Source organism: Anabas testudineus, chromosome 18 (assembly GCF_900324465.2).
Source record: "Anabas testudineus chromosome 18, fAnaTes1.2, whole genome shotgun sequence".
In the NCBI taxonomy this organism is placed as follows: domain Eukaryota; kingdom Metazoa; phylum Chordata; class Actinopteri; order Anabantiformes; family Anabantidae; genus Anabas; species Anabas testudineus.
The window spans coordinates 13,750,321-13,822,409 of record NC_046627.1 but is presented as its reverse complement, the minus strand read 5'-3'; the positions used below and the strand labels follow the sequence as shown (position 1 = coordinate 13,822,409).

The 72,089-nt window shown below is 39.0% G+C and overlaps 3 long non-coding RNA genes across 3 annotated transcripts; 2 read left to right on the top strand and 1 right to left on the bottom strand.

Moving 5' to 3' along the window:
* The first annotated feature begins 24,478 nt into the window (after positions 1–24,478).
* LOC113157062 lies at positions 24,479–25,551 on the top strand. The gene is made up of 2 exons (XR_003298428.1): positions 24,479–25,200; positions 25,390–25,551. It is a non-coding gene; the product is annotated as an uncharacterized LOC113157062 (long non-coding RNA).
* A 6,415-nt stretch (positions 25,552–31,966) lies between these two features.
* LOC117153045 lies at positions 31,967–50,604 on the top strand. Its single transcript, XR_004463463.1, has 3 exons — positions 31,967–31,993; positions 49,467–49,842; positions 49,936–50,604. It is a non-coding gene; the product is annotated as an uncharacterized LOC117153045 (long non-coding RNA).
* LOC113157059 lies at positions 42,581–45,344 on the bottom strand. The gene is made up of 3 exons (XR_003298425.1): positions 45,075–45,344; positions 42,970–43,286; positions 42,581–42,724 (listed from the first exon to the last, which is right to left on the bottom strand). It is a non-coding gene; the product is annotated as an uncharacterized LOC113157059 (long non-coding RNA).
* Positions 50,605–72,089: the final 21,485 nt, after the last annotated feature.

Sequence of the window (72,089 nt, the reverse complement as noted above, 5' to 3'; positions counted from 1 at the left end):
ACTGTTCTACCATGGTGTTGATAGGAAGAGAAACGGGGTAGGAGTGATCTTGAAGGGGGAGTTTGTGAACAATGTTCTAGAGGTGAAAAGAGTCTCAGACAGGGTGATGAGCATAAAGCTAGAAATTGAAGGGGTGATGGTGAATGTAGTCAGTGGGTATGCGCCACAAGTTGGCTGTGAGTTAGAAGAGAAGGAGAGATTCTGGAGTGAGTTTGATGAGGTCATAGAGAGTATCCCCAGAGGAGAGAGAGTTGTTGTTGGAGCAGACTTCAATGGGCATGTTGGTGAGGGCAACAGAGGTGATGAGGAGGTGATGGGCAGGTTTGGTGTGAAGGAAAGGAATCTGGAAGGACAGATGGTGGTGGACTTTGCTAAGAGGATGGAAATGGCTGTAGTCAACACTTACTTCCAGAAGCGAGAGGAACATAGAGTGACATACAGAAGTGGAGGTAGGAGTACGCAGGTGGACTACATCCTATGTAGACGAGGTCATTTGAGAGAGGTTAGTGACTGCAAAGTGGTGGTAGGAGAGAGTGTAGCCAGACAGCACCGCAACACTACCCAGACTACTTCTCCGTCTTCTACCCTTCAATACTTCTCTGAATTTCAAATAACACGTTTCTCCTGACGAAAACTGTGACACTTCACAAAGTTACAGTTTCTTTACTGTTACCATTACAGCAGCTGTCACTGGTGAGGAAGTAGTGCAGCAGACAAAACTCCGCATGGCGGTTCACACGTCTCCAGTATGTCCCCCCCCTTTCCTCTCTTTTTGATTGGTCAAATAAACAGCACGAGGACGAGTTCATTCATTTGATTGGTCATCTAGTGTGTATATATATATATGAGTGTGTGAGCGCGTTTCTTCCTCTCTCTGAGTTCGTCACTGAAGAATCTCGATAGCTTATAAAAGTTAAAAAATTAGGAATTCATTAAACATCAGTTGAGGATAAATAAACGTTTCTTCGAGGCAGAATAAAACAAATGAAACATGGACCTCTGAATCATCACAAGGTTTGTTATTTAAAAGTTATCAGGGGAATCAGGTTTTTCAGCTGTACTAGAATAAAGTGTAATTGCACATGCACACAGTAGATGGCAGTAGAGAGTATTAGTTCTATGTTGTTATTGCACCGGGTTTGGAGCGGGAGGTTTGAAGTTTAGTGAACAAACCCTCAAGAGACACATGAAAAAATATTTAACAGGGATGAAATGAAAGACGACAGAGACGGAGATAAAGAGACAAACGATAGTCACCTGAAAACTAAGACGAGATAATATGAAGAAGGTTATGAAGAGAGAAGCAGAGTAGTGTAGAGAAGCAGGATCCACTGTTAGGACAGAAGATGTGAGGACTCTTCTTCCTTTTGTACCTAACTTCTCTTTGTGAGACTGGATTCTCTGCTGTTGCTGCTCTGAAGACCAAGAACTGATCCCAGATAAACACTGAACAGGAGCTGAGAGTTGATGGATCCTGTTTTAAACCCTCTTTAAAAAGCTGTGAACTGCAAAACGTGCTGATTGTAGCTTTAATCCTGACTTCCTTATGTTGATAAAAGAAAATAATCAGCACAGATTGTTTTATTGTTTTTGTTTTGTAGGTTAAAGTGTAATATATTGTGCTCCTGAGTTAATGTTGCTGATCACTTTGAATTTATTATTATTTATTGATAATAAATTAATTTAATATTTAAGTATCAAATGGTTCATGGGGAGGGGGGGGGGGGGTGTAGAAGCTAGGCTAAGGTCAGAGGTGAACATGTGTGAGCAGCAGTATGGTTTAATGTATAGAAATAGTACAACAGATGTAGTATTTACTTTAAAAGATGCTGATGAAGTATAGAGATGGACAAAGAGAGCTGCACTGTGTCTTCATAGATCTAGAGAAAGAGTAGGACAGGGTGTGGACAAGGACAGAGAAGTATGTTATACTAGTGCAGGACATGTATGAGAGCTGTAAGACAGTGGTGAGATGAGCTGTAGGAGGAGTTCAAGGTGGAGGTGGGTCTGTATCAAGGATCAGCTCTGAGCCTATTCCTCAGTCTGGTGATGGACAGACTGACAGATGAGGTCAGACAGGAAACTCCATGGACGATGATGTTCACAGATGACATGTGATCTGTGGTGAGAGCAGGTGGAGGAAAATCTAGAGAGGTGGAGGTGTGATCTGGAAAGACGAGGCATGAAGGTTAGCAGCAGTAAAACAGAAAACGTGTGTGAATGAGAGAGAACCAAGTGGAACAGTGAGGTTACAGAGAGCAGAGGTCAAGAAGGAGAAAGACTTTAAGTAGTTAGAGTCAAAGATTCAGAGCAACAGAGAGTGAGGAAGAGACGTGAAGAGGGGTGTGTTATAAAAGAAGATCAGAGAGAATGAAGGGAAAGATGTTCAAGATGGAGACGAGTGACGAGGAAGAATAGGAATGAGTCCATCAGAGGGACGGACAATGTGAGATATAAAGATAAAGTCAGAGGACAGATTGAGGTGGTTTGGACTTGTTCACGAGTGAGGGAAATAGGGAGCGTGAGATTGACAGACGGATTGGTGCATCGGCAGCAGTAATGCGGTCGGTGTACCGGTCCGTCGTGGTGAAAAAGGAGCTGAGCCGAAAGGCAAAGCTCTCGATTTACCGATCAGTCTACGTTCCTACCCTCACTTATGGTCATGAGCTTTGGGTCATGACCGAAAGGACAAGGTCCCAGATACAAGCGGCCGAAATAAGTTTCCTCCGTAGGGTGGCTGGGCGCACCCTTAGAGATAGGGTGAGGAGCTCAGTCACCCGGGAGGAGCTCGGAGTAGAGCCGCTGCTCCTCTGCATCGAGAGGGGCCAGTTGAGGTGGCTTGGGCATCTGTTTCGGATGCCCCCGGGACGCCTCGTAGGGGACGTTTTCCGGTCCTGTCCCACCGGGAGGAGGCCCCGGGGAAGACCCAGGACACGTTGGAGGGACCATGGCTCTCGGCTGGCCTGGGAACGCCTCGGTGTCCCCCCGGAAGAGCTGGAGGAGGTGTCTAGGGAGAGGGAAGTCTGGGCATCTCTGCTTAAGCTGCTCCCCCCGCGATGGATGGATGTTACAAATAATTCTAAGTAATTAAAGTTAATTAATAAGTTAACAAATAACTTTACTACTTTTCAGTAGTAAACTACTACTACTACTAAACTTTACTACTTTTCAGTAGTAAAGTAAGTGAATGTCAGACTCATACTGAGCTGTAGAAAAATCTAAACACTGTCATTATCTGAAATAGTGTTTAAACAGATTTGACAGCGGTTGATTCACTAAAGTTTTTCTCTGGTTCTTCTGTAATTTCTCCTTCACCTCTGTCTCCTCTCACAGGGAGAAGATGATCTTCAGGATCCTGCTGCTCATCAACCTGATCTCATGTGTCTCTGGTTAGTTCATATCTTCACTTTATTCTCCAGCAACTCAACAATTATTAAACCTTCACTATCAGACCTGACAGAACTGATGAATTAAAGAAGAGAATTGAATTGAATTGAATCCTCAACAAGCTCTGTTTGAAAACTGTTATTTCCAATATATTACTGGACTTAGAAACAACATCACACGGGACAACAATGTGGAAAAGATAAGAGTCAGTAAAATAAAACAATATAATATATAACACAAAAAACTAGATGGTGTTTTCTGATAAGACATTAAGTTATAATGTATCATTAACATCATTTTACAAATTCAAAACTGATTAATTAAAAATAAAATGTATTGTCAGTTTTGCTCTGTTATATTAGAGAAACCAAAATGATGAGCTTTAAAGCTCATCATTTAGTAAATTAACTAAAAGTCCCTCTGAGCTTCAACGGATATAAAACACAGTGAGGTTCAGGAAGGCTGATGCTCCTGACTGATGGATGGCTGCTACAAACCTTGATGCAATATTTAAATAACCTACTGTTTAGTGTAAAGATGGAGATTTTATGAACATATAATCAGATTAGAAAATTAGCTGTGTTGTTACACACCACACAAACAATGAAATGTTTAAATTATCTAAAACACATCTTTATATAATAATTATATAATACTAATAACTACTGTACATTTTGTTTTTAGGATGACAATAATACTGTATATTTAACAGTCTTTAGTAAAGACACTCATTAAAAATATAAAGTGAAATTAACTGATCTGACCTGTATTTATAAAATCACTAAGATAAATACAGGTTTAATGGATTCTGCATTGTCTCGATGCTCCTTCAACTTTACATCAACCAAACATTTCCGAGGCTGAATGTGATTTCAGAGATGAGTTAAGGAGGTGCCGTTTGCTTTAAGATGCTTCGTGCTGCTCCACCCACATCCAGTGTCCGCAACAGAAATTACAGCATCAGCGACGATGCAAAAAAGAGAACTGTAAAATCAACATCTACATTAAATATTAAATACGACGGAATTTTACAACTAATGACTGAAAAGGAAAAGAGGTTTCTTCAAGAACAGGAATTAGGAACCATCTGCACCATCCTAAGGTTTGTGATTTGACAGTTATCAGCTATATGGGGCATTTCTGAAGATACTGAGACTCTGTTCATAGGTAACGTGATGAGGGAGGACGAGTACTGATTGTATTGTAACTCCATCAGATAATTAGAATAAAAAGATAAATAACATAAATAAATAACATAACGGTATGAGACACCATAGTGTTACACTTCCTCCCTCTGCCCCTGTCTGTTTGTTATGTTTTTGTTTTTGTTCTGCTGGTCATGCTCCTGTCACCCATATATGGACTTCCTCTTCCTCCACTCTCACTCACTGGACTAATTACAGACTCAGTTCACCTGTGCATCCCTCCATTTTATAAGCACACCTCAGTGCTCAGTTGCTTGCTGGTTTGTTGTCATGCTCATGTCTTTCATGCCTTTCATGCTGCATGCTACATGCTACTCCTCCACAAATCTGGTCAGTTTGTTTGTTTGTTTGTCCGTGAGGCACCCCTCTGTTTTTGTTTGTTAGTTTGAACAGTTTGGTCTGCGTTTATGCAGTGTTTTTTGTTGGTACTTTGTCCTGTTAGTTTTGTACGTTTGTTTCCGTCCATCCTGCCTTCTGCAGTGATTTTGGTTTGTGACTTTGTACGTCTACTTTGTCAGTTAGTTTTTGTCCACGTTAGTGCGTAGGTTTTAAGTTCTTACTTTGTATGTCAGGTCTAGGGTTTTGTTTGTTTTGGAGTCCCTTTTGGTTGATACTTTGTTCATGTTTGTTAGTTCCCTGTATCCCCTGACCTTTTCGTTTGTACCTGTTTGGTCCTCGTCAGTCCCTGTTTGTAACACATAGAGGACGGTATAAAGACTAGATGAAGCACTTCCTGCTGAAAATGTACCGTGAATTATGAGTTCATTACTGAACAAAAGTTGAATCATAATTTTTAAAAAGCTGAATTTGATTTTCTGGTATATAGCAGGGCGCGTTCAAGTGTAAGTGTTGAACACTGGTTGGTATGGTAACGCTGCCTTGGTTACGTGACCTGAGACGCTTACTCCGTTGCCATGGACACTGTTGGGAGGCCCTCTGTTAAGATGAAGTTGTTTCACTGAGGTGAAAACTGAAATAGAGCCGCTACAAACATGCTTTGTCCAGCAAAACCACAACAGGTGTTCACTAAAAAAGATCAACACCTGAGAGCTGTGACGTCACCCACTCTAGCTGCTCCAACATGTCGTCATTTACTCCCATTCTACAGTCGAAAATCAGCCAAAATTTGTTTTAGTTATTGTGGAAAAACGGTAAAAGATATATATATATATATATATATATATATATATATATATAGATATATAGATATATAGATATATATATAGATATATATATATATATATATATAATATATATAATATATATATATATATATATATATATATATATATATATATATATATATATATATATATATATATATATATATATATATATATATATATATATATATATATATATATATATATATATATATATATATATATAATTATATATATATATATATTATATATATATATATATATATATATAAAGAGGACGAAGAGTCTCTCACATAAAGATCATTATAAAAGGTTTCTAAAAAAATGTTTAAAAAAAAAGCTTAAAAGAGCTTTAAAAGCTGAACATTGTGATAGCTAAATGATTTCTGTAGCTGAAAGTATGCTGCAGTAGTTAAGCTCTGGAAAATGTACGAAATAATAATATATTGTTAGGATTTATATTTGCGCCCTTAGTCATCACATTACGGCAACAGCAGAATAATTTTGTTGATTTATAGTAATGAAATACTTAAACTGATCCCCTTGGTGAAATTGAGGTTGGACAGCTGCCAGACAGTACATGTCGGCAAAACTGCAGAGTTTCAGTGTCTTGTCCAAAGATGCCTCAGCAAGTAGCGTAGAGGAACAGGAAACTGAACCAAACCACCTGAGTAAATTTAAACTCATGTTTAAGACTCTTCACCTCTGTCTCCTCTCACAGGGAGAAGATGATCTTCAGGATCCTGCTGCTCATCAACCTGATCTCATGTGTCTCTGGTTAGTTCACATCTTCACTTTATTCTCCAGCAACTCAACAATTACTAATAGTTCAATAATTCAAGTTGTCACTTTGTGTCTGTGTCTCCTCAACAGGAACATTTGTAGTGAATGTGACACAGACCTCCTATCAGGCAGAGGAGAACCACAACATCACACTGGAGTGGACGTTCACTGTCAGACCTCACACATCCTCTAACTCAGTGAACATCTTCTGTGACATGTTTACTGACCACAGTCACTTAGTCCTGTTTCATCTCCATGAAGGTGTTGAGGTCTCAGAGTCTCAGGATCAACAGTTTTCAGGAAGAGTCCAGTTTGACAAAGACGTCCTCAGAGAAGGACGAATCAGACTCCAACTGTCCAGACTCAGGACTAATGACTCAGGACTGTACCTGTGTGAAGTGAAAACAGATCAAGGTTGGAGCTCTGACAGATGTCGACTCAGCGTCACTGGTGAGTTGTGTGAGTGAGTTTCACTTCAGATAAATCACCAACATTTAATGTTCTGTGTTTTTTCCAGCAGCTGCTGTTCAACCTGAACCTCAGAGACTGACTGTGAGTTCACAACCAGAGAGTCGAGGAAGGATCGGCCTCTACGCTGCTCTGGGACCAACAACAGCAGCTCTACTGGTCAAACTCTGTGTAGCTTTGAGTCGTAGTTGGAGTAAATCTACTGATCAGACAGGAAACATATGTTCAATTGTGTAACACAAGTTTTCCAGAGATCAGACTTCTCTGTGTCTCTGAATCCTTTGACTCTGATGGTCCATGAAGGTCCATCAGGACCAACAGGACTCTGTGTGGAGGACCCCCTTTCTATGAGACTGTTCCAGACCTGATTCACACCAAGAGACAGAAGCTTGGTTCAGTCCTGGTCTATTAGAAGTCATTAAAGTCTGATGAGGCCTCAGTCCAGTCTTTTGTTTGGATGATCATCTACAGACCAGCAGAACAGTAACTAAAGAAAAAGAGAAATTAAGTTGGTACAGTTTAAACATAAGCTGCTCTGTTTTAATGATGACAACTCAAAACCAAAGACAACCAAACTGAGCTTCAGGTAAAATAAAGGGTGAGTGAAAACATTACCAAACTAATTCATGGTGTGGACGAGGCTGCGGCCATCACACACATTTTTATCTCATCAATTATTAGTGTTGATGAAATGTAAACTTAAAGGTTTTTATCTAGTGTCAGACAAAGAAAACTCAACTTGAGCCTCTCAGAGACTTTTAGGTTGTCTCCTCAAGTCTCTACATCCTCTAATGTTACTGTGATGTGGACATATTGTAAATAAATCTAATTAATAAGAGAGAAGTTGTTGAGACTGTTTGTGTGTCAGTGTCTTAATATCAGAGACCCAGAAATCAGTGAAGGCTCAGTAACAAACAGAGAACGTCTGACAGCAGCTTCTCTCTTCAACTTGGCTTCAGAAATAGAAATGAGTGGAATCTACACAATGTACATTCACATTTATCTTACTATACTTGTAAATACACGCATTAGCATAATATATTGACTTGACAGTTAACTTCACCAACCAGTCCTGTTTATTCCAATCTTCAGATGTGGACAGAGTCTCAGTGTTAAACCAAAAGCAAGAATTTACACTTTATTTATGCTTAAATTAATTTCGCCTCCTCTCATTGTGAAGTTCCTTTTTTACATTTGACATTTTATCACCTTGATCGCCTTAAAGTGTCTGTGGTTAAAGCAGGTGATAAAGTCAATAATGTTTCTCACAGTGAGACAGAAAAGTTCAAACTTTAACTTTAATAACCTTTAAGAACTAATGACAAATTTCCGAATGTAAATATTTGATAAGCTGTGTTCATCTCTACTGTGACTATTGAACATGTTTATTTTCTATGACACCTTTAGATTCTTCACAGAAAGCTGATCAGTCATTAACTTTGAGGAGGTGATGTGCCTGCACTGCACAGTGTTACAGACTTTGACACTTGAAGAATGAAAACTGTAACCACTTCCTCCTTCTGACTTTTCAGGAGGACAAAGCTGTGTGACTTACTGTTCATGGAAACACAGCAGAGTTTTTATTCTTGATGCTCTGTGATTCCTCCACACACGTGGTCTCAGCTAAGGTTACTCCAGTTCATTCACCTGATATGACTCTGTACAGGTTTACAGCCTACTGTACACTGCTTACAGTTCACATCAGCATCTATGACAACAAACCTGTAAGAAGAGTAGAAATTATTATTATTATTATTATTATTATTATTATTATTATTATTATTATATATCAGTTGTATTTACAAGATTTAACTGTGGAAATCTAATTTCTTTAATAAACTGTTTGTCCACATTATGGAGATAAAAGATCAGACAGTCGAGGAAACAACCTGATAGTTGGACTAAAGGGAAGCAGCTGTGTTCAACTCTCTCTGTATCAGACTGATGCTCTTCATTGTGCTGCTTTCAAAATGTTTGTCTTATCTTTGAAAAACTTTTAATTCTACTTTGTATTTGATGTAGTTTAATGTGTAACTGGGTAAATGTACTGATAAAAACTTTGATCACCTGGTGCAGGTTTGTTATTGGAACTAAAATACTGCAGATTGATGTTAACTTCCACCTTCACTGTATTTAGTTTAGTGTTTGATTCTAGTTTGAAGGTTTAATTTTAGGTTTCAGTTTGATTTTAGAGGATGTTTTTACTCTCTCTCACCAGTTGGTGGCGCCCTCCACACACTCAGCTGAGGTCTGTGTACTGTAGTTCTCTGCTGACTGTGAAACCATGTGGTTTTTCTGTGGACTGTATTTTACCACTCTGGATGTGGTTTCTACCTGGACCTCCTCCTCCACCCTGAGCTGCACTGATACTGAATTGTGCTTTAGACACAGTCACAGCTGTGGATCCAACCAGTGACAGTTTAATTCAGTCTAATAATACAGGTCAGCTTGTTTCTAAGCAGCAGAGAGTCTCATTCTGAACTTTAGGTCGACAATAGATTAGTGTTGTTATGAGATATTTAGTCTCCATAAAGTCCCTAAAATCTGGGATGTAAAGATGTTGAAGTGGTTTCAGAAAGTCAGAAAAAATATTTCTGCTGTCGACTTCACAAACGAGAAAGAGAAAACTGTTTCCCTCTTTTAAATGATCAGTCTCACCGTGTTCCACGATTTCCCATCTTGTCCATGTGTAAAATAATTCCTCTAGTTAACTCTGGTGGTATCCTTTCAGATCAACCTTCTGTCTGTCCTCTAGGTGGACAGACAGAAGGTTGGGGTGGATTCCACACTGTTCCTTTAGTTAATGATAATAAAATAATACTATTTTATCCTGCTTTTAATTATTAGGAACATTTCTATGATCACCAGAGTAGTTCTGGTTACCTGGCATGGAGGCTGAAAACTGTCCAGCGCAACTCGGCTGCAGAGATCAAGACATCAAGGTCCACTTTTCAAGACAGCCCAAAAACGCCTCACAGCATACGTTCAATTGTGAAGCAGTTGTCAGGTGGTGAATGGAAAGACGCTATGTCTTGGACAAAATGAAGGCAACATTTCAGCACAGGCAAAAGATGGTTCAAGACCCAGCTACAGTCTCTACCATCCTAGACAATTTTCCAAGATTCCTGGATACACCAGGTTTGGTAAGAAACAACATGACTTACTGGCAGCTTATGGTTGCTTTATATACTTTACAATGTGTTTTTGTGTGTGTATGTACATGTATGTATGTTTTGGTTTTGAAAATGGGATGCCTTTGTTCTTTAGAATTCTCAACATAATTGTTAGAGAAGACAATGCTTATCTTCTAACTTGTAACATCTCAACAATGTATTTTGATGATCATTTCAGTGCCTTTAATATTGAGGACCAAATGGACACCTTTAGACTGATTTGTGTTGATGACCTGGTGTACTACAGACCTTATGATAGGCAATTTTCACAATGGCAATGATGACAAAATATACATTGTCCCATGCTGTAATTTTATTTAACTCCCATTACTAGTTCAGTTGTTGTGTACCTAGCTGTTTACTAGTAAGGTGTACCTAATGAAGTGGCCGATGAGTGTAGGTTAGTCTGCTGGGAGACTGATACACTGAGCTCCTCTCCTCTCTCCTTTCTCCTGTATCAATGCAAATTCTACCATTGCATGTCATTAACTTTGTGTCTTCTCTCTCCTGTAGTTGTGTTTCCTCCTCTCTGTCTCCCTCTCTCTGTACTTTTCTGCAGGTATCCTCGGCCTGGAGCTGTACATCTCCAGAATCCAGTTGACCTGCCCAATGTTCTTGCTGCTTGTTGTTGTATTTATTGCCTGTTGTTCTTTTCTCTCTTTTCTTTCCACTCACCCCTACCAGTCGAGGCAGATGGCCGCCCACTATGAGCCTGGTTCTGCTGGAGGTTTCTTCAGTTAAAAGAAGTTTTTCCTCTCCACTGTTGCTTAAAGCTTGCTCAAATGGGATTGTTGGGTTTTCTATTAAATTTTTTGTATAATTATACCTGCCTATAAGTGCCTTGAGATAACTTCTGTTGTGAATTGACGCTATACAAATAAAACTGAATTGAATATTAGGATCAACAACAGTAACTACTGCACCACAGTCTCTGAAGGACAGAAGACCACAGTTACCATCAGTAAAGCTTATTAGATTTTGACCAACTCGGAGTGAAGAATCAGCAGCTACGAAAAGATTTGATATATGAAGGAGAATGGGGGGGTGGGGTTTGCACCATTGGTCTGTGTTCAATCTCCAAAAAAGCACATTACAAATTTTTAATACGCCTCTTTCTGCATCACCACAACCTCTGTATCCTTCCACGTTTTTCGGTTATGGGAGTTATTTCCTCATTTATCAGAAGCTCGTGGTGGTTGCTTTGCCCTGGATCTGAACTTCCTCTGGTTCCTCCCGTGGTTTAACTGTTTTTCTCTTAATATTCCCTTTTTTTTAGCGTTATTTGGTCCTCTTCTTTTTTCAATCTATACTTCTTCTCTAGGCTCTATCATCCATTCTCATGGCTTTTCTTATCACTGCTATGCAGATGACACACAGCTCTTCCTGTCTTTTCCGCCGGATGACTCAACTGTCTCATCTCGCATCTCTGCCTGTCTCTCTGATATGTCTGCCTGGATGAGAAAAAGACACCTTCAACTCAACATACCCAAAACTGAACTTCTAGTCTTCCCTGTCAGACCTTCAACTCAACACAACATCAGCATTAACATTGGATCTGCAGTGATTGCCCCTACTAAGTCAGCCAGAAACCTGGGGGTCATCATTGACGACCAGCTGACCTTCACAGATCACATCGCCACAGTCGCTAGGTCGTGTAGATATGCCCTCCACAATATCAGAAAGATCAGACCCTATCTGACGGAGTACACAACCCAACTCATTGTACAGGTGTTGATCTTATCTCGCCTGGATTACTGCAATGCACTACTGATGGGTTTACCGGCATCCACGACCAAACCCCTCCAGATGATCCAAAATGCGGCAGCATGCCTCATTTTTAATCAACCTAAAAGGTCTCATGTCACACCGCTCTTCAGATCTTTGCACTGGCTTCCTGTGGCTGCAAGGATCAGGTTCAAAGCTCTGTCTCTTGCCTACAGAGTGGTTAACTCCACAGCTCCATCTTATCTCAATTCAATCGTTCAGGTCTACATCCCCTCCCGTCCACTGCGCTCAACCAGGGAACGTCGTCTGGTGGTACCAGCACCACACAGTCGACACCAAGGAAAACTGTTCAGCTCAGTGATCCCACGATGGTGGAATGAGCTGCCTATCTCTGCACGCTCAGCCACCTCACTTTAATATTTAAAAAACTGCTGAAAACAGAACTCTTCCGCATCTTCCTTTGCACAAAAAAATTCTACCCTTTCTTCTTCTTCTTATCTCTTGAAACAGAAACACTTTTTCGATAGCACTCTGCTTTGATGTTGTTTCTTCTAGACTTAGATTTTGTTTGCTTGCCTTGTTCCTCACTTGTAAGTCGCTTTGGATAAAAGCGTCTGCTAAATGACTAAATGTAAATGTAAATGTTATTTGATGCTATTATCCAAATCGACTTACAAGTGAGGTAAAAAGGCTTCCAGTTAATCCAGCATGCTGCAGCCAGAGCTCTGACAAAAATTATAAAGAGAGATCATATTTCTCCTACGTTAGCTTCTCTCCATTGGCTCCCTGTAAAATCCAGATTTCTCCTCACTTATAAATCCCTTAATAATCAGGCTCCATCTTATCTTAAAGACCTCATAGTTCCATATCTTCCAAGCAGAACTCTATGTTCTCAGGCTGCAGGTTTACTTGTGGTTCCTAGAGTTTCCAAATGTAGAATGGGAGGCAGAGCCTTTAGCTATCAAGCCCCTCTCCTGTGGAACCAACTCCCAGTTCAGGTTCAGGAGGCAGACACCCTCTCCACATTTAAGACTAGACTTAAAACTTTCCTTTTTTATAAAGCTTATAGTTAGAGATGGATCAGGTGACTCTGAACCATCTCCTAGTTATGCTGATATAGTTTAGTCTGCTGGGGGACCTCTACTGATACACTGAGCTCCTCTCCTCTCTCCTTTCTCCTGTATCAATGCAAATGCCACCATTGCATGTCATTAACTTTGTGTCTTCTCTCTCTTTTAGTTGTGTTTCCTCCTCTCTGTCTCCCTCTCTCTGTACTTTTCTGCAGGTATCCTCAGCCTGGAGCTGTACATCTCCAGAATCCAGTTCATCTGCCCAATGTTCTTACTGCTTGTTGTTGTTTTTGTTGCTTGCTGTTCTTTTCTCTCTTCTCTTTCCACTCACCCCAACTGGTCGAGGCAGATGGCCGCCCACTATGAGCCTGGTTCTGCTGGAGGTTTCTTCCTCTAAAGGGAGTTTTTCCTCTCCACTGTTGCCTAAAGCTTGCTCAAATGGGATTGTTGGGTTTTCTATGTCATTTTTTGTATAATTATACTCTGTAAGGTCTTAAACCTTACACTGTAAAGTGCCTTGAGATAACTATTGTTGTGAATTGGCGCTATACAAATACAACTGAATTGAATTGAATTGAATTGAAAAATCAAATATCTAAGATAAGAAGACAAACTTTAAAGTAAAGTGTTCTAGAAAGAGCCGGTTCAGTTTTATGGGGTATACTTTCATCTACAGAAATCATTCAGCTATCACAATGTTCTTCATTTTGTGTTTTAATATATTTTACTGTTTTTCCACAATAATAGTTTTTGTGACCTGATGTTTTTTGGCTGATTTTGGACTTTACAATGTGAGTGAATGATGAAATGTTGGAGCAGCTAGAGTGGGTGACGTCACAGATTGTTTTAACCAAAATCTTTATGAATAAACTGTCAGTTCGTCATATTTTACACAGTTTGTCAAACTCTGTCTGTGAAGATTCTCAGTTGTCCAGGTGAAGTTACTGTATCTGAAAGTTGAGTCATAGCAACTGGACGTTAGGTTGAACCGTTTCGTTACTCATCCAAGTAGCTTCAGTCTGAAGACAGTTGGTTAGAGACCACAAATTTATGCTCCAGGTTTGGTTTCACTCCACCCTTTGACCTGAATAGGCTCATTAGGTGAAACAAAGGGTGGGGAGGATGTAATTGTCGAACCTCCACCAACCCCTCTTAACAGCTAAATGGATACCATGATAAAAATAAGACAGGTTGTGTCTAAGTCCTCCACCTCTGTTGAGAGAGGGGGTGTTGATTTGCACATACAAAGCTTCCCTCACCCCTCTCACAAACCACTAGTCCTTTTTGTCCAATATTTGAACGTCAGTGTTCTCGAACGTATTTTGTTTTCCTTAACATGAAGGTACACAGCTGATTCATGTCCTGAGGTGTTACTCCTCCTGTGTAGCAGCTGTTTGGTTTCTCCAATGTACAGTTCAGAGCGTTCTTCACTGCACTGGACCTCATACACTATATTGTTCGTTTTGAGTTTTGTACCTCGGTCTTTGGGGTGGACGAGTTTCTGTGGGTTGTGGGGTTTGAAATAGACAGGTATGTTGTGTTTTCTGAAAATGCTTTTCAGCTTCTCTGAAACCCCAGCCATGTAAGGTATGACCAGGTCATTGCGTTGGACCTGGGACTCCGACTGTTTGTAATATAATTTGCAAATTGCGATTCCGATTTACAATTTAATATTCAGATTTGTTTTACTTTCTCTCCAAATTCCGAATTCACAAGATAGGACTTAAATGGAACTAGTTGCATGGAGTTACAACAGAAGTAGCTCAAAGGAATGGTCTCTATTGTGCAGCAGAGCAGAGGTGAGGCAGTTCAAATGCACTGTATCATCCACCAAGAAGCACTCTGTGCCAAGACAGAACAGCTTAGCAATGTGATGAACACTGTTTTGAAAATGGTAAACATACCACAAAGAAAACTTTTTTAACCGACCTTGATTCTGAATATGGTGAGCTGGATAAGGCGTGCCTCTGTGCTTCTTGACGGACCTCCAGGTCTGTCACCATCCAGGAGCAACCAGAGGCAGCTGTTTTGAGAATGAACTGCCAACGTTTTTTTGTTGCAAACAAAACAGAGTTTTCCATTAATGAAAAGCAGTGTTGTAGGCCGATTGAATTTGTTTACTTACATAAACCAGGTGAGGCTATACGTACTTCACCTCGAGTGAGTGGCTCTGCTGTTTGTGTATTTTACCTCATGAGGCCCTTGGTAAAAAAAAGTTTGGACAACCCTGCATTAGAACATCTTCATCTACTCTGTTGATTCAGGATTAATTAGTGGAATCACAGCTAATGATTTTATCAGTCTTACTGAATCTTTCAACCTGGTTCAACACGTCAATGGTCCCACCCATAACCAGGGGCATACCCTTGACTTGATATTCACTTTAGGTTTGACTCAAAATTCCATTGAGTTAAAGGACTCCATCTCTGATCATAAATGCGCCTTATGTGATACTTACATATTATTACATATTATTCATTAACACAGTGTCTCTTTTCATTGCTATGCTGATGACACTCAGCTGTACTGTCCCTTTAAGATCTCTGACCATGGGGGGACTGAGTTTCTTACATCAGTGTATAAATGAGATAAAAAGCTGGATGGCTCAAAATTTCCTGCATATATATATATATATATATATATATATATATAACCAAACACATTCTGCCCTGCACAGATTCTCTCTTAGATAATCCTAAGCCCACTGCAAAAAGTCTTGGTGTTTGGTTTCATAGTAAACTTAACTTTGAGCATCATGTCACAAAGCTTGTCCAGGCATGTTTTTTATCATCTTAGAAATATCTCCAAAATACGTTCAATTCTTTCATTTCATGACACTGAAGTAATCCTACATGCATTTATTTCCTCACGCCTTGACTATTACAACAGTCTGTTCATCTGTCTCAGCCAGAAATCTATTAATCACCAGATTGTTCAGAACTCAGCTGCTCTTAACTAAAAAAAGAAAATACGATCACATCACTCCTGTCTTAGCTTCCTTGCATTGGCTGCCAGTATGTTTTAGGATAGATTTTAAGATTTTATTAGTAACTTGTAAAACTCTGCAAGGTCTTTCCCTGGCAGATGGCCGTTTAACTTGAGGTTGGTTCTGCTGGAGGTTTCTTCCTCTAGGGGGAGTTTTTCCTCTCCAATGTTGCCTAGTGCTTTCTCAAGTTGATCTTGTTGGGCTACATGTATTTTTGTCTCTCTTGTGAAGCACTTTGTAACATATGTTTAGAAAGGTTCTCCATAAATAAATGTATTATTATTATTTATTAAAATCAGCGCCCTCTGCTGGAAAACACAAAAAACTGTTGATGGTGTACTTGTACTGAGAAGAATACTTCATGTTTCCTTTTCTTAGTGTTTGACTTTATGGACAAACTCCACACAAAGACAACACCTCAGGTCAGAATGGGAATAAACAGCTAATAACTAGTTCCTGACTCCTCCCAGAGAAAGACACATTATTCTAACCAGACACCAGCTGTTCTTCATTTAAACTGTCAGCTCGTCACATTTTACACAGTTTGTCAAACTCTGTCTGTAAACCGTCCACTTATTCATCAATTTAACTTCTTATCATGTTTCTCTGATGGAGTTTAAAAACATGACTTGTCCTCACTCATAATTTTAAATAGGAACAGTTTCAGTTTCCTGCTCTGAACTGAATCAAGTATTTGATCAATTTCAAATCACAAACCTTGTGATGGTTCAGAGGTCCCTGGTTCATCTGGTCTGAGCTTCTATAAGTTATTTTCCAATGACCAACTCAGAGTGAAGCATCAGCAGCTACAAAAGATTAATAGGTATATGTGGAAGGAGTTAGTTTAACACTCTCCACTCTTCTCTGCAGTCGGTCAATAACTGAGTCGTATGAATAAAAATTTTGGAGTTTTGCTGAGGCTGAGATGAATCACATGAAATCAAGAGTCTCAACGTGAGACTTTTATGGCAGTTGGTGAATATGTTGATTTTATATACGCTAATGTTAAGTCCCACACTTCTTGTTCTGTGTTTGTAGAGGCCATTGTGTTTAGTGGTATATGTGGTATAGTTTTATAAGTTGTCACTGTCTCTTTCTGAATCACTGTAACAACCTCTGTCTCCTCCCAAACCGTTTACTGTTATGGTTTAGTAATTTTGAAATTCATCAGAAGTGTTTTTGTTTTACTTTATCTGAACTTCATCTGGTTCCTCCTGTGGTTTCCTCTTTTTCTGTTCATGTTCACTTTTTACATTTACATGTAGTTATTTAATGAATGTTTCTACGAAAAAAAACGAATCAACACAGTGGAGTATAAATCAACTGAGACCTCAACACCTTCATGGAGATGAAACAGGACTAAGTGACTGTGGTCAGTAAACATGTCACAGAAGATGTTCACTGAGTTAGAGGATGTGTGAGGTCTGATAGTGAACGTCCACTCCAGTGTGATGTTGTGGTTCTCCTCTGCCTGATAGGAGGTCTGTGTCACATTCACTACAAATGTTTCTGTTGAGGAGACACAGACACAAAGTGACAACTTGAATTATTGAACTATTAAGCTGCTGTTGTTAATAAATATTTTGTTTGTTATACTGTTTTTTTCTGTTTGTTGGTTCCTCACAATGACAGATGGAACTACAACTCATACCGATGTTTTCTATGAGTAAGAAGTGTACATACAACATCTTAAAGTGAGTCGTTCCTCTGTTTTCTGATGTGATGAATGAGCAGTAGACCTTACTGAAAATACACAGTTATTATTTTAACACAGTCAAACATGGTAAATGTTGGGTAAACTTCCCACTGGAAGCTTCAAACTTACTGTTTTGACTTCTGGCTCTTACAGCAGACTGAGCTGTCAGAAATCTGCCAGAGCACAAGAAAAGTTGTTCACAGCTAAAGTGACTTCCTGTTAAAAAAGCGACTTCTTGTTCTTTAACATACAAACTGAACAGTATTGTTAAGTTGTGAGGGACAAAAACAGTAAAGTTTCCAGTTCAACACAGACTTTGAGCTCTGTTACTTTAATATTATGTTATAATGATGTTTCTCAGGTGACCTGCAGGCAGCATGTGTCACTGTGAACAAAAGCTGATAATAATGTTGTTGTTCTGTAAAGAATAGGAATTAATGTTTGTTCACATGTTATTATTAAGTTGACTGAGAATATTTACTGTTGACAAAAGTTATATGATGCAGATGTTACGGGTCCCAGGAATGGTACCACAGCAAAAATGGTTGAGACACAATCTGGAAAACACAGGTAAGTTGTAGCAGCAATGAAGACACGGAGCACTCAGTTCATCCTCCAGACTGCATCTGAGGGCGGAGGAGTCCCCCAAAAACAAGCGAGGTGCAACTGCTCCGGTTTACAAAGGTTCCTACCTAAAGTGCTGCTCATGCTTATTGTTCTAATAGACAATAAATATGAAAACCCTGTGTGACATAATCATCACTACTCTTTTTAAAGTGAACAAATCATTTAGCTTAAATAAATTAAATTATCACAAAAGTGGACACACAATTTTGGGTGTATCACACAGGTAAAACCTTTGAATTCTCCACTAACACTGACTAAATATGATGTCAGGATGCTGTGCTGTCTGCAGGACGTCTGTCAGCTCAGATACAAGTTGCTGGTTTCATTTTACTTCTTTTACATCTGTTGAATAGAAGTCAGACAGTTAGTAAGACAAGTGATTATCTGAAGGATCTTTATTTATCTTGCAAAAGAGAAGTTTACTGAACAGAGATTAGTGCAGCTCTAAAGCATTCACTCAGTTACAGATCTTTTACAGCTTTCACAGCACTTCATCTGTCACATCATCATCACCCGTCTTGTTGCTGAGAAAAAATAGTGCTGTGCTATTATTAGTTACGGTGTTTTACCTTCATAAAAGGTGTTAAAGTGACACACAAAGATATAAATAACATTCTAAATAAACGCCAACACTGTACTAGCTCTTTGATTGTGTTGTCTCAAACTCATCACTTCTTTTCTTCCACAACATCACAAGAACATATTTCACCAAGATATAACTGTAAAAATACAAAGGTTCTTTTAAATTTTCCCCTCATTTGATTAGATTTTATTCACAAGGTGATGGAAATGTTTGCTTCTCTTTAAAGACTAAGGTAGTTGAACAAGACATCTGGGTGAGATCAACAAGAAATGAAACCTTCTGTGGGTGGAAACGATGGGGCTCTCAAAGCCACATTCTCTGTAGCATTAACAAGTGCTATTAGGTCAGAAACAGCAGTGTGTGCAGCACAGTAACAAACTGCATCATAAGATGGTAAAAGAACAGCTTCTAGAAGAGAAACAACAAGTGTGTGATTCTTAAAATAAAAAACAGGAGCCAGTGTGAATATTTGCAGATTTCCCAGCAGTTCACTTTCAGGACTCTGTTTGTGCAACTTCTTTTTTCACTTCTCATTTCCTTTTCTCATTTCTCGCTTACTGAACCAGTGAGGAGAAGTCAGCTATAGACAGTTTCTGCTTCTTGTAACTGACTAATTCTCACTGTGCACCTAAACAAGAGGTGAGTGAATCTGAAGTAATCAGAGTGTAAATAGGACACAGTGTGGAGAGTTGTTCAAATGACCCAGATCACTGTCAGAGAAGAATAAATAGATTCTTACATAACTGGAGGATTCATAGACAGGGTCTGGAAAAATAACACGACCTGATCAGTTTAAGTGAAGGATAGCTGCTGTCTGGTTATAATAATTTGTCTCTGTGGTGTTTTAGGTAGAACACATAAGTGTTTTCCAGCTGTGTATTCAGATTCTGACATTCAGTGGTGTGTATGTGTGATTTGTACATAAAGACGAACGTTCAAGAAAAGAAATAGGAGGTATAACTCCACAGTACAAGGACGTGTTAAACTACAAATGTTTGTCAGAACTACACTTTTCTGAGCCAAAACACATTTTACATGAGTGAGTCTGACAAACAAGTCAAACACACATAAGTCCCAGTGTGACGTCTCTTTTTATTTGTAGTGAGACATTTTAGAAAGAGGTTTTACAGAAGTGTCCTATCCTGTATCTAGGATATCTAGAATTTAGATGCTGTTGCTCAGTCTGACTTCTGACAACAGGAACTGACTAAAATTGAAAAACGGTCTGAAACCAGGTTCTTGATTTTCTCTGTTAAACCTTAACCACAAAGTCTATGTCACACAAAACCACACGTCCTTTAAGAACCAAAGCCTCTAAATGTATAAACTGGAGGAGAGGAAAGGTAAGCCTGCTGTCCACATTTCATTTTGTTTGTGGTTAGTTTTTACATGTTTTGTGTTTTAGGAAACACACAGACTGTTCACAATTCATGACCAGTTCTCTTTTTCAGTAAGTTGGTAAATAACAGCAGCAATGAACTGAGTGAATAGACTATCAGACAGAGGTGTAAACCTAGAAGTGTCTAAAGTCACTTAGAGAGATCAATTTATCTTATCTTCTTTGTATGTGTATGGTATGTATGTATATAGACTCAAATGTACAAATATACAAGCATCATACATCTCTGTAACATATTGGTCTATTTTTGTGCTGATGTCTATTAGGATCATAAAGTTATTGCAATTAACATTTTTCAGATCATTTGTTTAGAGCCATTAAAACCTAATATTACAAGTGTCACGTAGAGTTGAATTAATATCTTCTGGGTTGTAGACGTGACAAACAGCCTCATGATACCTGAATTTCTATTGAATGAAAACATTTGTCCTGAATATTCAATTCAAATATCAACACTGTGCTTTTCCTTAAAAATGCAAGTTTAGTTCAGTTTATTTAACAAATCAAGAGTACAAAAAGTAAAAATTCAGTTATTTAATGGTTTACGTCTTGTCGGGCTTGAAAATTCGAGTAAAACCTGCGATTTAACAAAATAGGAGAGTTAGAGGATAATTTAAAAAGAAACCTTTAGGATGTTTCAGCCTGTTGGTTTGTGGCCACTTGGTGTTAAATAAATAAAACATTAATATATTACATCAGCTGTTGTCAGGTGAATTATTATTTTATAATATAAATGATTTTATTATATAAAATCTGATTAGGTCTACACAAAGTCACAAACATTTATCAGAGCCAAGTAAACTGTATCACTGAATCTCTGCTTTTTAAATGTGGTCACATAGTTTTGAATTGAACAGATGGTTTTGTAATGTCTAATGAAGACATTATCCAGTTATGAATATGGTGTGGATTGTGGATAAAGGCGCCCCCTGGTGGGCTGCGTTATTTAATTACATCTTGAAGGACCTGGTTCAAAGGACGCATGAGGACAGAGACAGAGAAACGATTCAGATAGTCCTGTATATTAGTCTGATAGACTGACCACACTGTAGAGTTTTGTTCTTCTACCTGTAACTTTGATCTGATGTTTGTGACTCTTCACCTCTGTCTCCTCTCACAGGGAGAAGATGATCTTCAGGATCCTGCGGCTCATCAACCTGATCTCATGTGTCTCTGGTTAGTTCACATCTTCACTTTATTCTCCAGCAACTCAACAATTATTAATAGTTCAATAATTCAAGTTGTCACTTTGTGTCTGTGTCTCCTCAACAGGAACATTTGTAGTGAATGTGACACAGACCTCCTATCAGGCAGAGGAGAACCACAACATCACACTGGAGTGGACGTTCACTATCAGACCTCACACATCCTCTAACTCAGTGAACATCTTCTGTGACATGTTCACTGACCACAGTCACTTAGTCCTGTTTCATCTCCATGAAGGTGTTGAGGTCTCAGAGTCTCAGGATCAACAGTTTTCAGGAAGAGTCCAGTTTGACAAAGACGTCCTCAGAGAAGGACGAATCAGACTCCAACTGTCCAGACTCAGGACTAATGACTCAGGACTGTACCTGTGTGAAGTGAAAACAGATCAAGGTTGGAGCTCTGACAGATGTCGACTCAGCGTCACTGGTGAGTTGATTCAATAAAACTTTATTAACAAATCAGCAGCTTGTTAAAAACCTAAGAGGAAACAGTTTATTTAAAGTTTGGACTTTTCCTTCTTGTAGAATCTGAACTATGTTCCACTTTATTCTTTGGTTATAATTTAGTTTCTTCTTTAGAGAAATGTTAATTTCTCCTCATGACTGACACAGATGTGTTTGTCTCTTTACAGCAGTGAGAGATTGGTCTGAACCTCAGAGAGAAACTGAACTAAACAACACAGTAAATCCAGGATGGATCGGTCTTTACTGTGGACTGGGACTGACAGCAGCAGCTTTACTGACTGTTTCTTACTTTTTATTCATTGACTATTTAAAAAGGAAACAGATTTCTGCTCAGACTCATGATCTGAGGAAACAGTTCGATCAACAATGTAAAACAATCAATTTAAAACCACTTTTATCTGATAGAAACACAGTTTTATCTGTTGGCAGGTGATCAATCTGTGTTTCAGGACTCATCAATGATGCAGCAGGTAACCATAGCAACAAGACCCCAATCAGTTTCTGTTGTTCGTTAAGTGACGACTGAGTCGACGTTTGACAGGAAAATGTGTTCTTCACCTTTACTGTGTCCATTATTTAAAATGTTGTTGGTAAACTGTTAATTTATTTAAAAAAAGTTTTTTTTATCTAAGTGTTGCGTTGTTTCTATTTTTACTATGTAGGAACTTTCTTCAGGATAAACATGGTGGTGTCTCTTATTAAATGTCTCTAATAATGTTTCTGTACTTTTCCAAATGAGACAAATTCTTCATGGAAATTAGTAAATTGTCTAAATAGATCATCAGCACTGTAAATGAAATAAATGTCAAACTTTGTGATACAGTTGTATGAAAACAGTTGAACTCATATCTGTTCCTGACTTTTAAAACCATTCAGTGTTGTTAAAAACAGCTGATTAAAGATGTTCGCTCTAATAGATCCTCTGTTGGTGAAGAATAAATTCACTCTAAGTTAAATAGAATCAAAGATCTGTCAGTTCCTGCATTGTTACATATGTCTGTATGTAAAGAGCTCACATCTAACAACCAGTTCTCATCTTCACTGTCTGAACACAAAAACTTCTTCAGCTGTATCATTAACATGAGAAAACAAAGTAAAAGTGAACAAATGTCTCTGTTAAACAGACATTTCCTGATACAACATGTCTCAGTTCATGTTCTGAACTTTGAGTTAAATACCTGCAGTTTAACTAAAACTGATCCCAACAGAGACGAACTTCCTGTTTTCTCCAGTGTGTCAGTGACTGAGACTGTTTCACAGAAGTGTTTTTTATTAAACTCTACAAACCTTTGTAAGACAAAACCAAACACAGTGTCACTAAAATCTGGGATGTAAACATGTTGAAGTGGTCTCACAAAGTCCAGAACAAACCCACAAACCGGACTCAGCTGCACCGGTTCTGTCAGGAGGACTGAACCAAAACTCCTGCAGAGTGTGAAGCTTGTGGAGGCTGCAACAAGTGTTCAAGTTCCACAGGTTAAAGTCCAACATGTCAACTTTGAACCACTGAGAATGTGATGAAATAAAAAAAGATGAAATTAAAAATTCTCTCTACTATAATTCTTCACATCATTAAAATAAAGTTGGAGGAACTGAACCAACAGAGGAAACAAATATTCAAAGGAAATGTTCAGAATCAGGAGAAACAGAGTGGATGGATTTACTCAAGGTGGATGTTAAACTTTGAGCTACTCTGATATTAACACACTTACACACAAATCAGTCTCAACAACTTCTCTCTTATTAATAAAGATTTATTTACAATATGTCTACATCACAGTAACATTAGAGGATGTAGAGACTTGAGGAGACAAACTAAACTGTCTTGAACAGTCTGATAGTAAGGGGGTCCTCCACACAGAGTCCTGTTGGTCCTGATGGATCTGATCAGATGTCGGTCTCCTCTCTCTCTCTCTCTCTCTCTCTCTCTCTCTCGTCCTGTTTGTTTCTCTCAGTTCATGAAGACAGTGAGAGATGAAGAGTTCAGAGGTCAGACTGTGTGTGCAGAGAAAAGCAGCTTCATGGACCATCAGGGTCAAAGGATTCAGGGACAGAGAGACGTCTGATCTCTGAGGGTCACTGTCTTCTCTGTAGATTTAGTGAAGACTGAGATCAGAGCAGAGTTGAAACAGACAAACAGCAGAGATGCTGCTGCTGTCAGCCCCAAAGCAGCATGAAGGCCGATTCTCCCCCGATTCTCTGGTTGTGGACTCGTTGTTCTCTGAGGTTTGACCTGATCAACAGCTGCTGTAAAGGACATTGGACAAAATAATGAGTGTTTGTCTTCTGTCTTTAGAATTCATGAAATGTGTTCAACAAGTCCTCACCTGGAAAACTTTAGACTTCAAATCTGGTTGGTTTGAGTTTGAATCATGAGATTCCTCATGTTCATGTTTGAAACATGTGTAACAACATATGTTCTAGTTAGAAATGGAAATCTTAGAAACTCTAGTTCTCAGTAGATCAGTCTGTAGAACATCATCCTGAAGAACCAACAGTTTCACTGATTCAACTTGCCAGTGACGCTGAGTCGACATCTGTCAGAGCTGAAACCATCATTAGTTCCAACTTCACACAGGTACAGTCCTGAGCCGTGTACATTGTCCCCCATCATATCATGGTGTGTGCAGTTTCAGTTTCCTGCTCAGAACTAAATCAAGTAGCTGAAAATTTTTTCGCAAGCCTTGTGGTGGTTCACGGCTCCCTGGTTCATTTGTTGCCATTCTGCCTCAAAATATTTTTCTACTATGTGTTTGAGGTGTGACAAGATTTTCCGTCAGGAAAAGTCAGGAAGGCAGCTACAGCTACATGTAGACTACAGGAGCTGTGAACATGTGTCAGTTTGTGTACATTTCCTGGCAGGATGAAGTATTACTGTGTACAACATGACAGGAGTTCAGGTCTTTATAAGATTTTTAGGATTACTACACACAGTGCTATTTGTGTTTTCTGTCTGGCCCCCACCTCCTGACAGAAATACATTCCTTGTCATGCCTTTCAGTTCATAAGTAATAAATGAGGCAGCTAAAAAGTATTGTGTTATTGTTCTGGAAATTTGTCAGAGTGAGAGTGGTGTATGTTAGTGGAGCTTTGTTAATATAATTAGTTGCAGAGTGAGCGCTCTTCCCACTCTCTGTTCAATAATATATCTTTGACGTAATTTCGCCGTCGGTGCACTAAGCTAGTTTTAAACGGTAAAGCGAAGTAGTTCATGTCCATGCTGAATGTGCTTTATACGTTTGTGCCTCGGAAAACCTTTGTCTTTGTAAGTATGCATATGTTTATTGTCATTAGAAGTATGTTAGTTGTTACCTGCTGTTGTATGTGGTAGGTTGCGTGTGCATGTTATTGTAATTGGCTTAATTTACGTCAAGCTAGCGTGCGCGAGTGTAACATATGAAATGAGTAATGATGTGTTTTATTTGTTGATTTGGTTTCTTTCTGTTTCTTTCAGTTACAAATATAAAGTAAAGATAGGATGACGTGTATTTGAGAGCAATGTACCCCAATGTACACAACTCCAGTAAAGACTAGAAAAGAAATCTTTGTTTGGAGTCTCCTACTTTTTGTTAGCTGGCTGTCTAGAAACACCAAGTCACGTGTTGTGAGGACAACACATTCCTGGAAGAAATAAAAACAAGAAGAAGAAGTTCTCACCAACACTCTGTAAGAATCTGTTCCTTTTACTGTCATGTATTTAGAAACTTTGTTTCCTGGTATTCAGGTCACAGAAAAACTCTATAGATGGAGCTTGTAGTTCTCAGTTTGTCTGCTCTTACACTTCATTGTTCCATTTATTAAAAAGTGAGACTTTTAAACATTAATTTTAAACAAATCCCTGCCTGTTGGTTTTTCTCCAGTTTAAATGAAAGTGACCCCTTTTTAATGAATGGAACAATAAACTGTATAATGTGGTGACTGGTGATCTGTAGAGAAGTCAGTAGGTGGATATTGTATCTTTTAGACAGAGCTGCTCTTTATACTAAACTAACTGTTTTATACTTGATATATGAACATGAGGGAGGAAGATGCCTAGTTTCTTCAGTTTTAGGTGGTGAGAAGGATTTTTTTAAATAATAAACCTAATATAATAAATTTATTGGTGCTGATCACAAACTCTTTATTGAGAAAAAAATCTGAATGTTTGTTGGTGCTTTAAGTTTTTTATCACTTTAATTTAAAATATTTGTATTTTCATGCTGATATTGAATTCTGATCAACTCACCAGTGACGTTGAGTCGACATCTGTCAGAGCTCCAACCTTGATCTGTTTTCACTTCACACAGGTACAGTCCTGAGTCATTAGTCCTGAGTCTGGACAGTTGGAGTCTGATTCGTCCTTCTCTGAGGACGTCTTTGTCAAACTGGACTCTTCCTGAAAACTGTTGATCCTGAGACTCTGAGACCTCAACACTTTCATGGAGACGAAACAGGACTAAGTGACTGTGGTCAGTAAACATGTCACAGAAGATGTTCACTGAGTTAGAGGATGTGTGAGGTCTGATAGTGAACGTCCACTCCAGTGTGATGTTGTGGTTCTCCTCTGCCTGATAGGAGGTCTGTGTCACATTCACTACAAATGTTCCTGTTGAGGAGACACAGACACAAAGTGACAACTTGAATTATTGAACTATTAATAATTGTTGAGTTGCTGGAGAATAAAGTGAAGATGTGAACTAACCAGAGACACATGAGATCAGGTTGATGAGCAGCAGGATCCTGAAGATCATCTTCTCCCTGTCAGAGGAGACAGAGGTGAAGAAGAAATTACAGAAGAACCAGAGAAAAACTTTAGTGAATCAACAGCTGTCAAATCTGTTTAAACACTATTTCAGATAATGACAGTGTTTAGATTTTTCTACAGCTCAGTATGAGTCTGACATTCACTTACTTTACTACTGAAAACTGTTATTTGTTAACTTATTAATTTACTTTAATCTACTGTATCCTGTAGAAGAGTGAAGTCCAAGCTCTCACACCCCTCTTCACGTCTCTTCCTCACTCTCTGTTGCTCTGAATCTTTGACTCTAACTACTTAAAGTCTTTCACCTTCTTTACCTCTGCTCTCTGTAACCTCACTGTTCCACTTGGTTCTCTCTCATTCACATGTTTTCTGTTTTACTGCTGCTAACCTTCATTCCTCGTCTTTCCAGATCACACCTCCACCTCTCTAGATTTTCCTCCACCTGCTCTCACCACAGATCACATGTCATCTGTGAACATCATAGTCCATGGAGTTTCCTGTCTGACCTCATCTGTCAGTCTGTCCATCACCAGACTGAGGAAGAGGCTCAGAGCTGATCCTTGATACAGACCCACCTCCACCTTGAACTCCTCCTACAGCTCATCTCACCACTGTCTTACAGCTCTCATACATGTCCTGCACTAGTATAACATACTTCTCTGTCCTTGTCCACACCCTGTCCTACTCTTTCTCTAGATCTATGAAGACACAGTGCAGCTCTCTTTGTCCATCTCTATACTTCATCAGCATCTTTTAAAGTAAATACTACATCTGTTGTACTCTTTCTATACATTAAACCACACTGCTGCTCACAAATGTTCACCTCTGACCTTAGCCTAGCTTCTACCACTCCAGTGCTTCTCAATTATTTTTTTATGTGTCTGCAGCAAATAACCTACAAAATAAAAAATAACCTACAAAACAAAAACAATAAAACAATCTGTGCTGATTATTTTCTTTTATCAACATAAGGAAGTCAGGATTAAAGCTACAATCAGCACGTTTTGCAGTTCACAGCTTTTTAAAGAGGGTTTAAAACAGGATCCATCAACTCTCAGCTCCTGTTCAGTGTTTATCTGGGATCAGTTCTTGGTCTTCAGAGCAGCAACAGCAGAGAATCCAGTCTCACAAAGAGAAGTTAGGTACAAAAGGAAGAAGAGTCCTCACATCTTCTGTCCTAACAGTGGATCCTGCTTCTCTACACTACTCTGCTTCTCTCTTCATAACCTTCTTCATATTTCCTCGTCTTAGTTTTCAGGTGACTTTCCTTTGTCTCTTTATCTCCGTCTCTGTCGTCTTTCTTTTCATACCTGTTAAATAGTTTTCATGGAGTCTCTTGAGGGTTTGTTTACTTAAAACCTCCCGTTCCATTAAGTGCAATAACAACATAGAACTAACACTCTCTTCCATCTACTGTGCTGGATGTGCAATTATACTTTATTCTACTACGGCAAAAAAACATGTTTCCCCAGCATCTCACTGCGCTCCACTATTTGAGAAGCACTCTACTAATCTATGGTTCATCAGTTTTATTCCTCTCTTGTTCTTATAAACTGACACCAGTTCACTTCTCCTTCATTCCTCAATCATCCTCTCACTCTCTAGATCTTGTTAAACAAACTTAAATCTCTACCACCACCTCTTTTAGACACTTCCACCAATAATTTTCTTAATAAACAGTTTCAGTATCTTGCTGAGAAATGACTAAAGTATCTGATAATTTTCAAATAACAAACCTTGTGATGATTCAGAGGTCCATGTTTCATTTGTTTTATTCCGCCTCGAAGAAACGTTTATTTATCCTCAACTGATGTTTGATGAATTCATCATTTTGAGCTTTTATAAGTTATCGAGATTCTTCAATGAAAAACTCAGAGTGAAGCAGAAACAGCGTCGAAATCCTTATATACAGACTATAGATGACCAGTCAAATCGCTCAACTCGTCTGCGTGCTGGTTATGTCCGGTAACTGTTTCTCATTCCTACTAAGTTCTCGTTACATTTCTGCACAAAAAAAACAAAAAGAAAGATCCCGCACAAGGTTGATGTTTAAATCCAGACCAGACACAGAATGCGGCCAAACACAGAGCGCGAGAGTTTATAAAGGGCTGATGAGCGAGGTCCCTGTGACCTCACTCCCGGACCCAAACGGAACGCCCCCCTTTATAGGAAACTGAAACTGTGGGGACTTTATTTTACATAAGCTTATTCTGTTCAAAACATATTGACTTTCAAATACATCATGTGCCTGTAAGTGTTTATAGCCAATATATAACACTAGAAAGAAAAACAGACAACAACGATAACATTTCATTTATCTTGTCACTACCGGACCCGTAGTCACAGTTCTAATATATACCGACAGTCCAGCTGTGCACATGATGCGCTGCAACCATTTCTCCCTGGGGCGGCTGTTTGAGAAGGGCTCCACACACACCAAGCAGAAACATTCTTCTTCCTCTGAGGATGACTCCATCTTCTGCTCGTTCCTTTTCTTGCTTGTCTTTGTTGATGTCTTACTCTTTTTCAACGTTATTGTGGACTGCATACATGTATGCAAGTTTGTTTTTTGCCCATTTTTCTATTTAAAAACGACAAAAAGGACCTGGTAGGTCACACCATGCATGTCTATTTAAATGTTTGACCAACCCCCAAAACAATGTGACAGATATATGAAAAGAAGCCCCAACTGGACTTTTTTGCTAACATCAAAGCTAGAAGCTACATTTTATAGCGTAGCATGGAAAAAAACTATGTAAAATATAGCTAACACTGGTTAACTGGTAATAATTGTTTTTTTATTAACTCATTATAAACTAGATGACATTTTTCACATTGCTTAAAAGATGAAAAATGAAGAACAGCTGGTGTCTGGGAGGAGTCAGGAACTAGTTATTAGCTGTTTATTCCCATTCTGACCTGAGCTGTTGTCTTTGTGTGGAGTCAAGGATGAGAGGGAGAAGATGATCTTCAGGATCCTGCTGCTCATCAACCTGATCTCATGTGTCTCTGGTTAGTTCACATCTTCACTTTATTCTCCAGCAACTCAACAATTATTAATAGTTCAATAATTCAAGTTGTCACTTTGTGTCTGTGTCTCCTCAACAGGAACATTTGTAGTGAATGTGACACAGACCTCCTATCAGGCAGAGGAGAACCACAACATCACACTGGAGTGGACGTTCACTATCAGACCTCACACATCCTCTAACTCAGAATGAACATGTGTTTTTTCAAATTTCTTAATTTTGGCAACTTAAATACTGAAGTACCGAGTCACAGATGCTTAGTTTCAACTTATGTTTACACAGTTTTGTCAAATAGATCAAAGAAAGTCTTTAGAGACTTTTAGTTTGTCTCTTCATCTTCTAATGTTACTGTGATGTGAACATATTGTAAATAAATCTTTATTAATAAGAGAGAAGCTGTTGAGACGTTTTATGTGTGTGTTAAGCAGGAGAAGAACTTGGTCTGTGTCTCAGTCACTAACACATGTATTCTGTCCTGTTACTAAATCTTCTGATGAGAGCTGCAGTGGATTGAAACTGTTTGTTTTGCATTTTGATCAACTTACATCATGTGATCAGGACATTAATATGATCCCAGTAAATATTTAATTATTTTTTAGCGTTAAGAACAGCAAAGTATGATCATTCATCCTAACTTGTTCCTTATAGGAAATGTAACCGATGATGTCATTGGTCAGTCAGCTCTGGCATCCTATCAGTTGGTGAACTTTGATCCGGTCCAAACCTGAGACGAGTTGCAGCTGGAATTCTAAACAAGTCCCAAACACTGAATCTGTGCCAGTGTCTGTTTATTTTAATCCTGAGACATTTCACCTCTGTTTAACTGTGTCTCTTATAAATAAACGATGTTGATGAATGTAGTTCTGTGTTCGACCTCTCTGATCCAGGTGTTAACAGAGTTGACTTCTCTTGTTGTTCTGTTTTATTCTTTTATAATCACAGGAGTACACCAACACTTTTCAGCAGACAAGTTGACCTGTTACATCAACATCATGTCAGTAGTTTAATACTGACAGCAGCTGTTTGCTGAGTTAGATGTGTTTGTGTTTCTTGTTATAAATCTCACTCTCTGTCTGTAGCTCAACATTTAAATAAAGGTAAAATATTAATATTAACAACAGCTGCAGTTTATTAAAGTGGTAAAATGAGAAAAGACAAACTTCAACTATAAGTGAACTGACAGAAAACAACACAACTTGCTGTGCATCTCATTTCTTTTCTCAATAACAACAGTGTGAAGATGGACACAGTTATTGAACGTTACATTACATTTAATACAATATGCTGAATAAATCATGTATAAAGAGTGAAAACTGTGGCCGAGCTGACTGTTGATTAATAAAGATTTTGGTTAAAAAATTCCGCCTCTCCACTCTGACGTCAAAAATCAGCCAAAAACATCAGGTCACAAAAACTGTTATTGTAGAAAAACAGTAAAAGATATTAAAATACGTAATGAAGGATTCATAGATTAAAGTCTTTAGACTTGTTTAAAGTTTGAATGGTGTCTGTAGGTTAAAGTATGATGAACTAGTTACAGCTGAAAGACGGAAAGTGGACGAACGTACAAAAGGTTTCTGAAAAAACATAATAATAAAAAGAATAAATATTATACTTTTTTAGTAGATACTGTTTATTAGTAGAAACTGGGGCCACATTGTTACTGAAATACATTCCTGTAAACAAGATTTGTTAAATGAGAAACTATATTTATGATCTTTAAGTAACTTTGATCTGATGTTTGTGACTCTTCACCTCTGTCTCCTCTCACAGGGAGAAGATGATCTTCAGGATCCTGCTGCTCATCAACCTGATCTCATGTGTCTCTGGTTAGTTCACATCTTCACTTTATTCTCCAGCAACTCAACAATTATTAATAGTTCAATAATTCAAGTTGTCACTTTGTGTCTGTGTCTCCTCAACAGGAACATTTGTAGTGAATGTGACACAGACCTCCTATCAGGCAGAGGAGAACCACAACATCACACTGGAGTGGACGTTCACTATCAGACCTCACACATCCTCTAACTCAGTGAACATCTTCTGTGACATGTTTACTGACCACAGTCACTTAGTCCTGTTTCATCTCCATGAAGGTGTTGAGGTCTCAGAGTCTCAGGATCAGCAGTTTTCAGGAAGAGTCCAGTTTGACAAAGACGTCCTCAGAGAAGGACGAATCAGACTCCAACTATCCAGACTCAGGACTAATGACTCAGGACTGTACCTGTGTGAAGTGAAAACAGATCAAGGTTGGAGCTCTGACAGATGTCGACTCAACGTCACTGGTGAGTTGATTTTTATTGAACTCAACAGCAGCAGCTCAAAAATACTGAGATTTTAAATTCACTGTGATAAAAAGACAAAATAAGCAAAGAACCAATAAACATTGGGATGTTTGGTGTTCCGGTGTGGTATTGGCTCAATAGGTAGAGCAGTTGACTACCAATCACAGGATTGGTGGTTTGATTCCCGGCTTCTTCTGTCACATGCCAAAGTGTCTTTGGGCAAGATACTGAACGCCAAGTTGCCCTAGTGAGTCAGGTCAGCTGCATAGCAGCTCTGCCATCGGCTTGTGAGTGAATGGGTGAATGAGATGCAGTGTAAAGTGCTTTGAGTACCAGCTAGGTAGAAAAGTGCTATATAAGTGCAGAACATTTACATTCAGATTTTCTGTCACAAATCTAAAATCTTTTTTTAATGTAATTCAAAAACATTCTTCTCACCTTCTTTTCCAGAGTAAATCCAAGAAGCTTCCTGAATTGTCCATGTTTTTCTGTTCTTTACAGATCAGCACAAATCTATTTTTTTATTAGGTTTATATTTAAAAAAAATATTTAAACCTAATCATTGTCAAGTCTCAGTGACAGTGATTTCTCTGACAGATGATGATATGATGTGTTCTTTACAGCAGCTGCTAATCAGCACAAACCTCAGAGACCAACTGTGAGTCCACCAGCAGAGGGTCCAGAAAGGATCTAACTCTACACTGGACTGGGACTAGGACTGGGACTAGGACTGTTACTGACAGCAGCTCTACTGACTGTTGTTAATCAAAAGTTTCTGAGGAAGAAAGAAAAGAAAGAAAACTTTCATATGGTAGAAACAAAGAGTTTACCAGTAGAGTTTGGATGTTGCTCATCAACAGTTCACAGGATCAAAGACTGTTCGTCCTTCATCTGATTTAAACTTCACAGAAGTCAATTGTTAAATTAAATATAATTTTTTTATGTATTAAATTCTGTTCATATTATTATCAGTGTGAGTTTAAATGAGCACAGTTCACTTTATCTGACTTCACCTCTGTGATGAAGACTGTAAACGGTCCCATGATCTTCATGTCAATCTTTAGTCCAGTGAAGTTGGTTTTAGTTAGATAGGTAATTATAAAATGTCTGACACAGCTAGAGCAAAAAACTAAAGAGCTGGTGGTGAACTTCAGCAGGCGCTCAAACTCCTCTCTTCCACTGGTGAACATCCAGGGAGTGGATATTAAAACAGTGGACACCTAGGTGTTCACCTGAACAATAAACTGGACTGGACTCACAACACTGATGCTCTATACAATAAAGGACAGAACAGACTCTTTCTATTGAGGAGACTAAAGTATTTTGGAGAACAGGGAGCACTACTAAAGACCTTCTATGACTCTGTGGTGGCCTCAGCCATCTTCTCTGAAGTGGTCTGCTGGGGCAGCAGCATCACGACAGCAGACTGGAGAAGCTGGTCAGGAAGGCCAGCTCGGTTTTGGGGACGCCCCTGGACTCAGTGCAGGAGGTGGGATGGTACCAAGCTCTCATCAGTGCTGGAGAACGACTCCCACCCCCTGTATGATGCAGTGTCGTCTCTGAGCAGCTCCTTCAGTGACAGACTGTTACATCCAAAATGTCTGAAGGAACGATATCGAAGGTCTTTTCTCTCTCTGATGCTGTCAGACTTTATAATCAGAGCTGCTCCCAGTGAACCATTTTCACTATTAGTCACTTTAAAAACTGTTCTTTAAAACTGTGCAATGAAACAAATGACCCATGGTGCAAATATTTGTATGACTGTGTAGATATGTGATTTATTTTTTATTCTTATTTTAGGTTGTTGCCGTACAATACACATTCTCCACTGCTGTAACATTGAAATTTAGCCACTGTGGGACGAATAAAGGTTTCTTATCTTATCTTTTCTTAGTCAGGAGAGCACGGTTTGTCTGTCACTGGACTGGAAGAGTCTCATTAACTCCTCTAGTCGTGGAATAAACTAAAGCATGTCTCAGTTTTACTGAATGAGGAAGCAGGTTGTTAAAACAGAGCTCTGAATATGTGATCAAGTTAAAGACAACAGGAGGAGGAGGAGGAGTGAACAGTGAAGTAACAGGTTGTTGTTTTTTCCTTATGTCACCACGATTTGAGCTTCGTAGAAAAGATTTACAGTGATTATATTTCTAGTTAAACACAGAAAATAAAAGTGAGGTTGTTTTATGGTGCAAGGTCGTCAACAGCAGTTTTTAGCAGTAAACTAATCTTGAATTAATTTAATAAAATCTTTTCATCTGATAAAAAAGTCTGACTCTCATAGAGAGAAATGACTTCAGAGACTTGTCGTCAACAGTTTAATGTATTTATGATGATGATACTGTCGACATTGAAGGATTTCAAAGCAGCTTCTCTCTTCTGGTAAAAATTAATGTTGTTATCTCACTAACACATCTGTATGAGGACTCATGTGGTCCCTGAACAAACCCATCACTGACATTCAACTGATCCACAGCAGGGAGGTGGGACGGACTTTGGACTCTTACAAACAGCTCATTTTTACTGAACATAGCTCCTGTACAGACCTCAAATGACTGAAGATGGAAGGTGACGTGCTGTTACTTCTTAGTTATTAGAAATATTACATGAGGATAGATGACAGGTTAAATTATTAGATCAGTTCTCAGTTAGTATAATATAGACAATGTTCACAGAGCTGTAGAAGAGTTTGAAACGTCACCTGGAGCTTTAAAAGAAAAACACTGCAGATATTATCTTCACATGATAAATGAACTCAGTGTGTGTTCAGAGTGTAATGATGGATGGAGTTTTCTATCTGTTGTATGTAAACATTAAATGAAAAGGCTGTTTTATATTTTTAAGTGAGTTCTTTTGTGTTTTGAGGTTATTTTATATTATTATATTATGTATCTGTTGAACTTTATTCTGGTTCATGTCAAATTACGTCTCCATTTGAAACTCAGGTCTTGTACATGTGGACACAAAGATTCACAGGGACTGATCAAATGGGTAACTGGGTAAATTTACTAGTGTTTTTATTCTTTCTCACCAGTTGGTGGCGCCCTCCACATACTCAGCTGAGGTCTGTGTACTGTAGTTCTCTGCTGACTGTGAAACCACGTGGTTTGTCTGTGGACTGTATTTTCAATTCAATTTCAGTTTTATTTGTATAGCGCCAATGCACAACAGAAGTTATCTCAAGGCACTTTACAGTGTAAGGTTTAAGACCTCACAGAAAATATTTATACAAAAAATTATAGAGAAAACCCAACAATCCCATTTGAGCAAGCTTTAGGCAACAGTGGAGAGGAAAAACTCCCTTTAGAGGAAGAAACCTCCAGCAGAACCAAACACATAGTGGGCGGCCATCTGCCTCGACCGGTTGGGGTGAGTGGAAAGAGAAGAGAGAAAAGAACAGCAGGCAATAAAGACAATAACAAGCAGCAAGAACATTGGGCGGATGAACTGGATTCTGGAGATGTACAGCTCCAGGCCGAGGATACCTACAGAGAGAGGGAGACAGAGAGGAGGAAACACTACTACAGGAAAGAGAAGACACAAAGTTAATGATGTGCAATGGTGGCATTTGCATTGATACAGGAGAAAGGAGAGAGGAGAGGAGCTCAGTTTATCAGTAGAGGTCCCCCAGCAGACTAAACTATATCAGCATAACTAGGAGATGGTTCAGAGTCACCTGATCCATCTCTAACTATAAGCTTTATAAAAAAGGAAAGTTTTAAGTCTAGTCTTAAATGTAGAGAGGGTGTCTGCCTCCAGAACCTGAACTGGGAGCTGGTTCCACAGGAGAGGGGCTTGGTAGCTAAAGGCTCTGCCTCCTATTCTACATTTGGAAACTCTAGGAACCACAAGTAAACCTGCAGCCTGAGAACGTAGAGTTCTGCTTGGAAGATATGGAACTATGAGGTCTTTAAGATAAGATGGAGCCTGATTATTAAGGGATTTATAAGTTAGGAGAAGAATTTTAAATTCAATTCTGGATTTTACAGGGAGCCAATGAAGAGAAAGTAACGTTGGAGAAATATGATCTCTCTTGCTAAGTCCAGTCAGAACTCAGCATTCTGGATTAACTGGAGGCTTTTTAATGATTTATTGGGACAAACTATTAATAATGAATTACAATAGTCCAGTCTGGAAGTAACATATTTTAATCAAGAGTATTCACTCTATCAACTAAATAGATCTAATAACTGTAGCTATATGTTTGTACATGTACACGTAGGCTGCACACACATCATGAGCTGAAATTCAATGTGTCGTTCAGAGTGTTACCCTCAACTCCTCCTCCACCCAAACCCCCTCTAGTAGTGAACAGGGAGGAAACAGCTGCAGGTGTTGAAGCAACCTGCTCTGGTAGAAAGGTGGTCTGAGACCTGTAGAGGACATTTAAAGACTCACATGTTTAAGTCCTCAGTGTGTCCATCAATGGACTGTAGACACTGACAGTAAATTCAAGATTCCAAAAAACCTTTATTAATCCCAAAGGGAAATTGTTTTGCCTCATTACAGTTGTTCTCAACACAGAGAGAAAGAAACAGAACCACAACCAGGAAAGATCCACAACAACATAAACACACAATAACGTCAATACAGAAAAACTCAAGATATGTACAGAATATTTGAGATAAATGCAAATGGCTTAGTATTTATAGTCCAGGGCGGAATGATATTTATAATGATTTTATAAGACATCAATTGTCACTTGGGGGGGATTGTACAGATTGATGGCCACAGGTAGAAAGGATCTCCTGTAACGTTCTGTAGAGAACTTAGTGTTGATCAGTCTCTGGGTGAACATGCCACCCTGTCCAGCAGCACACTGTGCAGTGGGTGGGAGGGATTGTTCAGGATTGAGAGGAGTTTGGACAGCGTCCTCCTCTCAGCTACAACATGTAGAGGGTCCAGCTCCACCCCCAGAACAGAGACAATCCTCCTGATCAGTTTGTTCAGTCTGTTAGTGTCTGACACCTTCATGTTGCTGCCCCAGCAGACCACAGCATAGAAGATGACACTGGAACCACAGACTCATAAAACATCCTCAGCATGGTGCTGCAGACGTTGAAGGACCTGAGTCTCCTCAGAACGTACATCCAGCTCTGAGCCTTTTTGTACAGTGCTGCTGAGTTCTTAGTCCAGTTTGTTGTCCAAGTACACCCCCAGGTATTTTTACTTGGATATGACCTCCACCTCCTGTATAGAGAACTGTTCCCTGTGGAGAACCTGTGCTACAGACCACAGTGTCAGATCTGTATCTTCAAATCTTCCCTGCAGGTCAAAGTGTCCCCCCTGTCCACCTCTTTACAGTTTTAATGGTGGCAGGCTGCCTCTGAACAAAAGGTGAGTACTGTAGGAGGAGATGGACCAGGTTGTTATCTGAGGACGGGAGGGCAGTGGAGCTGTAGACATCTTTAACATTAGTATGGAACAAAACTTAAAACATAAAGAATTATTTTTCATTAAACAACTGACTTCTGTGATGTTTAAGTAACAGTCTTTGATCCTAACGTCATCCAGACTCTACTGAGCAACTCTCTGTATTTTCTGCCATAGAAGTGTTTCCTCTCTCTTCTTTCTTCCTCAGACACTTTGGAATAACAACGGCCAGTAGAGCTGCTGTCAGTAACAGTCCCACTCCTAGTCCCAGTCCTAGTTCCAGTTCTAGTCCAAGTCCAGTGTAGTGGTGGATCACATCTGGAGCTGACAAGAAATGTCCAAAAAGTCAAAGGTCACAGAAAAACTGTCCATAAATATGAGAAATATAAAGAAATGAAACAGAGTAAAAAGAGCATCTGGATGATCTGGACGATCAAACAGTTCCAGATGTTCAGTAGTTCAACATCAGTAACTACTGTACTGGATGGAACAGTTCTGGATTTAAACAGAGAATCAGAAGCTGACAAAATAAAGACATTTCTAAATGATGTGTTCACTCATTTTCTTGCTGAGTTTCACAGAAGAAGATTTAGTGTCTGCAGCTAAATGTTGATAATTAAATATAAAAATAGAAATAAACAGTGTTTGATACGACGTCCTGTAAAAACTGAAATATGTTCTGTTGGTTTTTATCCAGTTTATTGAGAAAAATCTGAATGTTTGTTGGTTCTTTGTTTCTTTGTGTCTTTTATCACTTCCTATCACTGAGCTGCTGCTGTTGAGTTCAATAAAAATCAACTCACCAGTGATGTTGAGTCGACACCGACCAAAGTTTGCACCGTAATCTGTTTTCACGTCACACAGGTACAGTCCTGAGTCATTAGTCCTGAGTCTGGACAGTTGGAGTCTGATTCGTCCATCTCTGAGGACGTCTTTGTCAAACTGGACTCTTCCTGAAAACTGTTGATCCTGAGACTCTGAGACCTCAACACCTTCATGGAGATGAAACAGGACTAAGTGACTGTGGTCAGTAAACATGACACAGAAGATGTTCACTGAGTTAGAGGATGTGTGAGGTCTGATAGTGAACGTCCACTCCAGTGTGATGTTGTGGTTCTCCTCTGCCTGATAGGAGGTCTGTGTCACATTCACTACAAATGTTACTGTTGAGGAGACACAGACACAAAGTGACAACTTGAATTATTGAACTATTAATAATTGTTGAGTTGCTGGAGAATAAAGTGAAGATGTGAACTAACTAGAGACACATGAGATCAGGTTGATAAGCAGCAGGATCCTGAAGATCATCTTCTCCCTGTGAGAGGAGACAGAGAAAGATCTTAGTGCAGAGGCCCGCGAGATCATATCAAAGGTGTGTTACAGCAAAATATTCAGCTTACTCTGAGTTTACTGGCAATTTGCCGACTTGGAAGCCCAGAAATGTAGATTTGAACTGCTCAGTAGTCCGATTGCAGTTGACGTGGAAAGCGCATCAACCGTCCAGTTTCGATGTTTCCGCCCCAACTCCGTGCAGAAGCTGCTCAAATGTTCTCTATGTTCGGCAGAACATATCTATGTTGATGAAGATGAACCAAACACCACTCAGGAGTCGTCTCACTGATGAACCTTCACTCAGTCCTGAGGATTTCCTCAGCTCAGAGCCAAACCCCAACTTGAACCAATGTGCATCAGAGTAAATCAGAGTGTAGCAAACTGAGCTTGAATTAATGTTTTCTTTATGACTTTTTCTACTTCAAGGCATAGACTGTTAATAGTTGAAAGATTGAAGTAAATTATTATTATTGTTAATGTTTTTTGTTGTTGGACAGTGAATATTTTAATTAAAAACGGACTTGAAAGACTACAGATAGAGACACAATAATGTATTTTATTTATTTAAATAAGAAATGAATACCACTGATGTGTTTTATTTCAAATGTAATTTCTCAGTTGTTTATAACATTAACCTTTGCTTGCTCCAGAATTAATGTTTATGCAAAACTAAAGTTTGTTTCCATATGAAAAGGTTCAACATTACATAACTGAAGAGACGGAAAACATGAACAATTGCAGTAAATTTTTAAATATATATCGAGTTTGATCCGCGACTTCGTTCCGGGCCAAACTGCGAGTCTATTTCATTTTCAATCAGTTTATAAGAACTGATAAAAACTACTTTTGTTTTCTCGACTGATCGAGACGATCGATTTATTTGTAACATATCGTCCTTAAACACAAAAGTCAAACCAGCTGACATTGAACAACAAAACATGGAAGATAAAACTGTACTTTACCTTCTTCTTTCATTTCACACTCACTCCAGGTTTATATGGGATCAGGTCGCTTTGTTCAATCAACAGCGCAGTTTTTCAATTTGAGATCAACTTTAACAATTTAATGTTAGATTTTGTTAAACTTTCTTTCAAAACCCTCCCTCACATTAAAAATATCTCTGTTCACATCTGTCTCAGATTTCCTGTGTTCCCACAGAATTCCAGGACTGACTGACCAATGACATCGTCAGTTACATTTTCCATAAGGAACCAATTAGGATGAATAATCACACTTTGCTGTTCTTAAATATAAAAACTAAAACATTACACTTATGTAAGACACACATACTTAAATGAGGCCCTTGACTTTGACTGTCAAGTTGAAAGAGCAGCTCTAAAGTCACTTTTCTTCTCTTCACTGTGGAAAGGTAATCGCTCATCCACAATGTAACAGATGATGTCATTGGTCAGTCAGCCCTAGCATCCTATGAGTTGGTGAACTTGAAACGACCTGCTGGAAATCTAATACATCCTAGAGACACTGAATCTGTGTGAGTATCTGTTTATTTTAATCCTGAGACATGTCAGCTCTGTTTATCTGTGTTTGTTATAAATAAACTGTGTTGATGAATATAGTTCTGTGTTGGACCTCTCTGATCCAATGAACTGAAATATATATAAAGAAGATACATTTCAATGAACCAGGTCCTGACTGAGTTGATAAATGAAGCTTTAGGTAAAAATCATTAAACTTAGAACAGCAATGATTCTTTGTAACATCAGAAATATTTATACTGTGAAAGTAGAGGAGAACTGGGTTGGTTGTCAAACTTTTTATTTTTATTCAGATCCCTCAGAAACTGTGACTTTAACATATAGACTTTCACTTTATTAAAGTTTCCGCTAAGAATGAAGTGACTTTACTTTATTAAACTTATTCTGTTCACAACATGTTGACACTTTTTCCTCCTCTGCTCAGTGAATGTTCTTCCTGCTTCAATCCTCTCTTTCTCTGAGTAGGGAACTTGTCAGGGTTTTTCTTATTCAGGTCTTCTTCCTGGGTCCTGGGGTCAGGATTTGGACACTCAGTCACAAAGTCACCTCCCTATTGAGGGATGTTTTCCACTCACCCTGAAGCCTGAATCTTGGCCATGTTTACAGCAAGAGGGAAGCTGCAGCTACAATTATTGAACATCCAGGAAGAAGAGACAGTGTTGATGTGTCTCTTCAATAGACCAAAGACAGATACATCCATGGGCTGCAGGCGTGAGAGCAGCGAGGGGGGAAAGATAGCATCACAATCCTATTCTCTTTAACATAGTTAAACCCATCAACAGACAGGTGGGAGCTGTGATTGTCTAGAAGCAGGACACGTGGTCTTTATTTGCTGCACTTTGTGTGGACTACAACTGTCCCTCCAACACTTCCTGTTGGAGCAGAAATTAGAAGATGGACCAAAAAGTTGATTCACATGAAAATGAAGAAGGGGGGTCCTGTTCCCAGTGGCAGAGACGGCACAGGAGACAGTGACCAGGGTTCCTCTCTCAGCAGATGTCAGAGATCCTCTCCTGGCTGCCACTTTGTTTTCTTTATGGACAGTGATAACACCAGTTTAATCCATACTCCAGATGGACTGGGACTCAAACTGGTATTATGTTTATTGAAAGCTGTGGTACATGAAAGCTTAGTGGCCTCCAGGGTCCTGATGAGAGTGATGGACGTCTCTTCAGAAAACCAGAGAACCAGTCTACACAGAATGAGACAAACCAAGTTTCTGTTCCAGTCCAACACAGTACAGTTCTTATCTAACTGCAGATAACTCAGTCTTTATAGTGTAAGAGGATAAACTTGGTGATGTCCACACCAGCCTGCAGTCCTCTTCAACCTGACAGAAACTCCAACAGAGTTCTCAAACACAGCCCTCTGCAGCCTGACAGCGACCCTTGACCCCAGGACCGCCCCACCATGTGAAATAGTCAGACTGCGCCCCCTGCTGTTCAAAACGTAAATCTACAGTAAAACTGTCACAGTCACGACTTCCTATTTAGTTTATTGATAGGATATCCACACATTTGTTCCACCTTGTTACATAAGTAAAGTTTTTATTCAATTAGTTTTTTATTTATAAATCTTTTACTTTAAACTGAATAATGGTGTAAAGTGTTAATACAGTTATATTTGTGTAGAATTCATTTATATATTGTTGTGCAGTAGTTGTCAACTACTGCAGCTGACTGACTGAACAATGGACTGTTTCTCTTCACCTCTCTTCATAAATGTATTACCAAAGAAAGAAAAATAACAAAAACACTCAGTGTGTTCAGAATGTAATGATGGTTCATATAAACACAAATAGTATGTAAAGTTACTCTTTCTCACACAGGGCAATGTAGTTTTTGACTTATTTTTTACCCTTACTAATAAAAACCTTCATTTAAAAAATGCATGATGTGTTTAACTGTGTTATCTTTGACTAGTAATAAACTGTGTTTGTATATCAGAAACATTAAAGTGTGACAAACATGCAAAAAAACAAGAAATCAGCAAGGGGACAAACTCTTTTTCACACCGCTGAAGTTGTTGGTAACATCCCTCTTCTCTTAACTGCATCCACATCTCCATCACTTGTCTTTTATTCCCTCTAACTGCAGATACATGGAAAGATACTGTATGAGGAAATGAATAAATTGATAATGAAACTGACTTTAACTTTGAAAGTGTAAAATGTGAGGAGAGAGGAACAGAGGGGTTTTTGGAGACAAGCGACGTCCTTCAAGATGGAGGAGCAGGACAACTTCTGGAGTGAATGGAGGTCGAGGACCGATCAATAGCAATTACTCAACTCATCATGAGTGAAGTAATCATTACATTAAATTTAACCCTTGATGTTGTTCACCTGCTTTTTCAGAAGGAGTTTGGTACAAAATCGGGTTCTGATGTTTTCTAAAGATGATAAAAGCAAAAACACAGAGAAGCAGAGCAGCAACTGACAAACCAGCTACTAGTCCAACATTTACTTTCTTGTTTCCTCCATCCTTCTTTCCTTCATCCTTGTTTCCTCCATCCTCAGTGTTTCCAGCTGCACCACCTGCAGATGAGAAGCAGCAGTGAGTCAGCAGGTGTCAGGTAGGTGATGAGTGAAGAACACAACAGAATCCATTTCCTCTTCAAACTCCTGTCAGACATTATCTACTGCACTTTGATCCCATCACTCATACCAGCTGTTTTCTACAAAGACTCATCAACACCAACATCTGATCTGTGATGTTTCACTCTCACATCAACAACCAGGAAGCAGCTTCAACTCTGATCCTCACACAGACACTAACTCACCTGGTTCAACAACTGTGAGGTTGCAGTAGCAGATGAGCTCAGGTTCTCCTCCTTCTCAAACACGACACTGGTATGTTCCAGTGTTGTTGTTGGTGACCTCAGAATCAAAGAAATGTCTCCGTCCTTCATCTTTTTATCTCTCAGCTCCACCCGACCCTGAAATAATCGTTGCTGGAAGTCTTCATGAGTGTGGTTGTCACAGCAGTAGAAAACTTCACCATCTGACTTCAGCTCAGGTCTGATCCACTCCAACAGTAGGATGGCAGCTTTCCCAGGAAACTGAAGAGTGACGTCTCCAAACTTGACTTTCAATGGATCTAAACAAAGAAACAAACAAGAAAATACACAAATTAAAGTACTAAACCAGTGAAACAGATCTTTGAGAAACATTTTGACATATTAAGTCATAATGATTCACAAATGTCAACTTTACTAATTGATTAAATCAAATGTTTGTCTGGATCAACACTCAGCTTTATGTGAGTTATGGCTCCTTGTTCTCTTGTTGAGTTGTAAGAAGTGAAAAGTTAAATGTTGGTTGGTTTAATAGTGTTTGTTTAAATGGAGCCTAGAGGAAAAATGATTTGATTTGATCTCTCCCAGTGAGGTAAGTATTACAACATGTACAGTATAATGTACTTTGTTTACAGTCTTTTCTTTTATTCCTAGGTAAGTCTGTTATGTTCTAAAGACTTAGGCAACAACACTTTTTTTATGTACTACATTAAAAAAATCAGGGAAACGTAGGTGAACTCAGCCATAATGACACTTTTTCATTCAAACACACAAGGAAAGTGCAAATCTGAAATTCTGTTGCAGACTGGGTCACAGGAATAAAACATATTGGAAAGTTAAAAAACAGTAATACATCGTTTTCAAACTATTTAGAATATAATGCATTTTTAACAGCAACCAATGTGTCTACAAGTTTAGACGTTAAGGCAAAATACTACAGATGGTGCAATTACAAAGATTTTCCTCTTCCATTAATCAGAGAGGAGGAGCTGGATGAGACTTTGGTCTCTATGGTTGTAAAAGACGAACAGCTGTTCAGTATTGTGGAGGACGCAGGACTTAGGGACTAAATTAGAACCAAACTGTGTTCTCCCCACAAGGAAGGTGCATTTGATGAAACAGATGAAGCATGTCAGTAGTAGGCTACTGTATTTGAGAAGTTAACAACCATTTACTTTTAGCCTTTACGCTTTAAAAGCTATAGTTGCAGCCAGATACAACACAGAAAAAGAAAAGGCCAAAGCCGAGGTCCAGCTGGTCAGTGCTGTGAGATTGACCTCAGATATGTGGACCTCCATGAACACTGATGTTTACCAGGACAAAACATGACATTTTATAGATGACAACATCCACGAGGTCGACTTTATTACTGTAATGAAGTTCCTGCAGACACACACTGCAGAATACTGAAGAAGTTGGTTAATATGTAATGAGGCAAAACTATTTCCCTCTGGGATTAATAAAGTTTTTTGAATCTTTATCCAAACCTCTACAGACCTACTGTGGGATTTTTTTGTACCTCAGCATCATCTGTTCCCTGCAAACATGTTTTTTACAAAGTCGGACATTTTACAGAGAGCATCACTTATAATTTAAATGATCAGAAACATCTGTCTGTCCTACAGTCTGTGACCAGCAGAGGTTTGTGTTTGTGTGAAGCCTCGATGAAGCTTCATCAAACACCAGAAGATGTATTTAACAGACTGGACACCAGGTGTCGCTGCTGACCTTCACTGTTTAGCTGTAGACTTCACCATTTTACTAAATGACTATCTGTAGTGTTCGGTTTAATGTAGAAAATGTGGACAAGCTTTTTCTAATTCCTACTGACTTTACTGAGTCATCAGAGTTTGTTTGTCCACAGCTGCGTTTCTATCTGAGGCCTTTACCAACCAGGACTCAGAGCAGAGACCCAGACTCAGACTGGTTAGTACAGTGAGGACTTAGATACTGGTCCATTGTCTTTTAATTAATCCACTAATCATAATTAACCCGTCTTCATGTTCTTGTCCCCTCTCAGACACAGACTCTGTTAAAATGTCGTCTTCCTACAGTCACCGACCAGCAGCTGAAATAAAAACCAATCTTACCTTTTTCTACGATCCTCCATCGTGTCCAGTGTAAAACTCCTCAAAGTTAACATCAGTACCATCATCATCCAGCTCTAATTCAGTGTTAAATGTACATTATGTCCTTCTTCAACAAAAATAATTCATCTCCTGACTCAAACTCCTCATTGAACTCTGAACTTAGTAGGAATGAGAAACAGTTCCTGGACCTGTACAGACTGATACCTCCACACAACACTACCCAGACTACTTCTCCGTCTTCTACCCTTCAATACTTCTCTGAATTATAAATAACACATTTCTAATGATATAAACTGTGACACTTCACAAAGTTACAGTTTCTTTACTGTTTCCATTACAGAATCTGTCACTGGTCAGAAATTAGTGCAGCAGAGAAAACTCCGCCTGACGGTTCACACGTCTCCAGTATGTCGCCCCTCCTTCCTCTCTTTTTGATTGGTCAAATAAACAGCACGAGGACGAGTTCATTCATTTGATTGGTCATTTATATATATATATATATGAGCGTGTGAGCGCGTTTCTTTCTCTCTCTCAGTTCGTCATGGAAGAACTCATGGACCTCTGAATAATCACAAGGTTTGTTATTCGAAAATTATCAGATACTTTGGTCATTTATCAGCAAGATATTGAAGCTGTTCATAAACAAAATGATGAGAAAAGACAAGATTAGTGAGAGTGAAGTGAGGAGGAGGAGGAATTGAAGAGGATGAAGAGTGGAAGTGTCTAAAAGAGGTGGTGGTAGAGTTTTAAGTTTGTTTAACAAGATCTATAGAGAGAGGATGAATGAGGAATGAAGGAGAAGTGAACCGATGATCAAGGGAGACAGAGGAATAAAACTGATGAGACATAGAGTAACAGTGCTTCTCAAATAGTGATGCGGACCGTACTAGAATAAAGTGTAATTGTACATCCAGCAAGTCGCGCTCTCATTGTCAGATGTGCGCAGAGAGTATTAACTCCATGTTGTTATTGCACCGAGTTTGGAGCGGGAGGTTTGAAGTTTAGTGAACAAACCCTCAAGAAACACTATGAAAGAAAAAATTAACAGGGATGAAAAGAAAGACGACAGAGACGGAGATAAAGAGACAAACGAAAGTCACCTGAAAACTAAGACGAGGAAATATGAAGAAGGTTATGAAGAGAGAAGCAGAGTAGTGTAGAGAAGCAGGATCCACTGTTAGGACAGAAGATGTGAGGACTCTTCTTCCTTTTGTACCTAACTTCTCTTTGTGAGACTGGATTCTCTGCTGTTGCTGCTCTGAAGACCAAGAACTGATCCCAGATAAACACTGAACAGGAGCTGAGAGTTGATGGATCCTGTTTTAAACCCTCTTTAAAAAGCTGTGAACTGCAAAACGTGCTCATTGTAGCTTTAATCCTGACTTCCTTATGTTGATAAAAGAAAATAATCAGCACAGATTGTTTTATTGTTTTTGTTTTGTAGGTTAAAGTGTTTAATATATTGTTTTCCTGAGTTAATGTTGCTGATCAATTTGAATTTATTATTATTTATTGAGTTTATTTAATTTTATTTTTCAGTATCAAATGGTTCAAGTCGGTCAAAATATTTTTATAGTTTAAGTAAAGATTTAATTTCTTTATTATTTCAGGCAAATTGTTGCACTTTAATTTTTTTCTCTTGCAATGTAAATGAATAAATGTTAATTCTTTGTTGTAAGTTGATCTATATTTATTTCTTTTTAGTTTTATTTAATGTAAATAAGAATAAGGTGTTAAACAGAGGTGTACTTAGAACAATTTTATAGACAAACAATACTATTTATAGTTGTGGGGGGAGTAGAAGCTAGGCTAAGGTCAGAGGTGAACATTTGTGAGCAGCAGTATGGTTTAATGTATAGAAAGAGTACAACAGATGTAGTATTTACTTTAAAAGATGCTGATGAAGTATAGAGATGGACAAACAGAGCTGCATTGTGTCTTGTGTCTGTGAGCTGTAAGACAGTGGTGAGATGAGCTGTAGGAGGAGTTCAAGGTGGTGGTGGGTCTGCATCAAGGATCAGCTCTGAGCCTCTTCCTCAGTCTGGTGATGGACAGACTGACAGATGAGGTCAGACAGGAAACTCCATGGACTATGATGTTCACAGATGACATGTGATCTGTGGTGAGAGCAGGTGGAGGAAAATCTAGAAAGGTGGAGGTGTGATCTGGAAAGACGAGGAATGAAGGTTAGCAGCAGCAAAACAGAAAACATGTGTGAATGAGAGAGAACCAAGTGGAACAGTGAGGTTACAGAGAGCAGAGGTCAAGAAGGTGAAAGACTTTAAGTAGTTAGAGTCAAAGATTCAGAGCAACAGAGAGTGAGGAAGAGACGTGAAGAGGGGTGTGTTATAAAAGAAGATCAGAGAGAATGAAGGGAAAGATGTTCAAGATGGTGACGAGGATGAATAGGAATGAGTCCATCAGAGGGACAGACAATGTGAGATATAAAGATAAACTCAGAGGACAGATTGAGGTGGTTTGGACTGCACCCTCCAGGTTGGGGGGGAGATCCTCCCTCAAGTGGAGGAGTTTAAGTATCTTGGGGTCTTGTTCACGAGTGAGGGGAAAAAGGGAGCGTGAGATTGACAGACGGATTGGTGCATTGGCAGCAGTAATGCGGTCGGTGTACCGGTCAGTCTACGTTCCTACCCTCACCTATGGTCAGGAGTTTTGGGTCATGACCGAAAGGACAAGGTCGCAGATACACAAGGGTGCACCCTTAGAGATAGGGTGAGGAGCTCAGTCACCCGGGAGGAGCTCGGAGTAGAGCCGCTGCTCCTCTGCATCGAGAGGTGCCAGTTGAGGTGGCTTGGGCATCTGTTTCGGATGCCCCCGGGACGCCTCGTACGTTGGAGGGACTATGGCTCTCGGCTGGCCTGAGAACGCCTCAGTGTTCCCCAGGAAGACCTGGAGCAGGAGGTGTCTAGGGTGAGGGAAGTCTGGGCATCTCTGCTTAAGCTGCTCCCCCCGCGACCCGGCCCTGGATAAGCGGTGGAAAATGGATGGATGGATGGATGTTACAAATAATTAAAAAGTAATTAAAGTTAATTAATACGTTAACAAACAGTTTTCAGTAGTACAGTAGGTGAATGTCAGACTCATACTGAGCTGTAGAAAAATCTAAACACTGTCATTATCTGAAATAGTGTTTAAACAGATTAGTTGATTCACTAAAGTTTTTCTCTGGTTCTTCTGTAATTTCTTCTTCACCTCTGTCTCCTCTCACAGGGAGAAGATGATCTTCAGGATCCTGCTGCTCATCAACCTGATCTCATGTGTCTCTGGTTAGTTCACATCTTCACTTTATTCTCCAGCAACTCAACAATTATTAATAGTTCAATAATTCAAGTTGTCACTTTGTGTCTGTGTCTCCTCAACAGGAACATTTGTAGTGAATGTGACACAGACCTCCTATCAGGCAGAGGAGAACCACAACATCACACTGGAGTGGACGTTCACTATCAGACCTCACACATCCTCTAACTCGGTGAACATCTTCTGTGACATGTTTACTGACCACAGTCACTTAGTCCTGTTTCATCTCCATGAAGGTGTTGAGGTCTCAGAGTCTCAGGATCAACAGTTTTCAGGAAGAGTCCAGTTTGACAAAGACGTCCTCAGAGAAGGACGAATCAGACTCCAACTGTCCAGACTCAGGACTAATGACTCAGGACTGTACCTGTGTGAAATGAAAACAGATCAAGGTTGGAGCTCTGACAGATGTCGACTCAATGTCACTGGTGAGTTGATTTTGATTGAACTCAACAGCAGCAGCTCAAAAATACTGAGATTTAAAATTTACAGAGATAAAAACACAAAAGAAGCAAAGAACCAACAAACATTCAGATTTTCTGTTAATAAAGAATTTGTGATCAGCACAAATCTAAAATCTTGTGATTGTGATTCAAAACATTTTCCTCAGCTTCTTGTCCAGAGTGAAACTGAAGAAGCTACGAAGCTGTTTATTTCTAGATTTGATTCTCAGCTAAGTGAACTGATCGTTAGCTGCAGACACTAAATGTTCTTCAGTGAAACTCAGCAAGAAAATGAGTGAACACATCATTTAGAAATGTCTTTATTTTGTCAGCTTCTGATTCTCTGTTTAAATCCAGAACTGTTCCATCCAGTACAGTAGTTACTGATGTTGAACTACTGAACATCTGGAACTGTTTGATCGTCCAGATCATCATTTAAAACAACAGAGGATCCAGATGCTCTTTTTACTCTGGTTCATTTCTTTCTATTTGCTCATATTTCTGGACAGTTTCTCTGTAACCTTTGACCTTTTGGACATTTCCTGTCAACTGTTAACACAAATGAACAGAGAACAGACATCAAGTCTCAGTGACAGTGATTTCTCTGACAGATGATGATATGATGTGTTCTTTACAGCAGCTGCTGATCAGCACAAACCTCAGAGACCAACTGTGAGTCCACCAGCAGAGGGTCCAGAGAGGATCTACCTCTACACTGGACTAGGACTGTTACTGACAGCAGCAGCTCTACTGACTGTTATTAATCAAAAGTGTCTGAGGAAGAAATAAAAGAGAGAAAACTTTTATATGACAGAAACAGAGAGTTTCTCAGTAAAGTCTGGATGACGCTCATCAACAGTTCTCAGGACCAGAGTCTGTTCCTCCTTTATCTGATCTAAAATTAACACAAAAATTAATTGTAAAATGAAATTAACTTTTGTTTAATTATTTATTTATCACCACAGTTCAGACTGAGGACTTCGTCTCTGTAATGAAGACAGTTGAAGTTTGATGTGAGTTAGTAACATATTTAATGTTTCTGACCTTATGATTCGTTTGTTTTATTAGAACTTGAAGAGTTTATTTTAAACACTGTATTTGTCTAGTTCAGTGTCTCTACTGGCAGCATGAGCTGATACCTGGACCCTACAGAGGTTGAACAGACAGTCCAACTCCTCCAGGATGAAGCATCAATACGTACGTACACATCTCCTTCATTGTGCAAGAAGGAACTAGATGAGCACTTTCAGTGGGTCCTGGGTTCCTCCTAGTCCATGACAATGCCCAGCCTCATGTGTCTCTGTTAGAAAATTGTTTTTAACAGTAAGAGCTTTAGATGTAAGAAATCTAATATTTAACAGATAGTTAATCTTTTACATTTGTTTCATTCATCAATCTGCCATTAGTTATAACTTAAAGTGACTCTTGTGAAACTTCCCTTACTTCCCAGCATGTAATTCACCTCGAGACTAGAATCAACTGTAATGTCTCACAGACAATTATTATCTATTCACATCTCTCTCCCATCTGAATTCTATAAAAAGAACTGTATGTGACCTTTGCGTCTTGCCTCTGTCTGTGCAGGCTCCCCTGAGAAAATAAACTACTGCCTTATTAACCTCATTGCTGGTCCTGAGAAGTTAGTTACTGACATTTTCCTATCAGTTTATAACCTGATTCAATCTCAGTGAATGTCTGGTAATAACACTGAACACATATTTGAAATATAAAGCAGCAGCTGATATGATGACATTTTATCAAACATAGCTCCAACTATTCTGGATCCTTCCACCTCACTCTATCATGAACATCTTCTACCCTAACACTAGCCAACCTCATGTCCTCTGTTATAACATCCATATATCAGCTCTTTGGTCGTCCTCTTGTCCTCCTGCCTGGCAGCTCCATCTCCAACATCCTTCTACCAATATATTCACTATCCCTCCTCTGAACATGTCCAAACCATCTTGTTAATAGTACTGGTGCTTCACTTGGAACAACTCGTTCCTTATTCTGTCTAACCTGGTCACTCCTAAGGAGAACCTCAACATCTTCATCTCTGCTACCTCCATCTCAGCCTCTTGTCTCTTTCTCACTGCTACCGTCTCTAACCCATAGAGCAGAGCTGGTCTCACCACTGTCTTGTAGACCTTTCCTTTGAGTCTTGCTGACACTCTTTTGTCACACAACACTCCTGACACTTTCCTCCACCCGCTCCAACCTGCCTGCACTCTCCTCTTCACCTCTTTTCCACACTCTCCATCACACTGAACTGTTGACCCCAAGTACTTAAACTCCAGCACCTTCTTCACCTCAGCCCCCTGTAACCTAACATTTCTACCCTGATCCCTCTCGTTCAGACACATGTATTCTGTCTTACTACGACTGACCTTCATGCCTCTTCTTTCCAGAGCAAACCTCCACCTTTCCAGCTGTTCCTCTACCTGCTCTCTACTCTCACTGCAAATCACAATGTCATCCGCAAACATCATTGTCCAGGGAGATTCCTGTCTGACCTCATCTGTCAGTCTGTCCATCAGCATAGCAAACAAGAAGGGACTCAAAGCTGATCCTTGGTGTAGTCCCACCTCCACCTTGAACTCCTCTGTCTGACCTACAGCACATTTTGCATAGTTATTTTTGCAATTTTTACTCCGGATGCCCTTCCTGACGCAACCCTCTCTATTTATCCGTGCTTGGGACCGGCACAGAAGTCACTGGCTTGTAACCCCTGTGGCTAGATTATCCTCTAAAATGAAAGTGAAACCTAAAATTAACCTTCAAACTAGAATCACAACAATCAAAACACTAAACTAAATACAGTAAAGGTGGAAGTTAACATCAATCTGCAGTATTTTAGTTCCAATAAGAAACCTGCACCAGGTGATCAAAGTTTTTACCAGTACATTTATTTACATTTATTTAATTCAAGATTCAATAAACTTTATTAATCCCAGAAGGAAAAGTTGTTTTCAACACAGACAGAAAGAAACTGAACCACAACCAGGAAAGATCAAGAACAACATTAATACACAATAACATCAATACAGAGAACTCAGTATATACAGAATATGTGAGATAAATGAAAATGGTTCAATAATTATAGTCCAGGGTGTCATGATCCCAGCTTTCTCCTCCCTGCCTCATGACTCTAATTGCTCATTATCCAAACCTGTGCTACTCCTTCACTACTTAAGCAGGTCCATGATAGTCTTGCCTGACCTGTCCTTTCCTTCGTCCTCCTTCCCCTCAAAGTACTGTACCAGATCCTGTTCCATCTCCCCTCTGCCTTCTTCCCTGTTCTGTCTTTGTGTTGGATGTTCCTGTGTATGACATGGACCTTGACGTAGCTTTCAGTCCTATTGAATTTCTGCTATCAGTACTGCCTATCTGTGTGGACCTGGATTATTGTTTGGACGTCTGCATTAGCTTCATGGACATTACTGTTTGGACGGCTCTTCTGTGTATGACCTTGGATTTCTGGACAACTGTCTACAGACATTGTGTTCTCACTAACCAATTATATTCACCTGACGACAGCTCTGTTTAGCTGCTGACTCCTGTGACTCATCCATTGCATCATTATCAATAAACCTTCATTTGACCTGTATTTGTGTTATGTGGTCTCTGGCAATGGAGTCGGATCCAAGGTTTGTGACACAGGGTGGAATGACAGCAATTATAATACATCAATTGTCAGTTCCCACACCCCTTAAAGAGCGGGGAGGAATTGTAGAAATTGATGGCTACAGGAAGAAAGGATCCCCTATGGTGCTCTGTGGAGCACTTGATGTTAAGTCTCTGGCTGAAAGTGCTCCTCTGTCCAGCCAATAACTTTGTGTCTCAGGAGTTTTGACAGCATCCTCGGACGGTTAGTGAGGTAGTCCATGATCCAGGAAATTAGGGGAGTGTTGACCTGCATGTTTTTTAATTTCTCTCCCAGCAGTGAAGGACGGATGGTGTTGAATGCACTGGAGAAATCAAAAAACATGATCCTCACTAAGCCCCCAGGCTTTTCCAGGTGGGTGTAGGTGGGATGGAGGAGATGTATGATGGCGTCATCCACTGCAATATGGGGCTGATAGGCAAACTGGAGGGGGTTAAGTTGCCTGGCTGCTGGACTTGTAGCCAGTGATGGTCCTCATGCTCCTCCACACCTTCCTGGTGTTGTCATGTTGAAGGCTTTGTTCCAGTTTCCTCCTGTAAGCCTGCTTCCCCTCCCTGATCCTGACAGACAGTCTCTGGACCCTCTTTGCTGCCTCCCTGTCTCCTGACCTGAATGTCTTCTTTTTGTTATTCAGGATTCTGGTTTTGAGGTCTTGAGTGATCCATGGCTTGTTGTTGGGAAAGCAGCAAATAGTTTTTGTGGGTACGTGGGTGTCCACACAGAAGTTATGTGATCAGTGATGCAGTCTGTCACTCCATCAATGTCCTCACCGTGAGGTTCACAGAGAGTCTTCCAGTCTGTCTCTTCAAATCATCACTGCAGGTCAAAGTGTCCCCTCTGTCCACCTCTTTACTGTTTTAATGGTGGCAGGCTGCCTCTGAACCAAAGGTGAGTACTGTAGGAGGAGATGGACCAGGTTGTGATCTGACTTTCCCAGAGGGGGGAGGACAGTGGAGCTGTAGACATCTTTGACATTAGTATGGAACAAAACTTAAAACATGAAGAATTATATTTAATTTAACAACTGACTTCTGTGATGTTTAAATCAGATGAAGGAAGAACAGTTTTTGATCCTGAGAACTGTTGAAGAGCAACATCCAGACTCTGAGAGAAATTCTCTGGTTCTGCCATAGGAACCTTTACTCTCTCTTCTTCCTTCCTCAGACACTTTTGAATAACCACAGTCAGTAGAGCTGCTGTCAGTAACAGTCCTAGTCCCAGTCCTAGTCCCAGTCCAGTGTAGAGGTAGATCCTCTCTGGACCCTCTGCTGGTGGACTCACAGTTGGTCTCTGAGGTTTGTGCTGATCAGCAGCTGCTGTAAAGAACACATCATATCATCATCTGTCAGAGCAGATTATTATTTACAGCTAAATGTTGATAATTAAATATAAAAATAGAAATAAACTGTGTTTGATACGATGTCCTGTAAAAACTGAAAATTGTCCTGTTGGTTTTTATCCAGTTTAAATGAAAGTTTATTTTTAATGAATGGAACAATAAACTGTATAATGTGGTGATTGGTGATCTTTAGAGAAGTCAGTAAGTGGATATTGTATCTTTTAGACAGAGCTGCTCTTTATACTAAACTAACTGTTTTATACTTGATATACGGACATGAGGGAGGAAGATTCCTAGTTTCTTCAGTTTTGGGTGGTGAGAAGGATTTTTTTGAATAACAAACCTAAGAAAATAAATTAGATTATTATTTATTGAGGAAAAAAATCGGAATGTTTGTTGGTGCTTTGAGTTTTTTATCGCTGTAAATTTAAAATATTTGTATTTTCAGGCTGATGTTGAATTTTAATAAACTCACCAGTGACATTGAGACGACATTGAGCAAAGTGTCCGTCATAATCTGTGTTCACATCACACAGGTACAGTCCTGAGTCATTAGTCCTGAGTCTGGACAGTTGGAGTCTGATTCGTCCTTCTCTGAGGACGTCTTTGTCAAACTGGACTCTTCCTGAAAACTGTTGATCCTGAGACTCTGAGACCTCAACACCTTCATGGAGATGAAACAGGACTAAGTGACTGTGGTCAGTAAACATGTCACAGAAGATGTTCACTGAGTTAGAGGATGTGTGAGGTCTGATAGTGAACGTCCACTCCAGTGTGATGTTGTGGTTCTCCTCTGCCTGATAGGAGGTCTGTGTCACATTCACTACAAATGTTCCTGTTGAGGAGACACAGACACAAAGTGACAACTTGAATTATTGAACTATTAATAATTGTTGAGTTGCTGGAGAATAAAGTGAAGATGTGAACTAACCAGAGACACATGAGATCAGGTTGATGAGCAGCAGGATCCTGAAGATCATCTTCTCCCTGTGAGAGGAGACAGAGGTGAAGAGTCACAAACATCAGATCAAAGTTACAGGTAGAAGAACAAAACTCTACAGTGTGGTCAGTCTATCAGTCTAATATACAGGACTATCTGAATGTAGACAGGTGAGGCTGCACTGGGATCCAGACAGAGAAGATAAGTATGGTTCAGCTTGAACTGATTAAATTGCTGTCATTTAACATATGACCTTGTTCTGTGGTGTTAGATGATAAAATAGAAACACAGAAACATACTTTTACATATTATATTCACTGAACCTCAAAAAGACACATCAGGATATGAATTTAGTTTTTTTGTGAATATAACACCACAAAGGATCAACAGACCTGAAACAGAGTTACTGCTTTCTACACCTGTGGCAACTAAACAAGGAACAACCAAAACCAAATGACTACAGCTGTTGCTAAACTTGTGTCTACAGGATTAACTCTACATTAACCATGTTTACAGCTCAAGAAAACAAATGATGCATTAAGACCATATTAAACATAAAGGAAAGCACAAGATAGAAGATAAATTGATCTCCCTAAGTGCCTTTAGACACTTCTAGGTTTACACCTCTGTCTGATAGTCTATTCACTCAGTTCATTGCTGCTGTTATTTAGCAACTTACTGAAAAAGAGGACTGGTCATGAATTGTCAACAGTCTGTTTGTTTCCTCAAACACAAAACATGTAAAAACTAACTACAAACAAACAAATCCTTGAGATGAAATGAGGACAGTAGACCTACCTTTCCTCTCCTCTTCTGCACTGATATCATGTTAGTGCAGTTATACTCTTAGAGGCTTAGGGTCTTATAGGACGTGTGGTTTTTGTGTGACATAGACTTTGGCGCAGCAGAGCAAACCAGGAACCTGGTTTCAGACTGTTTTTTAAATTTCAGTCAGTTCCTGTTGTCATATGTCTGAGCATTTTTCCCTTAAAAAATTTGAAAATAATAAAATAAAAAACCCTAGATTCTAGATATCCTCGATACAGGATAGGACACTTCTGGAAAACCTCTTTCTAAAATGTCTCACTACAAATAAAAAGAGACGTCACACTGGGACTTATGTGTGTTTGACTTGTTTGTCAGACTCACTCATGTAAAATGTGTTTGAGCTCAGAAAAGTGTAGTTCTGACAAACAAGAACAAGTATATATACATAAACCACACTCTGGTTTGGTCTCTCATGCAGTTTATCTTTTACTTTTAGACCAGTAAAGTCTCTCTACAGCGCTCTGACTTACTTCCAGACTCAGGACTAATGACTCAGGACTGTACCTGTGTGAAGTGAAAACAGATCAAGGTTGGAGCTCTGACAGATGTCGACTCAACGTCCCTGGTGAGTAGATTCAATAAAACTTCATTAACAAATCAGCAGCTTGTTAAAAACCTAAGAAGAAACTGTTTATTTCAAGTTTGGACTTTTCCTTCTTGTAGAATCTGAACTATGTTTCACTTTATTCTTTGGTTATAATTTAGTTTGTTCTTTAGAGAAATGTTTATTTCTCCTCATGACTGACACAGATGTGTTTGTCTCTTTACAGCAGTGAGAGATTGGTCTGAATCTCAGAGAGAAACTGAACTAAACAACACAGTAAATCCAGGATGGATTGTTTTTTACTGTGGACTGACAGCAGCAGCTTTACTGACTGTTTCTTACTTTTTATTCACAAACACCTCTATGTCACTGAACACTCCAGCAGCCTTCATCAATAACACTACTGATATGTTTATATAACAGTCGACACTTTGCCTGCTGAAAAGTGTCGACTGGTGACTGTGATGGACTTGACAAATTAGGTTACTCCTATGATTAGAAAAAACATTTTAAAAAGCACATCAGATTATTCATTCAGATGTTAACTTAGGTCTGTTTCAGAAGAGTAGACTATAAAGATACTTATGTAAATCTAATTTTATCTACTTGATGGTGTTAATATCTCGTGGTTGAACCAGTTTGCTGCAAACACAAAACTGTGACGACAGACAAACACAGCACCAAAGAAAAGTCTTCTGACTCTTTTTTTCTGACATTCTAGGACTAACACTAGGACTAAGGTTTAAGTCTGAATTAAGTCACTAAAGTCACTAACACTAAATTTTGCTCTTCTTTTACAATTATTGACTCAGCAACAGGTCTCTCATTGTAGTTTGTGTGATAAAGGTATAAACTTGGATTGATTTCAGAAGATTTTAGGTTATATAATTGTGTTTGGAATAAACACATTAACAACAGAAAATTTTATAAGTAGAAAGAAAGAAAGAAAGAAAGAAAGAAAAGAAAGAAAGAAAGAAAGAAAGAAAGAAAGAAAGGAGGAAATTTTAATTTGTTCATGTTGGCACAGAAAATGTCTTTAGGCTAAATAAGGTGGTGTCTCTAATCAAATATATTTAATAATGTTTCTGTACTGTAAAAAATACAAATCATTGATTATAAATCATGTCTAAACACATTATCAGTACTATAAATGAAAGAAATTCAAAACCTTTTAACATTAAGTAATAGTAACATCAATGTATGTAGCAACAACTAAAAGTCTCTAAGAGGCTGAAGTTGAGCTTTCTTTGTCTGACACTTTGGATAAAAACGTTTTCATGAACACTAACGTTTAATTGGTGTTGATGAAATTTTTTAAAATCTGGGATGTAAAGATTAGATCTCTTAATAAACTAAGACTGAGACGTCTTAGATTATTGTGTGTGCAGACATGTCCAAAACATCATGTTACTCCAGCTCTCTGTGACACTTTCACTGTTGTTTGCAAAGTAACTTAGACTCAAACCTGCAGTTACAGTTTCCCCAACACTAATGGACAGAGGTTAGTTTAGCTGCTAGGTTAACAAAGCTAACAACAACAACTTAACTTATTCTAAACAGAACTTTTCATCTTCTCTTATGACTCTCTGCCTTGTACCAGAACTGTACTTTGCAAAACTGGGTGAAGATTTTGTTTAAATACTATTCTTGTGAGGACATTTTGGTCTTCTGATTACATTTTAGCCAGTCCTCACAAGTTTAAAGAGCATTTCCAGGGTTAAGACTAGGTTTCAGGGTTAGAGTGAGGCAGTTTATTGTGATAGCTGGGTGACAGGCTAAGAAAGGCTTTATTTTAATGAGTCCTGACAAGAATATTAAGTGGAATATACATGTTAACAACAGAAGAGTTATTAACAAAACAGAATAAATGTAATGAAAACTCTCACAGGAACAAAAATAAGCTTCTTATTAAATCAGGTCTCCAGTGTGTTAGTGACTGAGACTGTTTTACAGAAGTGGTTTTATTAAACTCTACAAACATTTCTAAGACTAAATCAAACACAGTGTCACTAAAATCTGGGATGTAAAGATGTTGAAGTGGTCTCACAAAGTCCAGAACAAACCCACAAACTGGACTCAGCTGCACCGGTTCTGTCAGGAGGACTGAACAAAAACTCCTGCAGAGTGTGAAGCTTGTGGAGGCTACAACAAGTGTTCAAGTTCCACAGGTTAAAGTCCAAATTGTAAACCAATATGATCTTCCTGAACCTAAGTTGATGAGAACGTCCCAGAGGTGTTCTATTAGATTTAGGTCAGAGACCCATGAGGATGCTATACTTGGATACAAACGCTCTGTCACCTCTAGTTTTCATTTTAACTTCAGGGACATAAAGGAGATTTCTACCAGAGCATCTCAGGCTACGTTAGAATTCATAAGGCTTCAACAGCTGGGATACATAGCTGGGGAAAAGGTCATGTAGAGCTTTAAAAGTTAATTAATAAAATCTTAAAATATATAAATATAATTTTTATATATATATATATAAAACATACTGGAAGTCAGTGCAAGAAAGCTGAGACAGGAGTGATGTGTTCATATTTTCTTTTTCTAGTTAAGAGTCTTGAAGCTGAGTTCTGAACAATCTGGAACTGATAATTTCACAATTTAAAAATTAAAGGAGGAACAGTCTTTGATCCTTTGTTGTGAACTGTTGATGAGCAAAATCCCGACTCTACTGAGAAACTCTTTCTTCCTCAGACACTTTTGATTACCGACAGTCAGTAGAGCTGCTGTCAGTATCAGTCCCAGTCCCAGTCCTAGTCCCAGTCCAGTGTAGAGGTAGATCCTCTCTGGACCCTCTGCTGGTGGACTCACAGTTGGTCTCTGAGGTTTGTGCTGATCAGCAGCTGCTGTAAAGAACACATCATATCATCATCTGTCAGAGAAATCACTGTCACTGAGACTTGATGTCTGTTCTCTGTTCATTTGTGTTAACAGCTGACAGGAAATGTCCAAAAGGTCAAAGGTCACAGAGAAACTGTCCAGAAATAGGAGCAAATAGAAAGAAATGAAACAGAGTAAAAAGAGCATCTGGAACATCTGTAGTTTTAAATGATGATCTGGACGACAGTTTAATCTGTGCAGTATTGTACATTAGTAACCTGTACAGTAAAACTGTACTGGATGTAACTGTCCTAACTTCTGTGTTTTAGAGATGCAGAATCTAAACCTCTGCTTCTCTATACAGCAGAAAATGTTTGAGTTGAGTTTCAGTTGTTTTCTTTTTCAGAGCTACACTGAAGGAGATTTAGTGTCTGCGACTATTGTCTGTCTTTTCACATAGCTGAGAGTAAAATCTAAAACTGAAACTGAAACTGTGTCATCTTTGTTTATATGAAAGTCTAGCTTTTAAAATAATGGAACAATGAAGTGAAAAAGTGTTTTGTGTGACCTGAAAGCCTTGAAACCTTTCTACGGCATAAACTGAAAATACATGACAGTAAAAGGAACAGATTCTTACAGACTGTGGGTTGTTTAACACCTGCCTCTGTGTTTCGAGAAATGTATTTCTGTCAGAAGGTGCTGTCCAGACATAAAACACAAACAGCACTTTGCCCTTAACTGACTCAACACTGAGACATTTAAACTCACCACAGTGTCTCTGGTTAGTTTCCTTCATCTTTTACATTTGACCTCCTCCTTCTTCCACTGTGCAGCATAAATGTGTAAAATAATCTGTTGTAATTCATCCAGTGGTGGATTAACCAACACTGTCATCCCTCAAACTACTACATGTGGACAGTAATCAGTAGTAATAATGTAAAACTTATAAAGACCTGAACTCCTGTCATGTTGTACACAGTAATACTTCATCCTGCCAGGAAATGTACACAAACTGACACATGTTCACACTTCCTGAAATCTACATGCGGCTGTAGCTGCCTACTTAACTTCTTCCTGTCAGAAAATCTTGTCACAATTCATCTACGACATGATGTAGAAGAAAAACAGTTTCTTCGAGGTAAAATGGCAACAAATGAATCGGGGACCTCAACAGTACCAGAAGGTTTGTGATTAGAAATTTATCAAATACTTGATTCAGTTCTGATCAGGAAACTGAAACTGCAGATCATTTGATATGATGGGGGAGGACGAGGTACATGACTCAGAACTGCACCACTGTGAAGTGAAAGGTTATGGTGGAAACTTTGCTTGGTGGAGACTCAGTGTCACTGGTGAGTAGATTCAGTGAAACTGTTGGTTCTTCAGGATGATGTTCTACAGACTGATCTACTGAGAACTAGAGTTTCTAAGATTTCCATTTCTAACTAGAACATATGTTGTTACACATGTTTCAAACATGAACATGAGGAATCTCATGATTCAAACTCAAACCAACCAGATTTGAAGTCTAAAGTTTTCCAGGTGAGGACTTGTTGAACACATTTCATGAATTCTAAAGACAGAAGACAAACACTCATTATTTTGTCCAATGTCCTTTACAGCGGCTGTTGATCAGGTCAAACCTCAGAGAACAACGAGTCCACAACCAGAGAATCGGGGGAGAATCGGCCTTCATGCTGCTTTGGGGCTGACAGCAGCAGCAGCTCTGCTGTTTGTCTGTTTCAACTCTGATCTGATCTCAGTCTTCACTAAATCTACAGAGAAGACAGTGACCCTCAGAGATCAGATGTCTCTCTGTCCCTGAATCCTTTGACCCTGATGGTCCATGAAGCTGCTTTTCTCTGCACACACAGTCTGACCTCTGAACTCTTCATCTCTCACTGTCTTCATGAACTGAGAGAAACAAACAGGACGAGAGAGAGAAAGAGAGAGAGAGAGAGAGAGAGAGGAGACTGACATCTGATCAGATCCATCAGGACCAACAGGACTCTGTGTGGAGGACCCCCTTACTATCAGACTGTTCAAGACAGTTTAGTTTGTCTCCTCAAGTCTCTACATCCTCTAATGTTACTGTGATGTGGACATATTGTAAATAAAACTTTACTAATGAAGCTGCTGATAAAAACAACGAGTCAATTAGAAACAAGAGAAATGTAGAAAAGAGAGAAATGAACAAACAAACAGTGAAATGAAATCATCAAGTAGAAGAAAGTAGTTCAAAGTTTAACATCCACCTTGAGTAAATCCATCCACTCTGTTTCTCCTGATTCTGAACATTTCCTTTGAATATTTGTTTCCTCTGTTGGTTCAGTTCCTCCAACTTTATTTTAATGATGTGAAGAATTATAGTAGAGAGAATTTTTAATTTCATCTTTTTTTATTTCATCACATTCTCAGTGGTTCAAAGTTGACATGTTGGACTTTAACCTGTGGAACTTGAACACTTGTTGACAAAGACAATAAATTCAGCTACAAATCAAAAGGTGAACATCAACATAAAACACTTTATTTTATCTACATCTGATTTGATTCTTTGTTGATTAACTGAAACTGAGATCAAACTTTATGGAGACTAAATATCTCATAACACCACTAATCTATTGTCGACCTAAAGGTAAATGAGACTCTCTGCTGCTTAGAAACAAGCTGACCTGTATTATTAGACTGAATTAAACTTTTAGCTCCATCACGTGGACTCAAACAAACACAGTTCACACAAAATGTTCAAATGCAGTGAGACATTTTAGAAAAAGGTTACTCAGAAAGGTTTGTTCAATATGTTGAAATCATTTCTGTTAAACAGTCAGCTGGAGGAGAACCTGCTCACACGTCTGTCAGAGAGAATAACTGATAACAGCATCTTTCATCCAGAGCAACACTGAATGACAAATAGTCCTGATGCTGCACAAAAGTTTTACTGTTGTAAAAATGTCTTTACAGAGTAGTGGTTTCTGTGTTTTGACTCCTCCAGATCAGACAGACTCTGGTTATGTTGACAGACATTACAGCAGTCCTGTCACTGTAACTATATAAAATCTAAAATGTGCTCTACTCTTAGTTTTCTACTAATTAGAAAACAGGAAAACTGCTGCTGCTCTGATGATCCACCAGATGAAGCTCCTGAGATGGGAAATCATTTTTAGTTGGTTTACTCAAAGTAGAATAATTTACTCTGTTAACATTACAGACAGTATTAATGCTGCAACAACAACAACAACAATATTAATATTTAATAATAATTATTTCAGACCGAGTCTTGGATTCTGTTTCATGGTTTCCTGAACCGATGTGATGACTCAGTCTGATAGAAGTGGGGCCTGAGTCCTGTTGGTCTGGATGGAGGTAGTGGGATGTTGGTCTCTTCTCTCTCTCATCCTGGTTCTTTCTCTCTGAAGATGATGAGACAGGTGAAAAGGTCAGAGGTCAGACTGCAGACAGAAGCTGCAGTCTAAAAAGATTCAGGGACAGAGAGACGTCTTAACTGTGACACAGTTGAACAGAGGTTTCCTGTCTGATCAGTAGATTTACTCCAACTACGACTCAAAGCTACACAGAGTTTGACCAGTAGAGCTGCTGCTGCTGTTGGTCCCAGAGCAGTGTTGTTATGAACTGATGAACTGTCTTACTGCCCTCTAGTGGTCAATGCAGGAAGAGCAGTAAAATGAGGATTTACTGCACTAGGAAGGAAGTGACGTAGTAGAAGTGTTGGTCCAGGGGTTGACAGAGAAGGTTGTTGAATGATAATCTAATTAATCCAGACTTTGAAATCTATGAAAACAGCTTCATCCATAAGTTCTGTTGTATTTTACATGGAGATCAGTTTTTTCCCCTTTTAGTAAAATGACTCATAGTTGTAATTATGTATAATGTGAAATAAATCAGCTGTGTCAGTAGAGGGCAGTAGTTCACTGACTGTCTTCTTAGATAGTGGTCAGTTGGACTAAAACTGACATTAAGACAAATTGTGAACTGTGCTTCAGTGTTAGAAATGTATCATGGCCTGAGGATAAGTTAGGTTAGGTGGAAAACAACAGCACATTTACTTTGAGAGGGACTAGTTGGAAACCTTAGTTTGGACCTCACGTCACAGTACAATTAGAAATACTCAAAGTATGATACTTACTTTATTATTTAGTATTTAGATGAAGTAATTGTGTGTATTTTGTCTTACAGTTGTATTAAAATGTGTTTCTAATGCTTTGACCATCTATTTAAAATGAATAAGAGGTCCAAAACATTAGAAACACGTCTTAATATGACCATAATATCACCTTTCAGAGAGTTTCAACTTCAATTCTTACCTTATAAAAGTAGAATTCATGGCAGAGCTGCTGCATTAGACAGGAGAGCTTCTAGTTTTGGCTCTGGATATGAGATAAATATGAGATCCATCTGTATAGACATGGATGAACCCAGGGTATCGCTGTTCCACATGCTCATAGAACTCGATCATTAGATCCCCACTTTCCCTTTCCTATTTAATCCTCAATACTTCCAAATCTACAACTGGACTCTCCAACCTCCATAGTGGAGTCACAGACCCTCAGGACGTCCATCTCTCTTGCTGCTTCATCTCCCACTCATCCAAAACTCTCCTTATTCCTGCCTCTTCTTTCCGAACAATCCTCCAAAAGGTCTTTTGTGGAGTGATCCCCCATATACCCTTTTAAACTTAACCAGTAATTAACCACGAGCTGCTTTCTCCTTATACACAGTGACATTTCCCCTATTTCCACCTGCACAGCACACAGGAGATGTCTTAGTTGCACCGGTCCATAGTCTCAGTGCTCTGGATTAAACAAAATCAAGAGCTTTAATCTGGTTTTAGCTGCTGAACTATAAACAATACTCCCATAATTTGGGAGTTTTATAGATGTATCCGATTGACAGAACATCTGCACATTCCTACAAGACACCTCATCACATTCAGTACTTTCTTACAGCTGTTTACTACATAAGTAATATGTTCTCTCCATGTTAGCCTGAAATCAGAGTTCATTCCCAAAAAACAAAATGAATCAACCTGTTCTAATACAGCTCCATATAACTTTAGTTCACACTGTTCTTTTTCCTCTTTTCTATAAGAATAAGAAAGTCACCATGAAAAACATCACAGTTAGAAAAAGTCTTGACTGAGCGAAAGAAGCTTATTAACAATGATTCTTGGGAAATGTGCAGAGGGTGAAGTTAAACAATAACACCACCTTTACTTTAGTGGGGAAGTCAATCATTGGTGAAACGCTGTGCACAGATATCTTAAATATGGAGGTGATCATTTGAAAGTCAGTTCTGTAAATAGTTACTACAGCAGATATCAGTATTAATTGGAGATTAATTAATGACTTGGTGGACAGTGTTATTATTTGTTTTCTTAAGCTGTGTATCAGCTCGTTTGTCTACAACAGTAGATCATGTGTCACTGAGTAAACTCATTTCCTGAGTGATGAAGCTTTTGCTAAACTCAATATGCACAAAAAAACCTGTTTGTTATTCATGACTCTGAACAGTCTTTTTAAAAAGTCACACTTAGACCGATATACAAATTTATTTAACAAAAACTGGCTGCTACAGATAAATGCTGTCTTTATAAGATGTAAGAAGCACAGACAGTTTTATTAAAAATGAGTTTTCAGAACTGATGGATGAAGGTGAAATGTCTTCAAGAATTTAGAGTCCAGTTGTTACTGAACAGAAACTTTTGGGATGTTTCACCTTTGAATAAACAATATTTATGAACAAAAACTTTTTTTTAAAAAGGAAACATGTTAAGACATAAATATAGTTAATACAAGACGTATAAAAGCATATTGTGAAGACTAGTTGTTGGTAACATCCCAATTCTAACTAACTAACTGAATCCACGTCTCCATCACTTGTCTCTTATTCCCTCCCACTATAGACACATGGAAAGATAGTGTATGTGGAAATGAACTGATAATAAAACTGACTTTAAGTTTGAGGAGAGAGGAACCGAGGGGTTTTTGGAGACATGAGACGTCCTTCAAGATGGAGGAGCAGGACAACTTCTGGAGTGAGTGGAGGTCGAGGACCGATCAACTGAGCTTTAAGAAATTAGATCGACCCGAGACATTTTACATCTGCTGTTGTTCTTCTGCTTTTTCAGAAGGAAGAGTTTGGTACAAAATCAGACTCTGACATTTTTTAAAGATGGAAAAACCAAAAACACAGAGAAGCAGAGCAGCAACTGACAAAGCAGCTACTAGTCCAACATTTACTTTCTTGTTTCCTCCATCCTTCTTTCCTTCATCCTTGTGTCCTTCATCCCAGATGTTTCCAGCTGCATCACCTGCAGATGAGAAGCAGCAGTGAGTTAGCAGGTGTCAGGTAGGTGATGAGTGAAGAACACAACAGAATCCATTTCCTCTTCAAACTCCTGTCAGACATTATCTACTGCACTTTGATCCCATCACTCATACCAGCTGTTTTCTACAAAGACTCATCATCACCAACATCTGATCTGTGATGTTTCACTCTCACATCAACAACCAGGAATCAGCTTCAACTCTGATCCTCACACTGTCACTCATCGAGAAATGTGGATTAAACCCGGTCGATGTCCTGCCCCCGAGACCCATATACCCCACCGTGATTGGTTGGTTCGTTCAGGTCCGCACCAACACTGTATTACATATTGTAGTGACCCAGAGGTGGGGCACATTGTTCTTGTTGTGTTTGTTGCTGCTGTTATGTGGTTCTCTTAATTGGTTCTTTTATTTTGTAGTGTGTGTAGTTGTGTGATGTCAGGTGTACTTCCGGGGAGGGGAGAGGGGACCCAGGAGAAACAGGCGGGAGATTGAGTGCTTCCGGGGTGACTGAATGGGGAGCTGAGACCTGTTGTCACTGTGTGTTGTTTCTATTAAAAATAAAAAGAGTTGTTCACTCTGAGGCTGTCACAATATAAAACTTGCGGACCACAATTGGCCCGCGGGCCGCGAGTTTGAGACCCCTGGTTTAGAGGAATGATTTACTGAATTGAATTCAGAATGATCTACAGGGAGGAAGCAGTCTAAGTACGAGCGTGGTCTTGCAGATGAATCTAGAGTTGTTGTACAGTCCATACCGTATGCAGGGAGGATCTGATACATTTTTTATCTAATAGTTATGATTTTATTTGTAAAGAAATTCATGAAATCATTGCTGCTGAGAGTTGAGGGAATACTAGACTCAGAGCTATGACTCTTTGTCAGCCTGGCTACAGTGCTGAAAAGAAATCTGGGGTTGTTCTTATTTGCCTCTATTAATGAGGAGTAACAAACTTGAGTGGAAGATTGCTGCTACTCCTCCACCCCGACCTGTGTTTCTAGGAACATGATAATTAACATGACTTGAGGGGGTCGACTCATTCAGAGAGACATATTCATCCTGCTGCAGCCAGGTTTCAGTAAGACAGAATAAGTCTATTTGATGGTCAATTATCAAATCATTTACTAACAGGGATTTAGACGAGAGAGATCTGATATTTAAAAGTCCACATTTGATTGTTTTCTTGTTATTTTGTTCTAAGAGAGGAGTCGTCTTTATTTTTATTAGGTTTTTATGAATTACTCCTCTTGTGTTAGTTTTAGATATAAATAATTTAGCTACTCGGGGAGCAGACACTGTCTCTATGGGGTTATAGTAGTTTTTGGGGGGTGACGGCTGTAAGGAAGCTGCAGAGAGGTGTGTAAGACTGCGTCTCTGCGTCCTGGGCTCCACTCTGACATGTCAGGGTTCAGGTCGTCTAATAAACTCTGTCATATTCCTAGAGAGTTGAGACGAACCATCTAAAGTGGGATGGATGCCGTCTCTTCTAATCAGCCCAGGTTTTCTCCAAAACGTTTTGTCTCTGTAGCATAAACATGTCGTCACTGGTCAGATTGGGAAGAGGTCCAGAGAAAACTACGGAGTCCGACATCGTTTTAGTAAAGTTACAACGATTCAACGTTAATTTTAGTGACTTCCGATTGGCGTAATCAGGCGTCTTTTTAGCCGATTAATAATAATATTATTATCATTATTACTATTCACACAGAAGTTAATGACGTCCGATTACGCCAGTCACAAAAATTTACGTTGAATCGATGTAAGTATGTCGTCATTTAACCGCTGGCTGTCGGTGGTCCGCAAACAACGTGGGCTACATAGATAATTGGAGAACGTTTAGGAGAAAACCTATTATTATTATTATTATTATTATTATTATTATTATTATTATTATTCCTATATAGATAAGATTAAGATTATAATTCTATAGAAGATAAGATGAATTGATCTCCCTAAGTGCTGCCTTAGAGCCTGGAAGGATTGTTGTCATTGATGTAAAAATGAATTCCAGAGTTTATCAAGAAATTTTTTAGGAAAACGTGAGACCATCTGTCCGCCAACTGAAGCTCCACAGAGGATGAGTGATGCAACAGGACAATGACCCGAAGCATACAAGTAATTCAACAAAAGAATAGCTTCAACAGAACAAAATACACCTTCTGGAGTGGCCCAGTCAGAGTCCTGACCTCAACCTGATTGAAATGCTGTAGCATGACCTCAAGAGAGCGATTCACACCAGACATCCCAATAACATTGCTGCACTGAAACAGTTTTGTGAAGAGGAGTGGTCCAAAATTACTCCAGATCGTTGTGCAGGTCTGATCAGCAACTACAGGAAGCGTTTAGTTGAGGTTATTGCTGCCAAAAAAGGGTCAACCAGTTATTAAGGTTCACATACTTTTTCCAACCTGCACTGTGAATGTTTACAAGTTATTTTCAATAAACAAATGAAAACATATGTTTGTGTACTATTATTTTAAGCAGACTGTGTTTTTCTATTGATGTGAGTTAGATGAAGATCGGAGCACATTTTATGGCAAATTAATGCAGAAAACCATGAAATTCCAAAACGTTCACAAAGTTTTTATTGCCACTGTATAGGCTTTGGGTCTTACAGGACGTGTGGTTTTGTGTGGCATAGACCATAGGGTTAAGGCGCAGCGGAGGTAACTGCAAAAGTGGTTTGAGACTGTTTTCTAATTTCAGTCAGTTCCTGGTGTCAAATGTCAGACTGAGCATTTGCAGATATTCTACATTTCCTTCAAACAATAAATAAATTAATTAAAAAAACCCAGTTTCTAGATGTCTTAGACACAGGATAGGACACTTCTGGAAAACCTCTTTACAAAATGTCTCACTACAAATAAAAAGAGACGTCACACTGGGACTTATGTGCGTTTGACTTGTTTTCCAGGAATGTGAATTCAGATTTATCTGAAGGATATAAAGTCTTTATATAAACTACAGTACTGTAAATCTGAATTCACATTTCTAGGGAATCTTGTCTCTGCTACAGGGAAAACCCCACCAAAATTGTCCCTCATGCAGTTTCTCTTTTACTTTTAGATAAAAAAAGGCCCTCTACAGCACTCTGACTTACATATTTTATTGTCCTACTTGATGTAGCTAACATCTCTGCAGAGAGATGAACTGTTCTTCTTCACTCTTTATCCAACAGAAGGGGACAGAGAAGAACATGACTATGTTTCTGCAGTCCAACAGGTCTGCACACCAAGACCTGACGTCTACCTAATCTGGATCTGGCCCTTTTTGTGGATGGCTCTGCATCACCCGACCTCACTACAGGAAAAAATGAAAGTTGGCTTTGCTGTTTATGAAAAGTTACTGTCTAATTCACATCCTTCTCACTCAACTTGTTCCATAAACAGAGTCCTGAAAGTGAACTGCTGGGAAATCTGCAAATATTTACACTGGCTCCTGTGTTTGTTTTTAAGAATCACAAACACGTGCTGCACGCACTGGTGTTTCTGACCCAATATCACTATGTAATCCTGCAGAGAATGTGGCTTTCAAGACATCCCAGTAATTTCAGTTTCCATCCACAGATGGTTTCACAATTCCTGTTGATCTCATCCAGATGTTTTGACCTGCTACCTTAGTCTATGAAGACAAGCAAGCATTTCATCCCCTTCAGATAAATTATTCTTTTCATATGTGAATAAAATCTAATCAAATGGGGGGAAAATGTAAAAGAACCTTTGTATTATTAAACTTATATCTTTGTGAAATAGAAGAAAGTGAAGAAAGAGAAGTGAACTTGTGATGAGTTTGTGACAATGTGATCAAAGAGTTAATACAGTGTTAGCTTCTTCTTAGAATGTCATCTAGATTTTTGTGTGTTGATTTAACACCTTTTGTGGAAGAAAAACTTTGTAACGGATAATAGCACTGCAGCATTCTGCCCAGCAACAAGTGGGGGAATGATTGACAGATAAAGTGCTATGAAAGTTGTAAAAGATCTGTAACTGAGTGAATGTGAATTCTCTATTGCAAGATAAATAAAGATCCTTCAGATAATCACTTGTCTTACTGTCTGACTTCTATTCAACAGATGTAAAATAAGTAAAATGACACCAGCAACTTGTATCTGAGCTGACAGACGTCCTGCAGACAGCACAGCATCCTGACATCATATTTAGTCAGTGTTAGTGGAGAATTCAAAGGTTTTATCTGCAGCATAAATAACTTTTGTCAACAGTAAATATTCTCAGTCAACTTAATAATAACATGTTAACAAACATTAATTCCTATTTTTTACAGAACAACAACATTATTATCAGCTTTTGTTCACAGTGACACATGCTGCCTGCAGGTCACCTGAGAAACATCATTATAACATAATATTAAAGTAACAGAGCTCAAAGTCTGTGTTGAACTGGAAACTTTACTGTTTTTGTCCCTCACAACTTAACAATACTGTTCAGTTTGTATGTTAAAGAACAAGAAGTCGCTTTTTTAACAGGAAGTCACTTTAGCTGTGAACAACTTTTCTTGTGCTCTGGCAGATTTCTGGCAGCTCAGTCTGCTGTAAGAGCCAGAAGTCAAAACAGTAAGTTTGAAGCTTCCAGTGGGAAGTTTAACCAACATTTACCATGTTTGACTGTGAATATAACTGTGTATTTTCAATAAGGTCTACTGCTCATTTACCACATCAGAAAACAGAGGAACGACCCACATTAAGATGTTGTATGTACGCTTATTTCTCATAGACAACATCAGGATGAGTAGTTGTTCCATCTCTCATTGTGAGGAACTAACACTCAGGAAGCCAGTATAACAAATAAAAGATTTATTTTCAACAGAGGACACAGTGAACCAACGAGGTAGGTAAAAAAAGTGTACAGTACAAAAAATTCAGATTCGATGAAAAAACGAAGTAACAAAGCCTGAACAAACAAAGTGTCAGCACAACCAGAGAACTAAGGTGACAAACAAAACACGTACTTGCAAACCCGAAATACAAACTAACAGAAAGTGCAGCTTTGACGCAGGTAAACTACAAATCAACACAAAATACCAACAAAAATGGATGAATGCCGACAAAATTCACATTGACCAGAATTATAAAGTAAGAACTGAAAAGTACTGCAAACGGCAGACAAACTCACAAAGTAGGGGGAAGGTCCAGGACAAAGTGGTGAGTCAGAGTGGTCCACATACAAACAACCATGTACAAACAAAGCAGGAGGACGTGTGTGAAAAACTAGCAACAAGAATGATGACTGAGAGAAGCTTTTAAAAAAATGGGGACACACATGTGAAACAACTCATAATCAAAGTCCAGGAGAGTGAAGAGTGCAGGTGGTCCAAACGAGGGCTTTAGGAAGTGGCTGTAGGTGGAACAGTGACACTCATGTTTCTAACATGTAGGTCCTAAGAAATAGTTTCATCTAATCTAATCTAAGAGAGGGAGAAGATGATCTTCAGGATCCTGCTGCAGAGACACGATTTCCCAGAAAAGTAAATTTAAAACAGTCCGAAACCAGGTTCCTGGTTTGCTCTGTTGCACATTAACCCTATCCTGTTTCATTTCCATGAAGGTGTTGAGGTCTCAGAGTCTCAGGATCAACAGTTTTCAGGAAGAGTCCAGTTTGACAAAGACGTCCTCAGAGAAGGACGAATCAGACTCCAACTGTCCAGACTCAGGACTAATGACTCAGGACTGTACCTGTGTGAAGTGAAAACACATTATGGTGGAAGGTTTGGTCGGTGTCGACTCAACGTCACTTGTGAGTTTATCAGAATTCAACAGCCTGAAAATACAAAAATTTTACATTTACAGTGATAAAAAAACTCAAAGAACCAAAAAACATTCAGATTTTTTTCTCAATAAAGAGTTTTTGATCAGCACAAATCAGATTTATTTTATTAGGTTTATTATTTAAAAATCCTTCTCACCACCTAAAACTGAAGAAACTAGGAATCTTCCTCCCTCATGTTCATATATCAAGTATAAAACAGTTAGTTTAGTATAAAGAGCAGCTCTGTCTAAAAGATACAATATCCACTTACTGACTTCTTTAAAGATCACCAATCACCACATTATACAGTTTATTGTTCCATTCATTAAAAATAAACTTTCATTTAAACTGGATAAAAACCAACAGGACAATTTTCAGTTTTTACAGGACATCGTATCACAAACTGCTTATTTCTAGTTTTATATTTAATTCTCAACATTTAGCTGTAAATAATAATCTGCTCTGACAGATGATGATATGATGTGTTCTTTACAGCAGCTGCTGATCAGCACAAACCTCAGAGACCACTGGTCCCCACTTGATTAGTTTTTATTCACATATGATGGTTTATCTGAAGGTGATGCAAATGTTTGGTTGTCTTTTAAGACTAAGGTAGCAGGACAAGACATCTTGGTAAGATCCACAAAACGTGAAACATCTGTGAGTAGAAACTGAAATTATGGGCAAGTCTTGAAAGCCACACACAGTATTAGCAGATTTTCCAGCTGCTCACTTGCAGGACTCTGTTTGTACAAGGAGTTCACTGAGTTGGATTTCAGAAACATAGTCATGTTCTTCTCTGTCCCCTTCTTCTGGATAAAGAGTGAAGAAGAACAGTTCATCTCTCTGCAGAGATGTTAGCTACATCAAGTAGGACAGTAGAATATGTAAGTCAGAGTGCTGTAGAGAGACTTTACTGATCTAAGAGTAAAAGAGAAACGGAATGAGGGACCAAAACAAAAATGTGAACTCAGATTTGGATTATTGTGGTTTAGAGAGGCTGACTTTATG